The sequence below is a fragment of the Liolophura sinensis genome, chromosome 6 (assembly GCF_032854445.1).
Source record: "Liolophura sinensis isolate JHLJ2023 chromosome 6, CUHK_Ljap_v2, whole genome shotgun sequence".
Lineage (NCBI taxonomy): Eukaryota > Metazoa > Mollusca > Polyplacophora > Chitonida > Chitonidae > Liolophura > Liolophura sinensis.
The window spans coordinates 40199691-40271393 of NC_088300.1; the positions used below are offsets into that span (position 1 = coordinate 40199691).

Below are 71703 nucleotides of genomic sequence, written 5' to 3' on the forward strand. Positions count from 1 at the left end.
CAGCCTGGGAATGAATGAATGAATGAATGAATGAATGAAGGAATGCTAGGGGCTTAACGTCGTACTTAAAAAATTTTTAGTCATATGATGACGGGAATTCATTATGTGGGTGTACCTATAGTGTGTCGTCTTGTGGCAAGGCATGGAGGGCCTCCAAAGTGCAGTCGCCACTGAGGTATCATGCGGGAGACACCAGACATGCTATCCCACGCAGTCACATTATACTGACGCCGGGCCAACCAGTCGTTTCTCCTTGCTCTAACCTCTCAGTGCGGAGAGCCAAGCTAGGCAGCATCAAGAACCATTTTAAAAGTCTTTGGTATGACAAGGTCCGGGCTGATCTCGGGTCTGGCGACTTCGAGGCGAACGATCTAACCATTAGGCCACCGAAGCGGTCCGCAGTGTTCAGTTCTGAGGATGGAGGCAACGCGACAGAACCAGCGGTACACATCTATCATCGCTCCTCGACTGATGAACATAAGCAGAGATCAAACGAAAAATTAAAAGAAATTAGCATATAGGCCCAGGGTTTTGGCATAGAGGCTGACCGTCCGGTCGAGAAAGGCATGTGTTTACTGAACCAGAATATTTACAAGACAACAAATTTTTGTTTTATCATTTTTATAAGTCTAAAGGAAATAAACTTACACTATCACTTCTTGTCATTCTACAATATGTGTGAATTTTTCACATAGTCTTTCATCGGAGACAAATTTTTACGATCAAAGTTGATACAATTGCATGTTAATGCATTTTATGATCAGCTTTTCTAGCAAATAAGGAAACCAATGCCTGCCTGAGAGAATGTAACACACAAACATCATATAAGATACAGGTATATTTGTATATGTGAGTGAAAGACAGTAAAGAAGTGCGATTTTATTATAACGTATTGCCCCCAAAAGATTTGACAGAAATTGCAACCGACGTCCATTCTTCGCTGTTGGTAGAAATAGTACATTTTTATGTTCTGCCCGTGATTTGTTTCATTAATGACACCCACTTTTATGACAATATATTGAAGCTAAATCAGGAAATGTTACAACAGCGTTTTGTCTGACCTTTTCTTGGTTCAATGGGTCAGTACAAACCCAAGATAAACTGATAGCATAATTACTACTGATAGCCCGGTTCCCCGGGGGCCTCGCATAGCATGGTTGACCCCAACAACAGGCTTACAAGCACGCAGGCCTGTTTACATAGAGACAAGCCCCGACCTTCCCTCATCCTTCATGGACAAGTGTATACCAGTAGTGGCTGCGAAATAGTGCGCAAGTCTGAAACCAATGAATATAATTACAACAGAAAGAGTAAGACCAGGGCAGCGACGACAGTGTGATGGCTGGCAAATGGTCACACGTAACCGGCGAATTAGGTAAAAAAAATATGCAGTGATTTTAATTACAATTTATTACACGTCACTGATCTAGAATTACTCAAAATACTGTGTTGTCATCACATTTATTTGTAGAGTTTCTACATCTCGAGGAGCTTGTACTTAAGCAAGCAATGCACACACATGGAAACGTCAATCGTCAACGGACAGTTAAACACTTTCATATGGTGTATCACATGGCGTCAATAGGGTGCTTTTGTCATTGCCAACAATGCCAGTATGTTTCAGTCATACAAGAATTATAGCATTCATTCGACTATGTAAGTTGCCTAAATACAAAATCATTTAATAAGCTAACTTCTGTTTCCTGTTTCTATCTTTGCCATATCCCCAGAGTTGGTATTGACTTTATTACTTCAGATATTTTTTACGTCACACTCTCACAACAGTTAATCCTTAAAATTGTTGGGATTAACCATGTTTAGCTCTCCGACTATTTTGTATAAGAGATTTGTAAATTCACATTGAAATTCCAGAGCGTTAAAATGGTTGTGGATAATTATTTCAAATGTATAGCTGCAAAATTATGCTTCCTGACATTTGGTGGAATGGTTGGACTGAGATGCGACTCATGGAAACATATCCCTGGAGATTTAGCAAAGGTTGATTTGGTGCCTAGCGCTTCCATTTTGTGCCTGTAAATTGAATTGAGGGGGCGTGTAGTTCAACAAAGGCATATGTTTATAAGCGAGTCAGAATCAAAGCCAAAGTCATAGTCTTCTCATTGCTACATGTATCAGTAATGCAATCAGTGCACACCATTATTAGCCCATGAAATAATCTATATGAAGCCGGGGCCTCCGTGGCCCAGTTGGTTAGCGTGCTAGCGCAGCGTAGTGAACCAGGAGTCTCTCACCAATGCGCTCGCTGTGAGTTCAAGTCTAGCTCATACTGGCTTCCTCTCTGGCCGTACGTGGGAAGGTCTCTCAGCAACCTGCGGATGGTCGTGGGTTGCCCCCGGGCTCTGCCCGGTTTCCACCCACCATAATGCTGGCCGCCGTCGTATAAGTGAAATGTTCTTGAGTACGAGGTAAAACACCAATCAAATAAATAAATAAATACATGGAGCCAAATCAAGCAAAATGGCGTCTTGTCATTTCTTTTAAGGTTTCTTAGTTTTCTTTCATTTCCATTTCATTTTTGGAAATGCTGGGGGATGGAAGGGGTTTTTTGGACACCCTGGTTCTAGTTTTTATTGGTTTTAGTTTTATTGGCTTTGTGAATGGTTTTTAGCCATTGATAGATTTTCAATGTAAAAATTTTCAGTTATATAAACTTCGCTTTGTTTGCTGTAGTAAACACATCTTCTACAGAAAGCCTCCAAGGCTACAACTTCTTGTACACAGAGTCTCTGTGACTATTTTTTCGAGGTTTATGGACTTTGACAAATTATTACTTATTTCTTGTAATCAAGAAGACTTGCGGGGAGGGGGGCTACAATTTTTGTGAACAGGCCTACCTACATGAAGGAGAACGAAGAAGGTGATTGATAACAAGGTCCCCAGGCGATTTTACGAGATTTGTTATAATTTTTCAGTTTTGTGGACTCACTTTGTTTTCTTGTCATGCTTGAAAGCACACATTTCTATGAACCTTTCACGTAAGGCTACGGTGTCTTATGCAAACACCAATCTAGAGAACTTTATTGTCTCTCTAGCTTCTCTACCAGATCTATGGATCGTGATAATTTACCTAATTTGTGGACTTTTCTCCGGTATACACATTATCTGGAGAAAATTTTCCACATCTATATTAGTATCAGGCGCCTATGACACTGGCTGATGCTTGTGCCTTCCTAGACTGCGAACGTTAAGGGCATCCACCTCAAAGTCGCAGGAGACTCGGAATCAAATGTGGGTCGGGACATACCAAAGATTTTAAAATGGTACTTGTTACTGCCTCGCTTGGAGCTCAGCACTGAGAGGTTAGAGCAAGGAAACAGGACTGGTTATCCAGGGGTCAGTATAATGTGACTGCATGGGGTGGCATGTATGGTGTCTCTGGCATGATACCTCAGTGGCGACTGCACTTTGGAAGCCCTCCATGCATTTGCCTTGCCACAAGAAGACACAGTATATGTACACCCACCTAATGAATCCCCGTCGTCATATGACTGAAAAATTTTTAAGTACGCCATTAAGCCTCGAGCATTATATAGATACAGTATACAGATAGCCAATCATGGGTAGCGATTTGAATATGAAAGCGCGCACTAGCGCTTAAGTGCTCGAACTCCGCTCGACGAATTTTTTTTTACTTCCATAGCTCAACATTTGCTGAGCCATTCACAGGGTTGCAATTGCCTCTCATAGCACATTGATATGCAAATAGTCAACTGCATTTGGCAATCCAAGACAACTGCTCACAAGGACATATTTACCACTGCAACTATTTACAAGTCTATACGATACGAAATCGCTGCTCTGCAATCCTTATGCATACGATAAACAGTAATATTTGTGACAATATAATAATGTCCGTTTTTCTTGTTGATTTAAGGGCAAGATCTTAGCGCCATGTAATTACAGAAGAATATCGCTTTATGACAATTTCCTTCTACTTTATGTTGGTTTATAGGTCAATATTTGAACATATCGCCTGATTTAAACATTATGCAGTTTTATGAACATCAGTTGAGCTTGTTATCACATATTAACGTTGTATAAATTGTCACATGTTAATACAGGATTGTTATGATCACAGCTTGCTAATTTTGGTGATTTAATTTTTGGTAAAATGAGAATATTATTTTATTGATTTACCTTATTTATTTCATTCGTGTTTTACGCCGTACTCAAGAAACCCACAATCATCCGCAGGTTGCCGACTAATTGTTCTCGGTTCCAAACTGATCAGTATTGATCTAACTCCCGATTACGAAGTGAGATATCCGGATTTCAACGCACATTTGCTGATCAAGGTCGGACCAGCGATGAGATTTATTGCCACTTTTACTTCCGCTTCATTATAACCGTGATTTATATTCCTCAGTATAATGTAGGTCATGTCATGTGGCCTTGACCTAATTAAACATTCAATAAGTAAGACATACTGATTATTCTAACATGAAAATATCGCCAATATGATGTGATCAATGAGTAAACCCGTGAATCTCGTAAACTTCAAACTGACTTCTGTTTCCTGTTTCTTTCTTTGCCATATCCCCAGAGTTGGTATTGACCTTAATTACTTCAGGTATGTGTTACAGTTTCACGACAGTTTATCCTTGAAATTGTTGGGACTAAACATGTTTAGCTCTCTGAAGAGATCTGTAAATCCACATTGAAAATCCAGAGCGTTAAAATGGTTGTGGATAATTATTTCAAATGTATAGCTGCAAAATTATGCTTCCTGGCATTTGGTGGAATGGTTGGACTGAGATGCAACTCATGGAAACATATCCTTGGTGATTTAGCAAACGATGACTAGATGCCCAGTGCTTTCCAATCCCTGATAGTAAATTGAATTGAAAGCCGGCACTGAAGTCACAGCGCTTCGGGACATTGCACAGGAAATGACAGATTTCTTGATAAATACAATGATGTCAGCCATTTGATGAACGGTGAATTGACCAGGGAAGTAATCAACCTTTCCAACAAGACCTCTGATCTTAAGGGTATAAACTTCACCTTATCTTAGGAAATTGGAGTATCCCTATCAGCCTAAGGGACGACGGCTACTGGGACAAAAGTTTATCTCTCCCGAGAAAACATGCCTTAGGCGAAACCTTTCCTCACAGAGAGAATGTACATGAATATAGCATTTAATACGCCTATAAGTAAATGTTGTTGGGGGGTATAGCCCTACAAAGGCATGCGTTTACAAGCGAGTTAGAATGGATGTTTTCAAAGCTATAAACGGAAGCGTATATGCATCTTTCAAAAGAGTTCTTTTATTATTTACACTTTTCTACATAACCAAAGTAATCCAGATGTTAACGTAAGTTTTCAAATTTGCCTCTATGGCACTGCCATTCTCCATTTTACCTGGCACCATATCGACTTCGGTCAAACTTCATTTCACCTGGCTCTGTATAGGCCTCTGTCATGTACCATTTTACCTTGCACTATAACTGCCTCTGTCATACCTCATTTCATCTGGCGCCATATAGGCCTCTGTACGTCATTCCCCATTTCATCAGGAGCCACGAGGTATTAGTATACCCATCTCAAGGACGTTAGGTGGGGGGGGGGGGGGGGTAATGGAATCACCCTGTCTCTCTGTCCAATTGCCTAAGAGGAGATGCATGGACAAAACAGTGGCTACAAACTACTGAGTCGATTTCGATGAAACACACTATACATGAACATGCTTAAATTTATGGCAATTGGGTAATTATTTTCATAATTACTCCCATTTAGGACTTTACGTAACAGGGCTTTTCCAGATTTTGTCTATAAGTCTCCTCCCAAACTACAGCATTGATTTCGATGAAACTTGTGCATTATTTTCAGAAGTACTCCAGTTCAGGTATTTAGTGCAATGATAAATTTCCATCTACACTATGTTCTCTTCGGATTGCTACATTTCTCCATTTAAACTGGATGTATCAGTAGTGCAGTCAATGCACACCACAAATGGCCCATGAAACATTCTATATGAAGCCAAACAAAGCAGCATGACGTCTTCTCAGTTCTTTTAAGGTTTCTTAGTTTTCTTTCTTCTATTTTTGGAAATGTTGAAGGATGGAAGAAGGGTATTTTGGACATCCGCACTCAGACTTTTATTGTTTGGTTTTATTGGTTTTGTGAATGTTTTTTAGTCATTGATTGACTTGCAATGTAAAAAATTACCAGTTATATAAATTTCGCTTTGTTTTCTGTAGTACACACATCTTTTCTAGAAAGCCTCCAAGGCTACAACTTCTTGTACAAAGGGTCTCTGTGACTATTTTTTCGAGGTTTATGGAATTTACCAAGTTATTATTTATTTCTTGTAATAAAGAAAAAATTCATGGAGAGCTACAATTTTTGTGCACAGGCCTACCTACATGTAGGAGAACAAAAAGGTTACTTATAACTAAAAATATATATTTTTATCAGATTTGTCATCATCATTAAGTTTTGTGGACTCCGTTCTCCTGTTATGCCTGCAAGCACAGATTTCTATGAGCCTCTCCTGTACGGCTACAGTTTCTTATGCAGTACCTCTCTGGAGAAGGCTATAGCTTCTTAACCAGATTTTTGGAGCGTCAAAGTTTACCTAATTTGTGGACTTCGTTTTGTCTGGTATACACGTTATCCATAGAAAATTTTCCACATCTATATTTGTATTCGGATCCTATGACACTGACCGATGCTTGTGCTTTCCTAGACTGTGAACGGATAAAGCGTCCGCCTGAAAGTCGCGAGAGACTCGGGATCAAACTCGGGTCGGGTCAAAGAATGGTACTTGTTGCTCAGCACTGAGAGGTTGGAGCAAGGAAATAGTTGGCCCGGTATCAGGATAATGTGACTGCGTTAAGCACGATGTTAAACGCCAAGCATGCATTCATTCATTCCTAGATTGCGGCGGAATGTATAAGCTGTTGTCAGCTGAGTGTTTGCTCAACCAATCATAGGATTTCAGTGGCCACCCATAGTTTACAGATACATCGGTGGTACACATACTTCACAGGTGGCAAGTGCAACCCTGTGAATGGCTAAGCAAATGTTGAGCTATGGCAGTAAAAAAACTTGGTTGGGGGAGTTCGAGCACTAACTCGCTAGTGTGATCTTTCATAAGTAAATCGCTACCCATGTCTATAAGATACGAAGTCACTGCTGTGCCATCCTTATGCATACGATAAACAGTAATATTTGGGACAGTATAATAATGTGCCCCTTTCTTGTTGATTTAAGGATTCTAGCGCTATCTGATTATAGAATAAAATATCGCTGTTCACAAATATCGCGTGAGAATTTCATTCTACTTTATTTTGGTTTAGAGGTCAATATTTGAAAGTATCGGCCGACTTAAAACATTATGCAGTTTTGTGAACTGCATCAGGCGTGCTACCGGTGTTCTTTGAATGCCTTGTTATCACATATTAACGCTGTATAAATTGTAACATGTTAATATAGGATTGTCATGGTGACAGCTTGCTAACTTTAATGCTTTAACTTCTGGTAAGATGAGAATATTATTATTTTATTTAATTTTTGATTTATTTCATTCGTGTTTTACGCCGTACTAAAGAATATTTCGCTTATACGATGGCGGCCAGCATTATGGTGGGAGGAAACCAGGAATTACCTTCCAGTTAGTAGAAATGTGTTTAGCATTTAACGTCATTCATAAATGGAAACCCCGAATGAAACTGGATTGTCAAATGTCTTCTCCAAGGCCAGATATTTATCGCTAGCTCCGGAGTAACGTTTAAAATACCAACACACATTTTTTTTCTACTTTTTTTTTAAAAAATCTTTAAAAAAAATTTTTGTTGTCATCACGAGTATATCTTAAATGCGGTTTATGGTACTCTGTAAGCCTGTGATATGTTTATCGTACCCTGTAGGCTTATGATATGTTTATCGTACTCTGTTGGCCTATAATGTGTTTATCGCACCATGTAGGCCTATGATGTGTTTATTTTACTCTGTAGGCCTATGACGTGTTTATCGTACCCTGTAGGCCTATGATGTGTTTATCGAACTCTGTAGGCCTATGACGTGTTTATCTTACCCTGTAGGCCTATGATGTGTTTATCGTACTCTGTTGGCCTATGACGTGTTTATCTTACCCTGTAGGCCTATGATGTGTTTATCGAACTCTGTTGGCCTATGACGTGTTTATCGTACTGTATAGGCCTATGATGTGTTTTTTTTTTACTTTCATACTATATACCTTAAAAGCACAAGATGCTGTTTGACCCTGATGTGGCATATTTTATTGCAGATCGCAGTGGTTTGGTACGCTGAAATCTCGTCTTAATTTACCAGCGCATTCGTGCGGGTCCAAAGTGGAGATTTTATGGAATTTTATTTCTGCGGAATGGCACTAATCAGATCCGGTTAATTCAACATTGACTGATTTATACTTTCATGTAAGTGCCTCTTCTTCCGGTTCCAAACTGATCCATCGCGTTTAATACAGCATTGAATACCAGTATTGATCTCACCGCCGATTGCGAAGTGAGATATCCGGATTTCAGTGGACATCAAGGTCGGACCAGCGATGAGATTTATTGCCACTTGTACTACCGCTTCACTATAACCGTTATTTGAATTCCTCAGTATAATGTAGGTCATGTCATGTAGCCTTGACCTAATTATCGCCAATTCCAAGTATCATTATGTGATGTGATAAATGCTGCTTTGAAGTTACGTTTTTTTAAACGTTTTTGACGTACTACATCCACCTACGATGCTCCTGGCGACGGTCTTATGTTAAAGTCAAAGAAATCCCGTCTTTTGCAATTGTTATAGGCCTCAAACAAGCATTTCACAGAATTCTTTTCCTTGCCGGCGTTAAAAGGTGGACAGGCCTAAAGTGGGTGTTGCATGTTAATGTAACTACCCAAAAGTTTGTGTACAATTTTATTTCATCGATATTTTTTCCTATATTCTCCGGTGTACATACGCTTTTTCAACTAGACGTTTTAAACACAGTTATGAAGAATTATTAAGTGCATTCCCTACAGCGAGGAGCACCTGTCTGGTCCTCAAATGCCATATCAACTAATTGCTGTATCATTTCACTAGCTTCAACAGTTGATCAATTTTATGATGAAAATGCAAGAAAACTACCGTATTTACTCTAAAACAACCTGCTGAAAGGTGCATTTTTCTAAAATTTACCTTGCATTGCAAAATGCCATAAAAAAGTATGTCTTTGTAACAATAAACCTCCTAGAATGAGGCAAAATATGTACTACTTGTCATGGACATAATTTTATCCCTGAGATCGTGAATCATTTAGATCGTCGAAAACTTATTGCAGTTTATACTTGTTCTTATCAAGACTAGAAACTGATCAACAGATAGACACTTGAATATCCGCCAAGTTTTTGATGAAACAGAATTTGCCGTGCATGGTTAGCAGCTGAACTGAAAACGTGTCCTAATCCAAATGCAAGATATAAAAACCGTTCTGTTATTAAGCAGGTGTCAAACAAAATACGTTCCACAGAATTTTATACTCGAACCTAACCTTCTGGAGAGGAGTTTATTACCGTAAAACATCTGATAATTTGATGGGAAGCTCAGATTTCATCCTTCATATGTAATCCTGGTCACCTGTGTAAAAACTAAATTACTGTTCAGTGTTAAAAGTGATTACGACCAAGAGCATCCACAACAGAGGGAGAGCCCAAGGATTACTGATGGTGCACAACAGAGGGAGAGCCCAAGGATTACTGATAGTGCACAATAGACGGAGAGCCCAAGGATTACTGATGGTGCACAATAGACGGAGAGCCCAAGGATTACTGATGGTCCACAACAGACGGAGAGCTCAGGGATTACTGATGGTGCACAACAGACAGAGAGCCCAAGGATTCCTGATGATTCACAACAGATGGAGAGCCCAAGGATTACTGATGGTCCACAACTGACGGAGAGCCCAAGGATTAATGATGGTGCACAACAGACGGAGGGCCCAAGGTTTACTGATGGTGATTACTGATGGTGCCCAACAGACGGAGAGCCCAAGGATTCCTGATGATTCACAACAGACGGAGAGCTCAAGGATTACTGATGGTCCACAAATGACGGAGAGCCCAAGGATTACTGATGGTGCACAATAGACGGAGAGCTCTAGGATTACTGTTGGTGCACAACAGACGGAGGCCCCAAGGTTTACTGATGGTGATTACTGATGGTGCCCAACAGACGGAGAGCCCAAGGATTCCTGATGATTCACAACAGACGGAGAGCCCAAGGATTACTGATGGTTCACAACAGACGGAGAGCCCAAGGATTCCTGATGATTCACAACAGACGGAGAGCTCAAGGATTACTGATGGTCCACAAATGACGGAGAGCCCAAGGATTACTGATGGTGCACAATAGACGGAGAGCTCTAGGATTACTGTTGGTGCACAACAGACGGAGGCCCCAAGGTTTACTGATGGTGATTATTGATGGTGCCCAACAGACGGAGAGCCCAAGGATTCCTGATGATTCACAACAGACGGAGAGCCCAAGGATTACTGATGGTGCACAACAGACGGAGGCCCCAAGGTTTATTGATGGTGATTGCTGATGGTGCCCAACAGACGGAGAGCCCAAGGATTACTGATGATTCACAACAGACGGAGAGCCCAAGGATTCCTGATGATTCACAACAGACAGAGAGCCCAAGGATTACTGATGGTTCACAACTGACGGAGAGCCCAAGGATTACTGATGGTGCACAACAGACGGAGGGCCCAAGGTTTACTGATGGTGATTACTGATGGTGCCCAACAGACGGAGAGCCCAAGGATTCCTGATGATTCACAACAGACGGAGAGCCCAAGGATTACTGATGGTTCACAACAGACGGAGAGCCCAAGGATTACTGATGGTTCACAACAGACGGAGAGCCCAAGGATTACTGATGGTTCACAACAGACGGAGAGCCCAAGGATTCCTGATGATTCACAACAGACGGAGAGCCCAAGGATTACTGATGGTTCACAACAGACGGAGAGCCCAAGGATTACTGATGGTTCACAACAGACGGAGAGCCCAAGAATTACTGGTAGCTATCGGGTTAAAGAGGGTAGATTCTTGCGCGAACTCCTAAGAAATTTTTATTTCATAACTACCGCACTATCGAAAGTGGTAAGACTCGTAAGTGGGAAGATCTGCAGCAACCTGCGGATGGTCGTGGGTTTCCTCCAGGCTCTGCTCGGTTTCCTCTCACCATAAAGCTGGCCGCCGTCGTATAATATATATTTAAATAAATAAATCAATCAATCAATAAATAAATAAATACTCAGCACACCAGAGGACATAGTGAAAATCGCGCACGCACGTATGCACACTAACACACACACATGCACCTATCCATCTAGAAAATATTTCTTTGCAATACGGCGTGACTGAAAACATTGTGAAAAGCACACCCTCGTCTATCTTTATAGTATACTCTGAAGAACCGATGGAAACTTTTTCAAATTATAATGCTCAAGAAAAGCGTAAACGGTTATTTCATCTTGATAGTTCTGAGCAACACTAGCTGGAATGTAGGTTTTTAAACCTCCCCAGACGGCACCCGGTTGGGTAATTAAAACTATTTTTGTCAACATACACAGGCCTATAAAGGTGCAGTAACCTCCCTCCATAATCAGTGGGAACTAAGAAAACCCGGCTGCTTTTGGTTTATATGTTTGATTAGTGTTTTTAAGCCGTGTTCAAGAATACTTCACTTGTACCACGGCGACGGCTGCTTTGGTTTACAATCGGGGTTGTACCAAACTAAAAATAATGGTACTTGCTGAGGCCTTGCCTGGAGCTGAGCACTGTGGGGTTAGAGTAAGGAAGTAGGACAGAACCAGTATGAATATAATGTGACTGGGTGGGGTGTCATGTCTTGTGTCTTCGGCATGATACTTCAGCGGAGTCAGCACTCTGGCGGCATGGATTCAAAAACTGTTGAGTACGACGTAAAATCCAAAACATACATACATGCATACGCAACAAATTCGATGTTTTGACAAATCCATTTTCGTCTTCCGTAGCTGTCACTTAGTCAAAATGTAAAAAAATCGAAAAGGCTATACTGCAGCTGTTGTCTTTTACCTTTACAAGGAGTATCAGTTTCACCTTCTTCCCATCACACCTCTAATTAATCAGAAAACTATTTTTCACATACTCTTTCGGCTTTCTGATGCAGATCAGGACAAGCAATCGCCACAAGCTGAAAAAATATAAATTTTCTTTGCTTGTGCCGACCAGAAATTATATCGTCAAATAGTAAGTAAAAATGTGTGACTTTTCAAAACAGCCGTGACTGACTGTCACACAAGCTAGAATTGTTTGATGTTTACCATTATCACAAAACTATTCCGTTCGAAGGGAGAACAACCCGGAGCTGAAACTACCCTAGCTATGGTAGAGTGATCCCCCCTGAAAAGACCGCGATAGTTGACGAAAAGATCTGTGATGGCATTTGGCATTATAGAGTGCGAGTGAGTGCGAGTGCTTGGGGTTTAACGTCGTACTCAACAATTTTTCAGTCATATGACGACGAAGGAATCATTAGGGTGCATGTACGTGTAATGTGCCTCCTTGTAGCAGGACGGATTTCCACCGCTCTTTTATTTAGTGCTGCTTCACTGAGACGACTTACCGAAGGCTAGTAAGCTGCCCCGCCCGAGCCATTATACTGATACGGGTCAACCAGTCGTTGCACTATCCCCTTCATGCTGAACGCAAAGCGAGGAAGTTACAACTTCCTCTTTTAAAGTCTTAGGTGTGACTCGATCAAGGATTGATCCTGGGTCTACCAATCCCGAAGCGGACGCTCTACCAACTGTGCTATCCGGGCCGGTGGCATTATAGAAGCGTGTAAAAGCAACAATCCCACCTGTCTCACTTGTACAGAAAACATAAACGTTATATAGGATCATGACAAGAGGTCTATGAAGAAAAACTTTGGCTCGAATGCAGCCGGAATCAACATAGAATGTTGTTCAGTTTGTGAGATTTCAAATGGTGCATGCAGCCTCAAATAATTTTAGCTGTACCAAGGCCTAAAAGTTGACTTAAATTCTGTCCGGAAAAGTAAACGCATCTTCTCTAGAAAGCCTCTATGCAGGGCTACAATTTCTTGTACACAGCGTCTCTTCGATTTGGGGCCTCCTTGGTTAACGTGCCACTATCAATGAAGGTCTTCCAGCAACCTGTGGATGGTCGAGGGTTTCCCCCAGCCCTGTTTCCTCCCACCATAATACTGGTCGCTTTCAAAGAAGTGAAATATTCTTGAGTACGGAGTAAAACACCAAGTAAATAATAAATTTGTGACCTTTTGTGCCCAAAACTTCTGAAACTCCATAACTCTGGTATACACATTATCTAAAGAAAGTTATCCACATATATATTAGTAATAGAAGCCTATGACATTGGCCGATGCATGTGCACTCCTAGACTGTGAAGATAATGGTTTCGGTGTAGACTGTTGAAATGACACATACATTTAACATCGTATGCCCAGAATATTCCACTTATACTTTGTCTTCAACATACATCCTGTTAGTGTTTGGGGTTTAACGTCATACTTAACAATTTTTCAGTCATATGACGACGAAGGAATCCTTGCATGTAATGTGCCTTCTTTTTGCAGGATGGATTTCCACCGCTCTTTTATCTAGTGCTGCTTCGCTGGGATGCCTTACTGAAGGCAAGTAAGCCACCCTGCCCGAGCCAGTAGAGTGATGTTAGTTGAATGCAATCTTTTATCTTTAGCTGTATTTAATTTGCATATCTAGTGCAACAGCAGAATTCATTCTAGCATCACTCAGACAAACCACTTTTTGCTAAAATCTAACATTTTTTGACAGCATGGGAAGACTTGCTAGCAACTTATACAAAGGACAGGCTGTATTTCTGCTACCGTTTTCCATCACTCATAAATCTGGACACCGCCATATCAATGAAAAATTCCAGAGTGTTCAACAATCCAAATGAAAATGAAAAACTGACTTTCTGTTATGATGTAAAGCACAAAAAAGTCGTAAGACATTTTATCATAGCATCGGGATTTATTGTGAAAGGCTGATGAGCAATGATAATCCTCAGGTTAACAGTTGAATAATCCAAACAAGTGACAAAACAAAGAAGAAATAATTCGCACTGATTCGCACGTCCAAAACTATTCACCACTATTATATACACCAGCACTAACATGGTCTATATTTGCTGACCACAGGTTTATTACATGGTCTACATGTACTGACCACAGGTTTATTACATGTGCTGACCACAGGTTTATTACATGGTCTACATGTACTGACCACAGGTTTATTACATGTGCTGACCACAGGTTTATTACATGGTCTACATGTACTGACCACAGGTTTATTACATGTGCTGACCACAGGTTTATTACATGGTCTACATGTACTGACCACAAGTTTATTACATGTGCTGACCACAAGTTTATTACATGTGCTGACCACAGGTTTATTACATGGTCTTACATTTTCTGACCGCAGGTTTCGCCTACATGTGTAAACTAAACATGCCAACCTTTAATTTAATACTGCTGCCAACACCTGCAGTAATCTCTCAAAGTCTGTATATGTGATGTCCTCCTGAATGTTGATGTTTGAGACATAAGACAATGGTGAATGACAATAGATTAAAAGAATTAGTATGCTCAGTCAATCCAATCTCAGGCAAACAGTTTCACATCGGTGTTAAAAGTAAGGCAACTCTTTGTGCTCACATACAAACTTGTCCCTTGAGAATTTCCCAAATGGACAGTGCTGCTTGGTTTGAAACCACAATCATAAATCCAGGAATACAATGAATCTGGGTTAAGTTCTTTTATTTCTAATAATTCAAGATATTAAGAACACGTTTTGCTACGTGCATATGTATAAAATGTATGTGAACTTATTACTGTATAACCAGTACTGATAACCTTTGACAATCTGAACAGTTGGTGTACTGCGCCCATATGATGCAGTACAGTGGAAAACACCCATACTTCTCCTTGATTTCACATCAGGAAGTCAATGCATGCATCCCAAATAAATCTTCTACCATCTTGCATCGACCCACCTGTGATTAATTCGTATGCATATTTTAATAGTCCGATGACCATCTTTTACATTACTAAAACACTGAAAATTCTATTGCACTATACAGCACCACATTTTGTGTGAATACTGGCCAAACTGTAGCTTACTGTTCCACCTTCTCCAACAAGGAACAAGGCCCCCCAAAGGCGAAACATCACGAAACATTTGAGAAGGCAGAACTTTGCAACCTGGTTCTTTCAGCAACTGTGTTACTTCTTCTCAATCTTCCCCTTCTCACTCAGGACTCGTCTGGAAAGCTGCAACGACATAAATATCATACTGTAAAGGGTGTATCTTTCAAGTGTCAAAATCGATGAATGGATACATAGAATATCACTAACAAATAGAGGCATATATTATTTCATACAATTTCAATAAAAATTGGAGGAGTGCATTATTGCAAATAACATCACTAACAATTGGAGGCATGCATTATTGCTAATGGACGGCTACATACAATGTCACTAACAAACAGGGGCATGCATTATTGCCAAGAGATGACTGCATAAAAAACCACTAACAACTGGAGACATGCATTACTGCTAATGGACGGCTACATACAATGTCACTAACAAACAGGGGCATGCATTATTGCCAAGAGATGACTGCATAAAAAACCACTAACAACTGGAGACATGCATTATTGCTAATGGATGGCTACATACAATATCACTAACAAATGGAGGCATGCATTATTGCTAATGGACAGCTACATACAATATCACTAACAAATGGAGGAATGCATTATTGCTAAGAGATGACTGCATAAAAAAACCACTAACATCTGGAGACATGCATTATCGCTACTGGATGGCTACGTACAATATCACTAACAAATGGAGGCATGCATTATTGCTAATGGACAGCTACATACAATATCACTAACAAATGGAGGAATGCATTATTGCTAAGAGATGGCTGCATAAAAAAAAACCACTAACAACTGGAGACATGCATTATCGCTAATGGATGGCTACATACAATATCACTAACAAATGGAGGCATGCATTATTGCTAATGGACACCTACATACAATATCACTAACAAATGGAGGAATGCATTATTGCTGAGAGATGACTGCATAAAAAAACCACTAACATCTGGAGACATGCATTATCGCTACTGGATGGCTGCATACAATATCCCTAACAACTGGAGGCATGTAATATTGCATACAATATCCCTAACAACTGGAGGCATGTAATATTGCATACAATATCCCTAACAACTGGAGGCATGTAATATTGCATACAATATGACCAACAAATGTTAATCAGGCCCCTGTGTGTAACAGGAGTGAGACAGCTTACAGCTTTTCGCTTACCCCCAGCAGATTTCTGGGCACATAACCCTCTCGGTCCCTGATCCGCGCCCACCACCATTCCTTCTCCTTCTCGTCTCCTTTCCTCAGGATGGTCATTAAACTGTTTACACGGAAACTCAGCTCATCTGAGTTCTGGGACTTGTAGTCAAAAACCGCAAAAACCACACCATTGTTGATAATACCTAGTTTTTCTTGTATGCCTGCATAAAAGAGCATTAAAAAAATAAGTTCAGATTGCAATAAATGAATGAGTGTAAGTTAATATCATGATGAGAGCATGATATAACAAGAAAGCAATGAATTGTTTTTTAGATTATCCAATCTGAAACTGAAGTACCCCCATTCCATCCTCCAACAATTCCAACAATAAAAGAAACAAAACTATGAAAACCTTAAAAGAAATGACAGGACGTCATTTTGCTTAGTTTGGCTTCATATAGATTGTTTCATGGGCCATTTGTGATGTGCTTTGATTGCATAACTGGTACATCCAGTCTGAAAGGAGAAATGTAGTAATCAGAAGAGAATACAGTGTACATGAAAATCCATTAATGCACTTAGTACTTGAAAAGGAGTAATTATGAAAATAATTATCCACTTGTCATTAAACATGGAAAACATGGAAAAAACCTTATTACGCAAAGTTCTAAATGGGGGTTATTATAAAAATTATGCAAAGTTCAGAGGAAAGGGTGCGATATTTCCATGTTTTCTCAATTTTCTCAAAGACGCGACTCAATTGGTGGTAGGGATAAAGTGCCGGTGACTGACTGCCTGCCATAAAATTTTAAGATTGGAAGACATAGACTGGAGTAGAACTTCAGTTGAGTTGCATTATTATTTGGCACATCAGTTTGTAATGAGTGTTTAGAACCCGATGAACAGTCAGGTCGAGTTGAGACGGGTCTCTCACGTATGTCGAGCTTAGTAATTATGGCACAATCTGTGACTTATTGTTTGTTTATTCTTATTTGATTGGTGTTTTATGCAGTATGCAAGAATATTTCACCTTTGTGACAGTGTCCAACAACATGGTGGGAGTAAACAAAGGAGAGCCTGAGGGAAACCCATGACCATCTGCGGGTTGCTGGCAGGCCTTCCAACATAGGACCGGAGAGGAAGCCGGCATGAGCTGGACTTGAACTGACAGCTCACTGGGGGGAGGCTCCTGAGTCATTATGCCACGAAGGCATGCTAACCACTTGGCCACCCAGGCCCCTATGACTTATTGTAGTGTATTCCCTAACACAGGTGTACATGTAAAACCCAGTAACCTAGTGCAGTGTATTCTCTAACACAGGTGTACATGTAAAACCCAGTAACACAGTGCAGTGTATTCCTAACACAGGTGTACACGTAAAACCCAGAAACATAGTGGTGTGTATTCCCTAAAACAGGGGTACATCTAAAACCCAGTAACATAGTGGTGCGTATTCCCTAACCCAGGGGTACATGTAAAACCCAGTAACACAGTTGCAAACCCATACATGCTGTTGTGTTTTCCCTAACACTAATTGCAAACCCATACATGCTCTAGTGTTTTCCCTAACAGAGATTGCAAACCCAGACATGCTGTAGTGTTTTCCCTAACACTGATTGGAAACCAAGACACGCTGTAGTGTTTTCCCTCTGACTTTCTGTAGTGTATTCCTCAACAATAATACCAATAAAGCCTCCCCCACCCTCCTCAAGACTTAACAATTATTGCAAACTTAAAACTTACTGTATAAATATTCTGAGCAGCCATCATATCCGTCTTCATCTTCCTCACACTTCTCCGCAGCCGTCTCCTGGTCACTGATCGTTGTAGCAAATATACAGGCCCCGTGATCAACCAGCAGTTTCACCATGGGCAGGTTATTACACGAGGCAGCACAATGGAGTGGGGTCCTGCAAATATCATCAAATACAGTATAATATTATACCAGAGCACCTACACAGTGCTACTGCAGTTCCCACAGAAACTAGGTTCGAAATATACAGATGATAAAAGAAATCTTGCGGAACAGAGCTAACACTGTGGTTTATAAGGGTTTATTATGAATAGCACTTCTGACCTTCTATAGTTGAAAAGCCTTCAAAAACAAAATTAAAAAAATTTGCATAAGTGATGATTATTCAGGCAACTGTGCCATGTGACATCATGCCAGACAGAAGATGAAACGACCAGTCGAAAGTGCACAATTTAAAAAAATTCAGATTATCTCAATCATTGCAATTTGACCAGATTTTAAAAAAAAAGAAAAAAGAGGATTTTACACCTCTGGAAAGAGCGAGTCAGTATACAAGCGACCACTTTCTCACACATGACAGGAGAGGAAACCAATATGAGCTGGACTTGAACTCATGGTGACTGCATTGGTGAGGGGCTCCTAGGTCATTACGTCGCACTGGCATACGAACCACTGGGCCACTGATGCCCCTCCGCATATTAATGTAACAATTATTCCCCACCATGTGCTTTTGAACCACAAGGCCTACCTTTCTGCTTCTGGAGCTTCTAAAATTATGCTGGTTTAGTCATGGAATGTAATCGACCTATTGGCAAGAGTACATGAAAAGTATACAACTTCTTCCTTTAATAACACAACATTTTGACGCAGATCACTACCATCATAATAGTGTTCGTATCTACATCAAAATGTTGTGTGAATAACTTCAATATCCATAAGGAAAATCTTGTTCACATACTTACTCATCAACTTCTAAATGACGCTGAAAGTTGTAAACACTATGGAAAATGTAATGGATTCAATGTGTTACCCATGTACAGGACCTCTGGCACAATTAAAAGTCCAATGTTTGATGTTGTATAGGGCCCGGTGGATGTTTTTAACATCGACAAGACAAGATAGGTATATAAATCCTGGTGCTATATAACTGTCTTACTCACCAGCCATCACTGTCAGGGGCATTGGCATCCGCTCCAAATTCCACCAAAAACTTCACTATTTCGTAGTGCCCAGCACATATAGCGTTATGTAGAGCGGTTATGCCCTCATCGTTCGATGCACTAACATCTGCCACCTGCAAAGAGAAACAGCACATAGGAGATGGCAATTACACTGTCACCTGCAAAGAGAAACAGCAGATAGGAGATGGCAATTACACTGTCACCTGCAAAGAGAAACAGCACATAGGAGATGGCAATTACACTGTCACCTGCAAAGAGAAACAGCAGATAGGAGATGGCAATTACACTGTCACCTGCAAAGAGAAACAGCACATAGGAGATGGCAATTACACGTCAGCCAAGTCTCCACACAAATACTTGTAGACATCTAGGATTGTACTGTTGCACCTTTACTCTTTCTTCACATATCAAAAGTATCATTAAAAATTGCCAACTCTCCCCTCCAACACATACAAGATGGAATGCTGTGACAAATGTCACCAGTTGCTGTCTCATAGATTTTATTTCTTCATTTATCTGATTGGTGCTTCACTCCTTATTTCACTTATAGGACGGCAGTCAGCATTATGGAGGGAGGAACTGGGCAAAGCCCAGGGAAACACACGATCATCCATAGCTTGGTCCATTACTCCAGCATGAGCTGACACTTAAACTCACAGCGACTACATTGGTGCTGTCTCACTGAAGGCAAATGGAGCCAATTCAACTTAGTCCATTTGTATGGAGGACAAAAGTGCATGTACATTAGCATACAGCTGTCAGTAAAATGAAGCTGTCATGATCAGCCAAAAACAGTCAAGTGACAGAAGAGGACCCCAAACCATAAATTTAGAAGCCACAAATCTATGAAATCTGATTTTCAAGTATAAATAATCATAGTTTTATGAAAAATGGGATGACAATATCTGAAAGGAGACCACCATGCTGTTGATTCTTAAAAGGTTATTATTTGTTACACAAACAACAGTGCCTCAGGGTAATTGTGAGTTCATTGAAGGAGCACTAATCATTCAAATGGGGATAAATATGCACATCTACGTGTAGCTGGCACAGTGGATTGGTTCAGAACACTCCAGAATTTGATCTTTTCTTTGATCTTTTTGATATATTCATTTGATTGTTGTTTACGTCCTACTCAAGAATGTTTCACTTATACAATGGTTCATGGCCAGCATTGTGGCAGCAGGAATACTGGGCAGAGCCCGAGGGAAAGCAGATTTTATCCAGAAAAACATTTTTGCTGAAAACAAAATGGCATCATTATGAAACATGTAACGTACCTCTGTGGCAGTTTTCCTAACAAGCTCCAGTTCTCCTTCCAGGGAAGCATCAAGTAACAATGCTAATGGATCAAAACTAACTCTTTTGTTGCTGGACCGGTTGGAGGAGGATTTCTCTTTTAAGTTAGTCTTTAACCTATGCTTCACCTTATTTGTCTCTATTACAATAGGTGCCTTGGGATGCGTCCCCTGCTCACCGGGTTCACCAAACATTTCATTCTGAGCCGAGGTCACGGACAAGTCAGCACTATCACTCATCTCTAGCACATTACCCAAATTGTCTATAACAAGAATAGCTTCTGCTCCACTGCTCTCCTCTGCTGTCCACTTGTTTTCTGTCTGACCCACAGATGAAGGGGCAGAGGGTTTGGGAGGGGACACCGTTTGTGAGGGCTGGGTCTGTAGGAGCTTAGTTTGTGCCTCTTCATTGTCACTGCTATCAGAATGTCTGCGTCGCAGATGCTTGGGAGACGTCGCTTTAAAACTGGGTTTGTCCGAAGCATACTGCGAGAGACTAGAGGTAGAATTGAGTCTACTGTCCGTTACATCTGTTGGACTGGAGGCAGCCTGTGACTCAGGGCCTGAGGGTTTCATGCTAGTTGACTTGACACCATCACTAGATCCAGTAGCACTGTTGTCCTGTTTCTTGTTCCTATCACCAAACCCCTGATAAAGCATGGACATATTCTTACGGTATTGTTCAATTGCTCCAGACCCGAGTTTCTGGGTGTAGGTGTTGGCGATGACGCTTTTGGGGGCATACCTGGGTATTCCCTTAGCTGGCTGTACCACACCTGCAGCTGTACCAACTTGCATACCAGCACCGCCATTCTCACCCTGGATACTGGTGGTGTGTGCAGTGTTAGTGGAGTGCATTCGGCCATGATCAGAATTGTCTTGAGAAGTGATAGAAGCAGATGTGACCGCAGTTTTCGGCCATCTGCTTGAAGCTGAAATAGGCTGTTCTACAGGTGAATGCCCCGGCTTTGAACTCGAGGAACTGAGTGCCGAAACAATCTTTGAATGTGAAGAAGCTGCAGTGTTATTTGAACTGACATTACTCCCACTGCTGGTTGTCGGCTGGGCAACAGACACCTTTTGAGATGGTCGAGGAAGAGGAGTTTGCATAGGGTGTTTTGAGGAAGGAAATGTACTTGTCGGGGTCTGGCGTGGTGGTATACTTGGCACTATGACTTCAGCACTGGAACTAGCATGATTGCCATTTTTTGATACTAGCGGTGTGGGTTTAATATCTCTGGATGGAACAGGTGCTGTGACTTTAGGGCCAGAACTGGCCCCGGACTGTGTAGGACCCACATGACTAAACTTAGCAGTATTGTACATTGGCTTACTGTTAAGTGCCAGGCCAGTCTTATGAGGCATTGTCCCTTGATTTTGACCGGTGAGTACAGGCTGTGCGCTGTTGGACACTGGGTAAGAATTATCACTGGTAGCAGGAGAACTCTGACCACTGCCCCCTGTACGAACTTCATCTTGTATGTTAGCTGTAGGCTGGGATGATGTCGAAACAAATGGTCTACCTGTCAGCATAGATGTACTGTATGTCGACCCGAATGGTTTTGGAGCCAAATTTACAATACCCATGCCCACTTTAGTCCCAGAGCCAGCATATTTCATGGCTGAAGTTGCTGTTACCCGTGCGTCATCAGTGTCTTTAGGAGGAGGTATCTTCTCTGTATTAACTGGGGCATGATCTCCATTTGGAGGGCTCTTTGAGTTATTCACTTTAACAACCAAAGGCACAGCATAATTTTTGCTGACAACCGAAGCATTACTGTTTGGATCACTGGTCATATGATCAGACCTAATTTCCAACCCTTTACTTTTTTCGGGGTGTGGAAATTTTAAATTTGGTGGAAGGGTCTGGTTTTTGGGATCTTGTCTGTCAAAGCCAAAGTTTGTATGCAAATCATCCTTGGTGACATCTTTTGGAGGTTGCTTCATGTAGGGTTCTATAGCGGCGATATTAGTTCCATTGTGGTTCCCAGTCGTCTGTCTACTGTGCATGAAATTATCATTGTAGTTTTGTGAAGAGTTGTGACCTGATGCATTTTGAGCTTTTTTCTTCTTCAGACGTTGTTGTAGATCACTGATTCGTTGATCTATCTGTAGTATTTCCCCCTTCCTTTGCTGGAGCAAATCCCTGTTAGCTACAATCTTCACACTTTGCTGTTCGTTCAACTTGTTTCTTAACTGAAAGCATACAAATCAAAAAAATATTGCACCATTAGTGATTACAACACAGAAAAAAAAAATCAACCCCACTTATATTTTGCCCACTAGATAATGAGAATGACTTATGCCCCAAAGACTAGTATATGCATAGCAGCATCTGGATGTTGTCTAAGGGAAGATAACTCAGTGAGTTATGGGCTGAACCTGACAGAGCTAGATGGACATGATGGTCTGTTCATATTTTGAGATTTTTTCTCTGACTCAATCAATGTCTTCTTCACACAGGCACTGTTACAGACACACAACACAAATTACAACACTTTAATAAGAAGCAGCACATTCTCCTTCGTCTACAAATACTATAATTCTTCAACCTTTTCACATTTTTGCAGGATGTTCTATAGGAATCATTCTGTGTTGACTGATGCAAATATACTGTTTGTGAAGCCCTGAAATCGGCCAACCCAATCAATGTACTTCTGCTTTCAAAATGACATTAAGAATGTGCATAAATTGCATTGAAATTTGCTTTCCCGGTTTTACGCCCATTAAACGCTATAGGTAGAACTTGGGTTATTTTGCTGTCTTTGGACCATTACATATTCTCATCTTACATTCAGAGCAGTACCACTTTCAAGCTAAAAGTAACATCAAACACACATCTTTACAGTCACCAACATTAAGCTTCTATCTGAGTGACGAGTGTCACGAATGCTACCTTAGCATAATCGGACAGCGCATGCCCTTGCCCAGGTAGAAGGCTACTAGCTGGAGCCATGCTAGTCCTCAGGCTTTGTCACTGGTAAAACTCATGTAACATCACTGTGAATATATCCCGACTATAATATGAAATCTTGAACTGAACCGGTTTAACATCTAGATTATAATCAGAGAGAGATGAAAGTTGGATGGCCTCATTCCATGAAAAAATTATCACAGCCAGGAGTATGGTTCCATGAAATAAAAAAAAAATTACATTTAACTTCTAGGTTGTTTTCAATCTTCAAAAATTGGTTGTCTCTGAACCTAAATGATTAATAGCAAACTACCATAGGTCTTGACCAATCTGAATAAAATTTGCAAACCTCGCACCCCAAGTAGTTTTGCACATACATGTATGTATTAATTTTCAATGTTTCTAGAGAAGAAAAATTTTCTAGATTTCCATACCTCTCATATATAGCGACTAAATGAATCTAAGATGCGCAAGCTCTATACATTAGCACATATAGTGCTTTGGTGACAAACTGTGTAAGCAATTAACACCAGTAATACAGCACTGTCAGGAAATCAGTACAAACTGGTTGCTGAAAATTTTTTTTTCCTGTCCGACCAGCTAATCACAGGTAACAAAAATACATGTAATATGCTATTTTCAGTTGGCTGCTTCAGAAAACAGAAGTCTTATTAGCACTGAGGTAATTCAAATAGGAAGTAATTTTTCCCCAAATGAACCAGAATGCCAAAAGTGGGATGAAACTCCTCACACTGTTCACAACATAAAAACTGCATATTACCCTGAACTGCCATTGAAATCAGAAATCAGAAATCTGCAAAACTACACAAGTACAATAAAGAGCCCTTTTATTCCAAGCCTGTGTGAAACAAAATGACTACCAAATGTATTGTATTCGCACCATTAAAACTTTCTGTTCACAGTCAGTTGCCATGGAAACTAGAATACAATAAGTAATAGGAACCAAAAAATTAGACAATATGATATTTCGCAAATTAAATAATCCCGCCATGACCCAACTAAGCAAAATTCACTTCTACCTTTACACCCTTCTTTAAGGAAGTAAGATGACTGAAGATGAATTCCACACCTTGCGACCAAGTGCTGCCAATCCAACAACCAAGTAATGCCAATCCAGCAAAAATAGTGCTGCCAATCCAGCCACCAAGTGCTGCTATCCAGCAACCAAGTGCTGCCAATCCAGCCACCAAGTGCTGCCAATCCAGCCACCAAGTGCTGCCAATCCAGCAAGAGCCCACATTCTCTCAAATAAAAGCACACAAGAATTATGATGAAATGTAGGAAAGTACCTGGCCTAATGGTTAAAGCCACTCATGTTGAACACGAAACTGAAGACAAGTTCTTTGAAGACACTTATCAAGACACTTATATCAGAGCAACATTTTCTACTAACGACAAACTTTATCAACAGATTGATGGAGTGGCAATCTTCCCTTACTCCTGTCCTGGTCAATATAATTCTCAGTGAACTTGAATTGCAAACAGTAGATATACTTACAATATATCTGAAACATGCCTTAATGCCACAGGAATGAAGACCATAGCTATACTCTAAGTACAGTGAAGGATCAATGGTACATTGTTAGTTCTCATTTTGTTTCTACATGCATTTGTAATCACAGGGGTTTGATGTTTAAACAACTGTGAGCTAAACTACTCTGATGTACACAGATGTGATGTAAACGACTCTGATGTACACAGCTGTGATGTAAACAACTCTGATGTACACAGCTGCGATGTAAACAACTCTTGATGTACACAGATGTGATGTAAACAACTCTGATGTACACAACTGTGATATAAACGACTGATGTACACAGCTGCGATGTAAACAACTCTGATGTACACAGCTGTGATGTAAACAACTCTGATGTACACAGCTGCGATGTAAACAACTCTGATGTACACAGCTGCGATGTAAACAACTCTGATGTACACAGCTGTGATGTAAACGACTGATGTACACAGCTGCGATCTAAACGACTCTGATGTACACAGCTGTGATGTAAACAACTCTGATGTATACAACTGTGATGTAAACAACTCTGATGTACACAGCTGCCATGTAAACAACTTTTGATGTACACAGCTGCCATGTAAACAACTCTTGATGTACACAGCTGTGATATAAACAGCTGTGATGTAAACCTCTTATATCACTCCTGATGATAATGGCAAAATAAAATGCTGAAATACTGAGTCAGACTGAAGCTTTCGTTTTTTTTGGAGTAGCATGACTTGTGTAACAAGAACCCAGTTCACCAGTATGCAAAATATGAAATCCCTTTCTGAAGTGCTTTAACTTTCTACTGCGATCATGCAGTCGAAAGTTGCTATTTTCAGTTGTTTTACCATGGAAGTCGTTGAAACCAAAAATTTCACCATAACAGCCCCAGTTGAAATTAGGAACCTGGTTCACCACGATATGAACATGAATACGAAATATGAAATGTTGAACCGGTTTAACATCTCGATTATGATGAAAGCTGGATGGCCAAGCCCCTTGACAATCTGTTCACAATATGCCAATGAAATGAAAAAACATCTTAAGCCCTAGGATAGCATACAGGAATATGAAAATGTTGAAAAACACTTAGATAAAGGAGAAAGTTCGCTATTTCTAGTCCACCTGAGAAGAATTTGAACACAGCATTTCTGCAAGACTGGGCACACATATTAACAAATGTGGTCAATGCATGCTTAGAGAGCTTACAATGAGCTCCTTGCGTAATTTCTCCAGTTCTATGCTGGCAAGGGAGGTGTTGTTGTTCATACTGCTGGCTTTTCCTGCCCTCAGGGATTCTAGTTGAGTAGTCAGCTCTTCCACTTTGGCCACCGCCATCGCCAATTCCTTCTCCTTTTCATTGAATAAAGATTTGATACCCTCTAGTTCAGAGGCTGAAACATTAAACAAAATTTGTTTAAATATATGAAGTGTATGTAACTTTAGTAACTTTTTCAACAATTTAATATACATTCTAACATTGCTGTGACTTGCTTGACAGATATCAGAATGTACAAAAATAAATTAGTAGTTGTTAATCCTGTAAACTAATGCCTCCTAAAGAATGTACTGACAGTGTTTTTCTATGTGACGTATCATGTAATAATGCACAAGTCATGTAATAATGCACAAGTAATGTAATAATGCACAAGTAATGTAACAACCACTGTGAAACGTAATAAAAATTTCAGTGCAGCATAATATCACCACGCAATGTAATAAAATTTGCCATGTGATGTAATAACACCAGTTCTCAAATAAAATCATAAAAATTTTCATGTAATGTAATAACATTGACTATACCAGATATATGCATTATTCAATAAGTTTACTCAAGTGCTTGACAGAATCTCTCCCGATTTTGAACAAGGTAAGGGTCAATGTCCTTCGGAAACCCTAGACCTTCAGAAAGTTGCTTTTGAACATTGCAACGTACAGCTTTTTGCACCTAAGTAGTTCCTGTCAACCAGACTTCTGTCTCTAGGTCACAAGTCAGTCACATCAGTGACACACATGTAAATACAGTAGCCTCCTGCGCCTATTTGCCTGTCTGTGTGGGTTTTATTCCAAATCTTCATATATATTATCTTTAAAAGTAGCAAAATACATGCTTCCTAGCACCATGGCTTGAGCAGAAGTATTTTTAAAAGATTACAGTCTATGCTAGTTGCAATTTACATCACATGTCTACAATTACTCACAATACTGTGTTCACATTTAATGTACAGTTACATTAAAACAATGTAAACCGACTAACTAGCCTCGGGGATGCTTACTGCAGGAATACAATGTAAAAGGGAACAGAACAGAGAGTAAAACCACACTAAATGTCAAAATGTGTCTTATTTAAGTATTTGAAGTTAATGCTCCAGCTGCTGTTCCCCTGTTTATATCTCCTTACAAGAAACAAAAATTATATTACTCACTGAGACTGTTGTTGTTGATCTTGTACTGCTCCACCTGTCCCCTTACAGCCCGTAGCTTCTTTAACTTCATTTCTTGGCTCTCCACTTTCTCTTTCAGTTTACGTAGGCGCTCGTTCTCGGCTGACATCTGTTGGTGCTTCATCTCCTGTTGTTTGAGGTACTTGAGCCTCTGCTCTTTGGCTACAAGCACCTGTTGTTGGTTGTCGATTTGAAGCTGTTGTCTGGAGGCGATGTCCTGAAGCTCTGTCAGGGAGAGCTCCGACCCCGCGGGCAGCTGGAAAAACAGAAAACCATCAGTCAGTGTGAGGACTACAGAAGGTGAATGTAGAGATCTGAGCTAAGTGGAAGCCTATCCTGCAGACAAAGTTTTGGGGAAACAGAAAGGTCATTTTACTCAGTCGCTATGGACTGTATATTTTCTTGTCTTGTGACTGAGTAATCATGTAACAAATTTATCTCACGAAAGACCCATCAATTCAGCGCAGAAGATGTTCTCCGCAAATCACTTCCTGCATGTTACCATTGTTTTCACACCTGAACAAAGGGAGATAACCTAGTCAGCAGATGTCAGCAGCAGGATATAGGGATATACATGTCTCCAAACGTGACAGTTACTGTCCAGTATTTTGTGTGGCGTGTTACCTGTATATGGATTTGTGTCCCTAGCATGCCACAAATTCACTGTCCAACTGGTAGAATTCACCTCTATCTTTAGTGGTGGGATGTTACAGAGTCAATGACAAGTGGCATCATTTGTATTAATGACTGATTTCACACTTTACCAAGTATAAGGCCAGGGAAAATATAAAAAAAAAAACAAAAAAAAACAATACTGTTGAAGTGTAACAAAGGCACTGTATGATCGATTTCTTTATTTGATTGGTTTATTACATCATACTCAGGAATATTTTGCTTATATGACGACGGCGCATTGTATGAGGTAGTGTGGCTGGATTTGTCGGAATGCCTACCAAATCCCTTGATATGAACTTAGAAATTAGAAAGTCAAAGGTTATGCTTACCAAAATCTTAATATCTTACATAGTTATTTTTTGTGCAGTTCTAATCACTTGTTTATAAACTATAACATGCACCTGTAAGTTTCATAACTGTTTGGATTTCACAAGTATACAACCCACATGAGAACATGTTGAAGAAATTACTTGAAGCAGCAGTCTGTTTCACAACTTTCTATAATGGTGCACATAGATGCACAGATACCCAAGACGGATGGCCATCATTCTGAAGTTCCTAACAGTATGGCTGCCAAATGTATGTTTTTCACCCTGTCTATACAGACAATGAATCCCTTTGGTATAATATGCTGACCAGATAATGACCCGAAATCCTATTGGATCAGTCTTCTAAACTGTCCGGAAGCCGTGAGTATAACTGGCTAACCCTGAAGTACAAATCTAACTGTTAACAACTTACCAACCTTCTCAACCCATAAGGAGTCAATAATACATAAACCAGAAAGAAGGGAAGGAGTTTTATATATTCTAATAATACTGAGATAAGATCTCAAAATATTGCTTAAAATACAGTGTAAAACTCTGGATTAGTTCTTGTTAAACAAAATTCAACTAAAATAACAGAAAGGAACATGCCAAGTTTAATGACTGAAATTTCGTCTAAGACCTCATCCCAGGGCCTGCTCTTTGAAACAACTCTTTGGACACACATTATACTGTGAGTCATAATCACAAGACAAGACTACAAAACACACGTAGTTAGTACATGTATCAACAACAACCTACATAAAATACATGTATCTGAACATGCCAATGCTACCAGAAATTGAAACAAGATGGTTGTTATCTTTTATAATTTGCTAATTAATACCGCTTTTTGATGACATACATATGTGTTTGTGAGTCAGAAAGCTGTACAAAACCCCAACAAGTTGAAAAACACAATTACTGCATGTATGTGATGACTAGCACAAGTGTCCATGTTGGATATCTCAGTTAACAAAACAATTTCATGGTCCATGAAAAAAAAAACACCCCTTCTTATCATACCTCACCTATATATATATATATATACTATAATATACACCCACAAGGTTATACATACAGTCTCTCAACCACCTTTTGAGACAGCTTTTAAGTGATCACAGACATTAACAATTAGATAGTTAATTACCTAGGGTAACTGGAGTGACTCATTTATACTGATCAACTTATGCCTTGTTTTGGGATTTTTTTTTTTCATGTGTAAAGTCAGACAGCAAAGGAGGTACAGGTAAGGAACTCTGGGTAAAACATTTCACTATACATGTTCTAGTAGAAGCTAGGAATAGCAAATCCAATGCTGTTTTAAAGAGCTTATTAACTGGATCTAAGTGACTTGTAACTCCATGTACATGTTTAAGCCCCAAAACTAAGCAGGACAAGTGAGGAAGTGTATTAATAAACCTTTCAATTAAACTTTGTGGTTTAGGTACGAATAAATAACTTACAAGAAAAGATAACAAATCATATAACCCTTAGATGCTTTGGATGAGGCGTGTAAACAGACCTATACCAGCCAGTTTTTTCATGCTAACAAGCTTGGTGATACGGGATTTTAAGTCGGCCATGGGTTTATGAGATTGTGGGACAAACTGTGAAGACAATGCTGCATCATTCATACCGCATATACATGTTCAACGGGGTCTGAATGACATCAGCATAAACAGGTGCATTCGAGTTGCAGGAGTAACTCTCGTCTGATTGGCTAAAACTATGCTTTCAATTTTTTGATTGTGCAGGTTTCGGCTAACTTTGAACTGCAATATATAGCATACATCACTCTAAAAATAAAATGATGACATTTGGTGACATCAGGTGCAACATGCTGAGTTTCAGTCCATTAGTCTCCTCTGTTGAAAATTCACCTTACTTTCATATAGGGATACATCTTAAAGCACTTTTCAATATTTCAAGGCCTATAGAGTGAAATAATGGTACAATCTCAAAAATTTCAGCCATCAAATTTGCTGACGAAAAATTTACTTATTCATTTATTTATTTAACTGGGTGTCAATGCCATATTCAAAAATACTAGTGTGGTAAGCATGATGAGGTTTACTGGTGCAGGGCCAGGTTGTTCGAACCTTGTCTCAAGAATTTATACCAGACCTGACTTTCAACCAAGTTTTCGATTTTGTACTTAGCCCCAAACATCTCTGTGAAAACATTACGCTACCTATGAACTAAATCTGCTGCTGGGAAAACACGCACTGGCTGCTAGGATTTGCTGAAAGTTTTGACAATAAAATCTGAGTGACAATACTGATATGAGCTTATATGTACACTTTGGAAGAACCACACTCAAGAGTTGAACAACTGCATTCAGGAGTTGAACAACTGCCCTCAGAAGTTGAACAACTGCACTCAGGAGTATAACAGGCTGGTCCAACCCATCAAAAAGCCATGTCAAACTTCCACACTTAATAACATTCAGTTAAATCAGACCAAAGGAGTTCAATTCATCAACATCATTTGCCAATCACAAAATCAGATCAACAAGATCCACAGCGAATCTCTGGCTGAGTATGTTAAAGGATATGTTAAAGGATACATGAAAAGAAACTCTGAAACAAAGATTATGGTTTATGAGAATCGGAATGAAAGATAATTATGCCAAATATGATAAACAAAGTCATAAACCTGTGATGTCTGAGGCATATTTAATACCTTTTTAATAATGTCTCTATTTTTCACATATTTTCCGTCAATAGTCAGGCATTTACAGTAATGACATCATCAATGAGCTTACTGAGAACACGAGACCAGCCTTGCACCCCCCTCTGTATGTATATATATATTCCTTAATCATGATAAACATGCATGTGGTCAACTGATACAATCTGCAAGAACAGCTATTTTGTAAGACCAAAAAATAGTGTTCTAAATAAAGCATTAATTAATGGGATTATGTCCTATCTTATGATAAATGCACATGTACATGTGTATGTTGGAAAAACATTTGTTGTGTTCTAAACGATCTTCGTCTAATAATTAAAACACTTCTGATACAAAAATAGATATTAACAGTTGACAGTAGAGTTGACTGACAGAATGAGCTGTGAGGTATTCAGTCCCAAGTGGTTAAGTTGTCATCTGCAGTGAGCACTGAAGCTATAAATCAGCCTATTTCTGGCAGACATGCACCGTGGGAATGTATGATCATACCCTGACTCAGTAATGGGGTCTCCACAATACACCCTCAAGTGCTTCACCTACAGGGTATTCTAAACGTTTGCAAAATTGGTTCATATAGAAGTATGAATCAGCCTGATATTAGTTTATGGATATTCATGTATGCTCAACACAGATCAAATACACTCACATAGGTTTCATGATAAAATACAGCCATGCAGATCTCGAGCTATCATTTCTAATATTCATAAATACCTAATTCTTTGAATTTTCAAGAGAGATTTTAGTAGTGCTGAAAGCAAAGAATTACATTTTTCTCCCAGTTTTTTGGAAAAGATATGAAAATGTTGCTCAAGAGATGGACTAATCATGAGGAGGAAAAAAAAACAAATACAAATAAATAGAGCAGAACATTAGAAGAATTAGGGTACAAGTAGTATAAGCCTTCTATATATTACTATGAGCTGTTTATTGAGTGCTGGGGGTGGGTGTGGAGGGGGAGGGGGGCATTGTAGGAGCCTGTTTGGCATAAGTGAAAATCTGGCTGTATGCCCAGAACTACCATTTTGCTGGGTTTATGGTGACCCCTGACTCTACCATTCCACTTGCTCGAGGGTCAGTTTGACTGGCAGAATTAAACACAAGTCTGACAAACACATAATACTGTACATACATATACTGGCCAGATCTAAACTGGTGGTGAAGCAAGTCATGCAATATTCCACAGTCCCATGCGCCACTTACTCACTCCAGCTGCATGTTATGATCTCATAGCAGCCTTGCTTAAAGCATACATGAAATACACCCTTGGCTTTTTAGTCACCATGTTTAAATATAACTCAGGTTGTGTCTATCACCAGGTGATCATCATAGATGGTCACACTATATAAAATGGAATTAAAAATTTTATCCCGCTAAAATATAATATCCTATGATATTACAGGATTTTAAAAGGTAATGCTTTGGCGTTAGTTATGAAGGTTTATTTATAACTATAAGCACAGTGCCAGCAACATGCATGCATGGTATGTGTGCATTTCAAACAGATACTTAAAACAAGGAGTGTGCAAACAACATATCAAAACTAATCACATCACCCACAATTATAGGTACATGTATATTTCCTCAGCATAAATATGTATGTTTATATGTATATCTATACACAATGCACAAAGTCTAGCTGATACACCAAGCAAAATCAATGATGTGTACACACTCATGTGTTATATATGTTGGCCTTATACCTGAATGCTGACCCTACCCGTACAGTATACATTCCACACCAGCCATACACATGTACTGTGTGTCCAGTACCTACCGATTTGAGGTACATTTCCAGCTGAGCGTTGACCTGTTGCAGAATAGATATATCCCAGTTCTCCTGTGGTATGTAATATCCTGGGCGCCTTCCCGGAAGAGCAGCCATGCTAGCCCAGCGCCATGGTAGCTATAGCGAGGCTATCAACTGGATCAACACCCCACCTGCGTTGTACTTCCTTCCTGTATGTAACCCTTCACATTAACATCACAATACACACGTTCACAGTAATCACAGGTGTCAAATCCACAAGCTCATCAACTTTTCTTTATCTTTACAACGCTATGCCGGAAACAGATCCAAGTTGCACTGAATCATCGACCAAGTGCTTGTCCTATAGCTGAGTAGCTACCCAGAGGTCCTGCTCAACACAGCCCTGATTACAAGACCTGAGTACATATACATGTACTTGTTCTCGCCTCTACCCACACTGCCATGGTAGTCACAGGTACTAGTGTAGCTCTGGTATAGGGGTACTACACAACTCCCAGCCACCACATACTAGCACAAACGAAACAGCAGGGGTGAATGCTTAATCCAACACCCCTCAGTAATGGCGTTTATCAGCTGTAACTGTCCCCTGAGATCACAACCTCACCATAAACACATGTGTCTTCTCCTAGTCAGATTAACCTGGGCAATTTATCTGTAGATATATCCTCTGTAACAGGCAGAATACCTGAAGCTAGCCTGACCTTCACAGGTTCTCACCCACACACCTTCACACACAGGTACAGTGTGCAGGTCAGGGCAAGCCGTTATACAGATTCAGCCAATCAGAGGCCAGCAGCAGATAATCTCAGGTATGCAGAGGGGACTAATGGCCAGCTAGAAGAGAGGCCACACATGTGTGCCTAACAGCCTGCTCAATTCTTCCTCCTCTTGATCAGTCCAGCAGGAAGTACCTTACCTCTACTACACCATCAACCCCTGCCCCCAAGGCACTACCATACCTCATATACCAGCTGTGTGTGGGTGGGACTGACCATCCCCTGCCCCCAAATCCAACAGACTCCAGGGCATGAGGCTCACAATACTGACCCCTATTTTTAGCCAAGCAAACAATAAAAGGCCTTCAGAGACAATTAACAGGTAAAGTAAATCCCTGCCTGGAAAAGGGCAGGTAAAAATGCAGTGTGAAGGCATAGAAATAAACATTCAAGGTTACTTCACATGCCCCTAAATACCTGGCCACAGCTTTTGTAACACTGTATACAAAAACACAGTTGTACTGTAAGTCCATGCAATCACACATATCACACCTGAGCTGTCTTTAATGGTGGCATGTTTAAGTACAGCCACATAACGTGAAAGAAGTTCACCATTTTATTCTTAACCACAGTTGTCGAGCCTCATCTACCTGTACATGTATCTACATGACTTAAGGCATAATACCATATATCATGTCAGTAAAGATGTGAATTATTTATCTGCATATCAGCAATACATAGCCCATGTGTTCTTTCTACACATGACCTAATTAGTAGTTAACCACTTCAATATATAATACAACGCATCTCTACTTGCTGAAAGCTGCAATGTAAATTTTGCTAAATTCTCTGAAAAGAACTTCTCCATTACATTTTTCTATTTTTTAGCACTCCAAACAAATACACATTAGTTTAGTTCATGCTAACAATGTACGAATTTGTACATTATCTGCACACACACACATATTATATATATATATATATATATATTTGAAGAAATAGAGAAAAATCCCCTGGTGAGGAGAATTTACATAGGAAAAAAAATAATAAAACGCCTTCTCAACTTTCTACATTCTGTTATTTCCCAACGGCAGTTTCAAAATAACATGAAGTTTAAAACTGCAGTTGGAATATAACAGAATGTTGAGAAGGCATTTTATTATTTTTTTCCTTTATATATATATATATATATATATATATATATATATATATATATAGACACTACATGAACACACATTATACAGCTGTCTCAGCTGGAATTAAGATAGACGCCTATCGAGGATAGAGGTCTTCATATACATTTTATTCTTCATGGAGAACGAAGTAGATTTTAAAATGAAACCATTGTCTTTAATTCAAGGTTGGGTCATCCAGAAAATAGCCAGGGCTGTGAATGACCCAAAGGGTTATCTCTTCAAGGAAATGTGGAACACTCATTCCCCTAGGTTCCCACATATCTGACATTCCTCTGGGAAAACACTGTCATTGAATACCAGTCCTCCTCCCCCTACTCCTGCCCTCATCCTCCTGCCCCCACCCTCCTGCCCCTAGCCAGCCTGCCTTGCCTTCACAGATCCACACCCAGTTCTGAATGTGACACACTACTGCAGTGTATTACATGCAGACCAGCTTCATAGCTGACTAAGCTGTACCTTGCCAGGGTCATCTGGTGTATTCCCCCCCTCCTGCCCCCCCACCCGCCACCAACACACCCCAACCCCTTTATATCAGTATAATCTTAACCCAATTACCCCCCAGGCAAAATGTCATTGCTTAAATCCTGACTACATTATCACAACTGAGGTGGTAGTAGAGATTAGCTCTGAACAGCTAGGTTCTCATCACTTAGGTAAAGAAGGTGTATCTATCCCACTCTGATGAAGGTGTTTCATCAGCAGTCAGCATAAAAACAAAGATCAGTGACTGTGACCGCCTCCCCCCCCCCACCCAACAATTTAGTGTTAGCAGTATTTTAATAGCATGACATATTTGGGGATGCTACAAATGTGTGGATGTAATTACCTGTACGTGTATGTACCTGTTACCTGGTACTAACATAATTATTTGCCAACCAGTTTAAATGAGCTTATAACACAGCTAGAGAAACAGTAACGGGTTACTGTAAATCCGTTACTGTGAATCAGTAACAGTATTAGTATGAATCCAGACATCTAACTTGTACATGTATGACCCTGCAATGTTTGAACAGGAATTTAGTTCACACCGGCCAATGCGGTCGCTGGGAGTTCAAGTCCAGCTCATGCTGGCTTTCTCTCCGGCCGTACGTGGGAAGGTCTGGCAACAACCTGCAGATGGTCGTGGGTTTCTCCTGGACTCTGCCTGGTTTCCCCCCCATCATAATGCTGGCTACCGTCGTATAAGTGAAATATTCTTGAGTACGGCGTAAAACACCCATCAAATAAATAAATAGTGAACACCGCATGAGACTTCATATTAAACCGGAATATGGCCTCTCTTGTGTGGTACATGGGGGAAATATAGCTACATTCCTCAAAGTCGTACAACTTCCCAGTAATGGCCTCTCCATAAATTATAAAGTATCTATATCATGTATTGGTTTTACTATTACACTGCAATTGAAACGATGCCCTATTTCATTTTGTTTTTCATTGAATAGCATACATATAGTAAAGAATTTCTTACAAATACAATGGCTGTCAGGTTTATGGCGAGAGGACATAGCGGCTGCAGTGTTTTCAATGCCATCAAATGTACCAGCTATGGCCCAAACTGACCCCTTTCCAAATCAGGGTCTATTTTAATTCAAGTTGAGGGTAAATATCTGAAACTGTGAGGCAACAGTTCATGTTTAATATAATTAGTCCCAGATGTTTACCCACTAGTTCCTGCTGAATACTAATGTATTAACATAATGCCACAAATCTGGGTCAAATGTTCAATAAGGTACATGTCAATTACTGTAAGCCTATATATCAACTTAAACAGTAACCCTTAGACTGTCTGAAAAAAAAATGACTTCTTGTTCACATGGTTTCCACGCATAAAATAAAATATTAGCAAAATATTACGTTGTGACGGAAATCTTAATCACCAAAATTCTGGTTGAACAAGAAGAGTTACAATCAAAGACTGAGTATCAATACCCCAAACCCTGCTTTTGACAATCATACAGCTACATGTAGAGCATATCATTCATACATACACTCAAGTGCATTTAAAGGGTAATATATAAGTAGGTCTATAGGTTTTTTTTTTGGCATAATGTAAGCTGTCACCTTCACGATTCTCCTCTAAATAGCTTTGGAGACATGACCAGCAACTGCTACAATTATGGCCTTCTCATAGCAAGTAAGGGACAAGTCACAGTGTAATTTTCATACAAGTAGATTTTATGCCTGAACATAACATATAAATATAGCGATAAGGCTAGTTTTAACTTATGTCATCTACAAAATGGATCTGCACATAAATATTTATCACAATCGGAAAATATTATTAAGCAGTTAATGCAAATAAACCAACAACCAATCGGAATAAAAAAAATCATTACATATGCAAAAATATACATAAAATAAACTTGCACACAATATACATATATGTGATCAAAAACCAACAATATTTGGAACAATTACTGAATGAATCGATGATTTAACACAACATCAGCAATAGTTCATCCATAATCGCGATGAGATGAACAGTTATAACATGCCAAAGCAACAACCAATCCAAATCAAGGAAATCTTTAAATATGCAAAAATTGAACTGATTTTCAAACTTGATTGGAGGTCCCACATAGCCAAACCACAGAAACATTTTATCAAAATCAGACAAGGCCTGAGGCAGTTACACCATGAAAAGCAATTGGTAAATATACAAAACCCATGCATTTATCTCTCAGGTTTTCAAACTTGATCTGAGAGGCCATAACATGTATGCCCTGTGGCCCTCAATTCACAACACTACCTTTTGATCTCTGCACAAAGCTCTACCAAACCGTAATCTGTAATCTGCACTAATCTCTTTTAATCTCATAATGCCTATGGTGGACACAAATCATCATCCCATATATTCTGGAATCAGTCTAGAGTTGAATAAAAAATACAAGATTAACCGAGTAGATAAACTGGAAATCTCTCAATGCTGACCATCATCTCTAAATCTGTTTCAGTTATGCAGCCATCAGAATGGCAAAGAAATGTATTACTTTTTATTCTGTGCGATACAAAGTCTCCATCATCACCAGCTAGCTTTAACATTCAGTAACTGCTAGATCCCTAACACTGGGAAATCAAATTGGCTACTTCACTCACAAGTGAGTCACACACACCCGCCACTTTGTCCTTTAGGAGCTAGTGAGAAACAGTACACGGAAAACTAGAAAACCATGAGATGTTACTTGTACAATGAAATTCACTCTGATGTATTTTATCTAGTTATTTGATTGGTGTTTTGCGCCATACTCAAGAATATTTCACCTATACGACGACGGCCGGCATTATGGTGGGAGGGAGCCAGGCAGAGCCCGGGGGAAACCCACGGCCATCCGCAGGTTGCTGAAAGACCCTTCCCAAGTTCGACCGGAGAGGAAGCCAGTATGAGCTGGACTTGAACTCATAGCAACCACATTGGTGAGAGGCTCCTGGGTCATTTCGCTGCGCTAGTGCGCTAACCAACCGAGCCACTGAGGCCCCAAAATTCACTCTGAAGATACTGTATTTATTTGTGACAAATTCTTAAAGGATACATGAAAAGGTATATATGATACTATACTATAAAATAAAAAGTATTGGTTTTAGAAACATGAAGACAGGTGTGCCAAAAAAAATTAGAAAATTTGTTTCATTATTGAATTTGAGGCGTATTTTATATTTTTTAATAACCTCTCTATTTTAATATGGATATTTTCCGTCAACAGCCAGAAATATTTGGAAATCACGTCATCATGGCAAGAACTGTGAATGCAGGAACATGCTCATCACTCATAATTCCAACTCTTCCCCCAACAAAGTTGTTTTGACAGCTACAAGTATAGACTACACAGCTAAGACTGGTGTTTCGTTGGGAAAGGTTCCAATACCTAAGCCAGTGAGGACTCCAGATGGATCCTCACCATGGGCATACAACCCCCCACTTGAAAACCAACTATGCAGCCAAATGACAATCCTCATCAATGCTTAATACTAGACATCACAGAATTTCCCACACCTGGCATGATTTAAAAGTGCGCATACTTCCATCTGCATAGCCACAATGCCTAATGCTTGCTTTTCTTCGAACAATTCAAATTACAAAGGCATGTTAATTACTGAATAGCAAAAGGTACAAATAAATTGGAAAAAAAAGCACAAAATATGTGTTAGATCTTGCGCACACAATATGCTAAGGCTAACCTAGATGCATATACAGTATGCACGCAGCTGTATGTACTACATTCACGCAGATCTACATGTAATGATGTTCCCTGAGGCTAGCTATAATTAGTTTTCCAGGACAAGAAGAAATGTTTGAGACTATACCTACATTGTTGAGTGAATGCAATCAGTGGGAGTGAAGCTGTATGCGATACCGCTGCGTGAATGACGTGGCTGTTTCATGTAGAGGCAGACACTGTCTTCATTCAAAGGCTGCGTGACAAACACGCGTAGGCGTAGCACTTGTGCAGGTAGTTTCATGTCACAGATTCACATCAAACATTTCCAGTCAAATACCATGCATTGTTTTCATTCATACAGACTAAATATACAACACAGTGCTGATATTAATGAACTACATGGTAATAAAACTTAACCACATGTTCAGACTACCATCTCTGGTTCCCACCACTGGAGACATCATGTTACAATGCCTACAACCAGATTACAGCATTGAACAAAGTAACATAGCATTGAAAAAGATCAAATAGATTTCAAAAAGACCAACAAAAATATAGCCAAAGTTATTTTAGAAGAGGGGTGCATACACACCAAAACAGGCATAGACTTCTTTTTTTTTAATTATATGCTTAGTAACTCAATAAAGCACCTTTTAATCTGGAATTCTTTCCAGGCCATGGGATATGCTATTTAGAGAAACAAGAAACACTATGTAATGTCATCTGTATCACATGCTCTTCAGCATTAGAGGTGAGACGTTCCTTTGTCTTGCAAAGTATGATCCCCCGTATTATTACAACCAAAGGCCATGCACTGTCGCCTCCTTAGGGAAAAACACCAGATGTATGCCACGAACTCTTTCTCATGGAAATTCCCTTAGGGGATATCAGAATTGTCTCCCAATCAGAAGGAAAACAGCTAATTTAGCACTAGAGGTCTATGATGAAATGGTGAAACAGGAATAGGTGATGTCCTATACCATTCATCAGTTTTAAACTGGGAGCATGGATGGGTGTTCCACTGAACTTCAATATCTTGGTTATCCTACATCACAAAAATAAAAAGTGACATTTTCTGAAAGTAACTTTGAAAGTTACTCTTTATCGAAACATATCCACATTTGGTCTAGTGTTGTCTTTTCTTTTGAATGAGAGAGTGAGGGCTTGGGGTTTAATGTTGTGCTCAACAATTTCTCAGTGATATGACGACGAAGGAATCCTTAGGGTGTATGTAATGTGTCCCCTTGTAACAGGACGGATTTCCACCCTTCTTTTATCTAGTGCTGCTTCACCGAGACGACTTACTGAAGGTAAGTAAGCCGCCCCGCCTGAACCATTATATTGATACGGGTCAACCATATGTGCACTATCCCCTTCATGCGGAAACACCAGGCAAAGAATTTACAACTTCCTCTTTTAAAGTCTTACGTGTGACTCGACCCAGGATTGATCCCGGATCTACTGCTCCCGAAGCAGACTCTCTACCAACTGTGCTATCCTGGCCAGTCTTTTCTTTTGAAGATTAAATGTTCGACATTACCTGCTGACTACTCACCTGCACTTTACTAGTCCATTTGTGACGAGCAGTACATGTTTTTCGGGAAATCAGACAAAAGTGACTGTAGAAAAATTTTTATTTAAAACCTGAGCTCTACACATACCACTCCCTCCTCCAACCTAACATTTTGTTGTTTAACATTGATTATAATAAACAACACACCTAGTCATGAATTTAGTAATTTACTGTTTTTAATCAATGCCTCAGATCATCCCCTTTATGTTATTGTGCTCTAAAATGCAGAGCTCAATGCGTGCAGTACTTTTCAGATGCCACCCCTGACATGGGGTAAATATATAGTTCTGTAAATATATGTCCATGGTAATGCTCCTGGGCCGAACACGGATTCTGACCATGCAAGGTGACCAAGGTAGTGCAAAGGTCAGTGAAACATTGACCAACAACAGTTTTCAACATTCTTTACTACTATGTCATGTCTAGAAATCTTGTATAGATGTACCATATGCATCAATGTATGCACATGTAAAAGTTGTGAAGTTACAGAGTATCTTTACCTGTTTTTCCAATTTCTCTAAACTTTATAGGTGCTATTATGGAAACAAAATTGCATTCATTTAAAAAAAAAAAACCTACTACAGGTTAAAAAACACAGAATGATATTATTGAAGCAGTCTTCATTATTTGGTTGAATGTTTGCAGTTTTCCAGGGAGATAATCAGAGTTTTCTTCTCAGTTTATAATGCCCGCTTACAGAAGCTCTACAGCTGGTCTTCTTGTAGCCCATCCTACAGACAACTCAGACAATGTACAATTGTCATCACAGAATTACTGTTCTATCTCTAGCCATACCGCACTTCCTCACTCCACTAATGTAACTTGTCAAGCCTACATCTTAGTGAAAATGCGAAACCTACAACCATTCATAGGCTGCCTGCAGACCACATGACTGGAGAGCAAGGCTGCCGGAGCTGGACTTGAACTCAATGCGACCACATTGGTGAGAGGCTCCTTTATCATTGTGCTGCTCTAATATTCTAACCTCTAAGCCATGAAAGGCCCATGTAATACATATAGGGCCTATGTATACCTCCACCACTGCTGAGGTCTTACAATAATAAAAGACTTACATCATAGAGAGTAAAACCGGAGCAGTGACAACAGCATGATGACTGGCAAGTGGTCACATGTAATCAGTAAAATACGGCCTCTTGTCAGGTAACCTCAGTTAGGAATTATTCAAACAGTTCATGTAATCACCTAAATAGTAGCTAATTACACGTCCCCTAATTAACACAATGACTTGAGCAGAATTAAATAAACCAAACCCCCCCCCCCAAAAAAATGCAGTGATATTAATTGTAATTCATGAGAAGCCACTGTATAGAATTTCTTCAAATCTTCTCCATTCACTACTACTGTTGCAAAGTATAGAACCATGATGCGCATTATACTGACTGATACAAAGAATGCAATTCACTGTTTTGAAGTGATGTCATAGTTGCTCTGAGACAATCATCACCACACTCTTTTGTCACATGACCAGATCACCGAAGGTGAAAACAAAAAGAATCTAACCCCAGCGAGATAGGTCTTGAATAAGAATTTGGAATGAATAATGAAAAAATCTGGCTTTTAGGTGAGAATTTTTTCTGGAAAAGTAATTAGAATGTACCTAACCTTCAAATACAGTTACATTGTCTTGTAGTACTTTAAACTTACATGACTGAAGTCAGTTTTATGGAAGGAAGAGACCAGATCTTGGCAAGAGGTAGCACAGGATTAAAATACCCACATTTGGTGGGAGCACGGCAAGAGGTCTCACCAGATTAAACCTCCCAAGCTTGGTAGGAGCACAATACGATTGTGCTACCTGATTAAAACACCCACGTTTGGTCTTGGCACAACAAGAGGACTCACCAGATTAAACCACCCACGTTAGGTGGGAGCACAGCAAGAGGAGACACCAGATTAAACCACCCATGTTTATTGGGAGCACAGCAAGGGGAGTCACCAGATTAAACCACACACGTTTAATGGGAGCACAGCAAGAGGAGTCACCAGATTAAACCACCCACGTTTATTGGGAGCACAGCAAAAGGAGTCACCAGATTAAACCATCCACATTTGGTGGGAACATGCTAAGAGGAGTCACCAGCTTAAACCATCCACGTCTGGTGGGAGCACAGCAAGAGGAGTCACCAGATTAAACCACCCACATTTGGTGGGAGGACAGCAAAAGGAGTCACCAGATTAAACCATCCACATTTGGTGGGAACATGCTAAGAGGAGTCACCAGCTTAAACCATCCATGTCTGGTGGAAGCACAGCAAGAGGAGTCACCAGATTAAACCACCCACGTTTGATGGGAGCACAGCAAAAGGAGTCACCAGATTAAACCATCCACATTTGGTGGGAACATACTAAGAGGAGTCACCAGCTTAAACCATCCATGTCTGGTGGAAGCACAGCAAGAGGAGTCACCAGATTAAACCACTCACATTTGGTGGGAGCACAGCAATGTCGGTTGGGATGCCGTTTTCTCATTTCCATACACTGTAAACTTTCTGCATCCCTAATGAATTTCTCACTGACTGATATCTGTTATTTAGACAGGATAACGCAGACATGAACGACAAAAAATCTACTATTTCTATAATTTGAACAGTGTGTGCCTAAGTAGGACTAAGGTCTACTGCGGAGATGAATGCTATTTGGGCCAAGACGGTACATGCTACTATCAGACATCATTATACCGCAATTGAATATTACACGGCTTGTAAATCAACTGATTTTATATCCGTGTTGGTCCGTAAATGACACAGATCTGTCCCACAACACTGCTCTTTTATCTAGAGCTGCTTCCCTGAAACGTATTACTGAAGGCAAGTAAGCCACCCGGCCTGAGCCATTATACTGATACAGGTCAACCAGTGGTTGCACTATCCCCTTTCATCCTGAATGCCAAGCTGGGAAGTTACAACTTCCTCTTTTACGGTCTTAGATGTAACTCGACTCAGGATTGGCCCTGGATCTGCCGTTCCGAAGCAGACGCTCTACCAAATGGCCCTTCAACTACACGTAAATCAATCATTGCAAATGATCTCAAAATGACGTCTTATGCAGTAGTTCTGTGTTATCATATGTCACTTCAGGGAGTGAATGGGTAATGGCTACATCATAGTTTAGACAGCGAAATCTTAGAGCAACATTGATTGGATAATATTCCGCAGATGTCTCTGTCGACTCGCATCAGACCGTTTGTGCAGCCATTTTGTTCTGCAAGTTATGCAGTGAAATCTCATCAAAATAATAAAGCATGACCCTTATCAGAAAGCTGGACTATCCCGCTTTCGATTGAAATATGTTTTAGGCAGGTGATGTCTTGTCCTTTAAGGATTATACAACGTGCTCTGATGATGACCTTTGACTAAAGCCCGGTTCTTAATTGGCAACACAAATTGGCAACACAAATTGGCAATTAGATCTCAAAACATCCAAGAGAGTGGGTTATAACATTTGTCCACATATCAACAGCTTTTGGGCTGCCAAAGCAAAATTGTTTACACTGTTAACCTTGTGAAAGATAGTGGAACTCCAAATGTTTCACTCTTTCAAACCTTATCCAAGAAACTGGTGTTTAGCCAGAACAAGTGTTGCAGGTGGAAAGTGTACAACTCTCCTTGTCGTCAGCTGTACGACTCTACCCAGCTAATTTATATAACTAACAACAACATTAATTGTATATAGAATTGGATTTGAAAAAAAAAAAGCTTCGCTAATATTTGGGATAATAGAGTGAAAATTTCTCACCAGAGAGTTGCTGGTTGGAGTGGCATTTCCAGTATGGCATTGTCCCATGTCTAACAGAGCTGCCAACACTCAACTCAAGTACCTGCACACAATTGTCTACATCGACTATCCCTATGGAAATTTAGGCAGATCGATGAGGCAGGTTTCCTCATCACTTCATGATTTACACCCTCAAGCTAGCTGTGTACTTCTAAGACTCAATTAGGGAGCAAATGATGTATAATGTGTGTGTACTCCGCTACATGTGCATGGGACCTGGCCAAACTGGCCCCAGACAACAGACCTATCAGGCTTGTCAATAACTGCAACTGTAACACCCACCGTCAGTTTAATATTCTTGCACACTGGTCAAATGGGCATGTCTGTACCATTTGCTCTTCGCTTAATTTCTTCTGAAATTTATAACAAACTCAGTAATTGGGATTATTCAAATTATTGCTCTCACTGAAAGTCACAAGAAAGTCAGGAGATTTTGGTTGTCATGTCAGGACATTCTCATGTGATATTAAACCTATGAACAAAGAAGATTCTTTCATTATTTGTTTCTGTACCCTTGGTGTTATCATACCGTTCTGCTCTAGCATACATGTACATATTCACTGCATCTATAAATGTAAACAATATTGCATTGCTTCACCGCCAACAACTTCCCTCCTGTATAGGGTTGCCCCCAGGGTGTAATAATGTAACGAATCTTTCCTCACCCCTGGCTGTAATTTATTAATGGACACACTCCTTCATTTACAACTGGTCACTGATGCGTAGGATTCGCCATTAGTGCTTCCAAACAGTCAATTCGTCAAAACACAATTAGTAAATCAAAAAACTCAAGCAGGTTAAGTACAGACAAAATGCATAAAATAATACAAAATCAACTCAAAAATATAGCTGCTAAAGCCGCAATGCCTGGTTTCAAGACTGTATTTCCAGCCTATGCCGCCTCACTTCCGGTTTATTGACTGTTGCCTTTATGCACTGGGATACAAACTTAATTTAATTAGCAAGCATACATTCTTCCTAGTCATCAATATGCTGTATGTGCACTATATAGCACGTACCTGGAAATGTACCAACTTTAGCTTGTAAATTGGCTTGGAGGACTTTCGAAGGAATGCAAGTCCTGTTCAATCAGTGGCTTTGAGCTTCAAATCTATAACAGTTTTCTGTCACTTCTTCTGTATCAGATAAAACCTAATATGTTCACATATTGCATTCTTTTTCTTTCCACATAGCTTTTAATGAAGAGAACCTTGTTACAAGAGCTAAATTCAAGCCAATCGGACATTCTTCTGAAGAAAATCACTTTCAAATGTTTCATTTGAACCCAACCTAGCTGCCCAGTAAGTTTACATAAAATTTCTTTCCTTGCCTTGGGATGATGTTAGACATTAAAACTGTATCTCTTGATTCATTTCTTAAGGAGAAATACCCACTCCATTTTTGAGGATGTCTCTTCTAGTTCAACAAACTGAACATGTCTAGGCTTTGGGTAACTGCAGTTTAAATTTTAGCTCAATCACATCAGCCATTCTGAAGAAGAATACTTCTTTATTTTACACAAAATCTAACATGGCTGCCAAAAGTTTCCAAAATTTAAGTTGCACAACTTCAGGTCCGAAAACATACTGAAGTTTCATAAATGCCTGATCAGCTGTTTTCTATTAAAATAACCCATAATTTTAGTAAGAATAACAAAATCCAAACAGATACTACAGCGAATGAATGAACGAATGCTTCTGGGTTTACGTCATACTTAACAATTATTCAGTCATATGATGACTATGAGTCATTAGGTGGGTGCATATATACGGTGTCCTCTTGTGGCAGGGCGAGTCCATGCCGCCAAAGTGCTGCCACCATCGAAGTATCACACAGACGACACCAGACATTACAGCCCTCCCAGTCACATTATACTGACACTGGACTAACCAGTCCTGTTTCCTATCTCACCCCTCAGTTCTGGGCGCCAAGCGAGAAACAACTACCATTTTGGTAGGACCTGAACTGGTTTGATGAATTCAACAGAGCACAATGGTAATTTTAAAAACTGTATAATTATCACATACCATACAGTATTTACATGTACTGGTATCACATAAAAATGTATATATATTCACAACAAAATCTATACATGTAACACATTATGTAACTGAGTCAGACAATGGTTATATGAGCGGCACAGTAAAGAACTACCGGTATAACCCAACAGAGACACATGCATGGTGTCAACTGAATGCAAACAGCCCCGGAAAACATGGAGATTCCACTTCCATTTGACAGCATGGAGGTTCAAATGAATGCAGGCAGTGCAAAATGATAACAGTCACTTAAGGTTTATTGGTTACTTTAATACCTTCAAAACAGAAGAGTTATGAGAAAAGCGTAAAACATTAAGTCGTCAGAAGTTCTCTGTTCGCATCAAACTCCAATCATGGCTAGTATGCAGGCAGTGTCATGGACTACACAACCATCCCACATACAGCTGTTCACATCGCACTCCAATCATGGCTAGTATGCTGGCAGTGCCACTGACTACAGAACCATCCCAAACACAGTTGTTCGCATCAAACTCCAATCATGACTATTATGCAGGCAGTGCCATGGACTACACAACCATCCCACACACAGCTGTTCACATCACACTCCAATCATGACTAGTATGTAGGCAGTGCCATGGACTACAGAACCATCCTGAACACAGCTGTTCACATCGCACTCCAATCATGACTAGTATGCAGGCAGTGCCATGGACTACACAACCATCCCGAACACAGCTGTTTGCATCAAACTCCAATCATGACTAGTACGCAGGCAGTGCCATGGACTACAGAACCATCCCAAACACAGCTGTTTTCATCGAACTCCAATCATGACTAGTATGCAGGCAGTGCCATGGACTACACAACCATCCTGAACACAGCTGTTTGCATCAAACTCCAATCATGACTAGCATACAGGCAGTGCCATGGACTACACAACCATCCCACACACAGCTGTTCACATCGCACTCCAATCATGGCTAGTATGCAGGCAGTGTCATGGACTACAGAACCATCCCACACACAGCTATTCACATCGCACTCCAATCATGGCTAGTATGCTGGCAGTGCCACTGACTACAGAACCATCCCAAACACAGTTGTTCGCATCAAACTCCAATCATGACTATTATGCAGGCAGTGCCATGGACTACACAACCATCCTGAACACAGCTGTTCACATCGCACTCCAATCATGACTAGTATGCAGGCAGTGCCATGGACTACACACCCATCCCGAACACAGCTGTTTGCATCAAACTCCAATCATGACTAGTACGCAGGCAGTGCCATGGACTACAGAACCATCCCAAACACAGCTGTTTGCATCGAACTCCAATCATGACTAGTATGCAGGCAGTGCCATGGACTACACAACCATCCTGAACACAGCTGTTTGCATCAAACTCCAATCATGACTAGTATACAGGCAGTGCCATGGACTACAGAACCATCCCAACACAGCTGTTCACATCACACTCCAATCATGACTAGTATACAGGCAGTGCCATGGACTACACAACCATCCCAAACACAACCATCCCAACACAGCTGTTGACATCAAACTCCAATCATGGCTAGTATGCAGGCAGTGCCACTGATTACAGAACCATCCCAAACACAACTGTTCACATCACACTCCAGTCATGACTAGTATGCAGGCAGTACCATGGACTACAGATCCATCCTGAACACAGTTGTTCGCATCAAACTCCAATCATGACTAGTATGCAGGCAGTGCCATGTACTACACAACCACCCTAAACACAGCTGTTTGCATCAAACTCCAATCATGGCTAGTATACAGGCAGTGCCATGGACTACAGAACCATCCCAAACACAGCTGTTGACATCGCACTCCAATCATGGCTAGTATGCTGACAGTGTCACTGACTACAGAACCATCCTGAACACAGCTGTTGACATCGCACTCCAATCATGGCTAGTATGCTGGCAGTGCCACTGACTACAGAACCATCCCAAACACAATTGTTCAAATCACACTCCAATCATGACTAGTATGCAGGCAGTGCCATGGACTACAGAACCATCCCACACACAACTGTTTGCATCGAACTACAATCATGACAGATTGACTAGTATATAGGCAGTGCCACTGACTACACAACCATCCCACACACAGCTGTTTGCCTCAAACTCCAATCATAACTAGTATACAGGCAGTGCCATGGACTACACAACCATCCCAAACACAGCTGTTCGCATCGTACTCCAATCATGACTAGTATGCAGGCAGTGCCATGGACTACACAACAGTTCCCAAACACAGCTGTTCCCATCAAACTCCAATCATGACTGGTATGCAGGCAGTGCCTTTCCAGACAAAGTAGCAGGCATGAAGCTTAAGAAGATGTGCAGTCAATGCCAGAAAGCAGAATCTTCCCAGACAAGTTGCAGGCATGAAGCTCAAGCAGAATTCAGGTAGAGCCTGAGACAAGTTTATCCTAAACAGTCAATTGCATGCAGGCAGAGCCAGACCAGTTCGTCCTAAGTCAATTGGATGCAGGCAGAGCCAGACCAGTTGTCCTAAACAGTCAACTAGATGCAGGCACAGCCAGGCCAGGTTGTCCTAAACAGTCAATTGGATGCAGGCAGAGCCAGACCAGTTCATCCTAAACAGTCAATTGAATGCAAGCAGGGCCACAGAACAGGGCTCTCCTTGACAGTCAAGTATTAATACAAGCAGTGCCAAGCAGCTTTTCTGTGCCTTGAAAATATTCCTTCTGATTTCAACTGACTGAATTGCAATGTATGCAATGCATGCAATGTTGAAGAATGCAATTTAAATTTGAAGCTAAAAATAAAGCTGAGGATATGAGTATACAGTATATGAATAGATAAACTGGACACAGATATGATCAAATCATGCCGTGAATTTCATTATCAGGAGATTATTCATACACATGACATAACACATGTCCTAAACCCAGACTGCTAATCAAGTTACTTTCAGGATATGTCGGATGTCGGAATGTTGGATTTTCTAAACTCTTTGTGTATCGGAGGTATCAAAACTTTGATACAAAACTGGAGACTCGAAACACATACCATATTTCCTGTCAGTGGAATAAATGAACGATCAAATGAATGCGCGGGGTTTAATGTCATACTTAACAAATTTTTAGTCATATGACGATGATGAGCCATCAGGTGTGTACACGTATTGTGTCTTCTTGCGGCAGGGCAAGTCCATGCTGCCAAAGTGCCGCCACCATTGAAGTATCATGTCGAAGACACCAGACAAGACACCCCACCCGGCAGTCACATTATACTGACGCTGTGCCAACCAGTCTGGTGTCCTTGCTCTAACCCCTCAGTGCTGAGTGTTGAGTCAGCAACAAGTACCATTGTTAAAGGCTACATGAAAAAGATCTCTACAACAAAGATTATGTTTCAAACCCAAATGAAGAAAATTATGCCGAAGTGTTTTTTTAAAATCTTCATTTTGGGATATTTTTTTTTACACCTGTTAATTACCCCTCTATTTTATGCATTACCCTTCTATTTTATAAATTACATCATCGTTGATCTTCCTTGGAACACGGTGAAGACTCCGAAGTGCTCTGAGTCCAGGGAACCGTGGTCGTTATAGTGACAAACCCAATTGTATTTAACTTATCAGTCAGTGCCATTTTTATTTTCTTAGTTCAAGAAAAAAAAACCATTCACTCATACATATTTTTCTACATTCAGAGATGGTTTGTTGTGCCAGTTTTAGTTTTTCCAAAAAAAAGTGGGATTTTATCAGGTGTCAGCTCCTTCATATTTCCACGTGATTTGATATTTCAACAAGAATGGACAAGGAAACAAAGCGATCCAACTTTTTCCCATATGACTGCATAGGAATGCTCTGAGCTGTCACTGCAAAACTTCTCCATTAAAGGGCCGTAAACTCTTGGCTCAAACTGACACAGCTGTATGCTGAATGAATGACATGTCTGCCATGTCTTGTGAGTTTCCAAATTGAGATCTCTATTCATTTACACTGCTGCGTATGATTTGATGTCGGCTGGCTGTTAGACCGCACTCACATGTAATAAACTGTGTAGGCCAGATGAAATTGCTCATGTGCAATTTCGTCAGGTCTTCAGATTTTCAAGACAAAAACGCAGCATTCGAAACTAATTATTAAGTTACAAAATAACCGACTGCATTCAGACATACTGTACAGAGAGTAGGCTACAAGATCTCTCGAGCCATACTGTCCATATTCCACAAACTGCTGTCTCTACAAACAATTTTCAATTCCATTAATCGTTATGGCCAACATGTGAATCACAGAAGCTCACAATATATACACACACAGCACGCAATGGGTCGTTCGCTGTACCAGCGTGGACTGTTAGTGAACAAGGCCTTAACTGTGTTGGCCATTACTGTGGGATATCAAAGTTGGGATATATGGCGGGAGTGAAAGTAAAGTTTACCTCAGACTGAAAGCGTACGTTGTTGTGGGACATGGCGCCCTCTCAGCGAGACGCAGTAGCTAGAGTTTTGTTCATCCAGTTCGCTAACTACATAGAAGAGGCAACATTCGAATGTAACATGTCGCACAGCCTAAGGATGTCCCCGTCCAGTCTGCTTCAATTGAGAACTTCCTCCGGGCTAAAAATAGACCGGCTGTTCCCAAAATGTTGAGACGGAGAGGGGTGCAGTTTATGGCAGCTTAGAACTGTGGAAGAAAGTTTGTAACTGTGGGTAAAACCTTAACCACGTAGCACACATTCAACAGGCTGTGATTTGACGAGCCTAAGCTCACCCAGCCAGCGAATTCCACAGCCTTTGTTTTATTTAATGATAAACAATGATCACGCTTTGATTGCGCTCTGCGTTGTCTGAACACACCAACAATATAACATACAGAGAACTAAGGATCCCAGTCAGTGTTGACTGTTGGTTTACGTACTGGTATGTACTGTACATCCTCGGTCTACAGGTCAAGCTCTGATGCAGGGCTACGAACGGTGTATACCATACTAGAAGTACCACAAACCTGTATTGCTCCGTATTAAGCTTACCTTGCTGTCTTGGTACAATTGATCGACGTGAGCCCTAATTAATCTGTCCGTAGTTCAAATCGTTCTCTCAACACGTAGAATACTAGGCCTATATGATTTTACAGCATGTGTTTAGGAAGCAGACTAATTGGACAATGGGAATAAAAGAGCTCCCGTGATCGATCTTGAGCCATCGAAACGTACGTGTCTGTCAGAATTCAGCTGCCAATTCCAGGTACGTAGCTATCACCATGTGTCATCACAGGTAAATCCACACGAGCATAAAACTAGTCGAATTTGGACAAATTTGGACACACCTACATGTGATTTGTTTAGGACCAGTCTCACCACTTAAATGACTTCGCGCGGAGCTGTGTTGCTCCCTGATGCTGTCGATTGTGACATATCATTTATGAAAGTTTAACTTACGGCAGTAAAGTGCACCGCCCGTTACGCTTCAATTAACCATACTCATTCCTTTATTTCATTCATTGCCACCCAACATGTCACCTGAGGTAAACACATCAGTTGTCAAGACCGTATATTATACGAAGCGGTACTTAATGGTGTCAGAAGCGGTACTTAGTGGTGTCAGAAGCGGTTCGTGAGTGAACCCTAGCTGACTGATGGGTAAGGTGTTTAGCTTACGACGTACACTCTGTCGTTGACACGTAAATGCGATGGCTGTGTTCTGCTGGAGACGTTGACTGTGAGCGCAACAGCATTGAGTATGCATGTACGCACATGTATGCTTGGGTGTTTACGTCATACGTAGCAATTTTTCATATGACGATGAGGAGTCATCAGTGCATGTGTCGTCTTGCGGCAGGACCAGTGCTGCCTCCATAGACGAATCATTCCTAAAACACCAGGCACGACACCCAACTCAGTCACATATTGACACCAGGTCAATCAGTCCTGTTTATAGTTCCTTTCTAATCTCTCAGACAACTATCACACTGTTGTCGATGATCTAGTTTTACTCTTTATGGTGTAAATCTTTTATTAAATATGGTATTACCAGACACGGGTTTGATCCCAGATCATACGACTTCGACGCAGACGCTCTGACCACTAGATCACCACAGATTAAACTCTGCTGTCAGTTTTGTCGGACTTCGGTACATCTGCAGGGAATTGGCAGGCGGCCGATGTCGACCGCGAGTGATGCCGTTTTCTGCACCTGTGTACGTGTGAATTGCTTTCAGTAGCCACAAATGCATATACCTTGCCATCTTGGAAAAAAAAAAGTAGAACAGTAGCTTGAACATTTGGAATCAGCCACTCGGACTTAATAAAACCTATCGCCAACTTGTATTCTTCTCTAGATGTATTCACAATTATAATGCGACCTGAGCAGAAAACCACGTGTCTGAAAGGCCAAATCAACATTAAGCTGCCTTTGAAACGCTGAATTCAAGCCTGAAAAGCGACATCGTCACCGTCAAGAAACAGAGCAACTGAGAAGGCCAGCTCGGTTGGGTTAACAGCTATTTTTACCCCAAGTAACAGGTCTCTTCAGCAGACAGCGGGCACAGTTAAAGTCAATGCTTATACTTCCCGTGCTTTATCACCGGTGGAACTGCCGTACTTTTAAGTTGAAAATGAAGCTCTCGCGATGGTGTGAGCATGTGAACATTTCAAACTCTACTTAATTACGAAGGGAGCACCGTTCTTCATCGCTTCATCTAAAACCAATCCACCAGCACGAATCGAGCCATGCATGGGTTCTGCATCTGTGGAACTTTGATTGCATGCAAGGTTCATCGCCGTAGACATCACCTCAGTCATCACCCAATCACTTCAAACAGGAAACACAAGTAGGGAAATTGACCGAAAAAGTATGTTAGTTTTCCTTCCTAAAACAATATCAGTGTAAACAATCTTAAAGAAGCGACCAAAGCTGATCCGATCCTATAGCTCTATAAAGTCAACCAGTGGCTGTGTATAGCATCACCAAAATGGTATGAAGAACTGAAATCTGCTAATAAGGACGTATAATGTTATACTGAGAGGATATCGACTCGTTATTCGAACATCTCTTCAGAAGAAAACTATGAGGGCTAACAATTTATTGTCAAGGCCAAAACCGTTTTAAGAGAATCAATCCGGTTCACACGAGCTGACAAGATGGCGGATCACGCAATCAGCATCACCAGCCCTTCAACTTGAACGATATACCCAACCCACCTTGGTAAGAAGTTTTAATGGACTACCGTGGACAGCTAGCCTCAGCTAATTATCTTCGTCATTACGGATGATTATTCTCGTTATCCAGTAGTAGAAATTATCAACTCATCCATTGCAAACACAGTCATTCCCGACAATGACAAAGTCTTCACAGCATATGGAACCCCTACAATGGCCTTTCTTTCAACTTACACAATTTGCCTTTATGCAGATTAGACTTTGTTTTCAACACTTTGGTCATAACGGGTTAAGCTGCCCTATAGTTAGGCTAGGTCACCTTTTTGTGGACTGTATTTAGACATATATGTAAGGCTGACAAAACTGCAGCTCGCCCATTACTCTAACTACATACACGTGGTATAAAGCTCCGTCCAGACTATCCAACATCGTTCAACTTTCACTGAACATCAAGATGAATGCTGCTGAGGTAAACTGGGTGTTCCGTCCACACTACAAACCAGATAGGTCAACGTTGTCCAACACTGTTGTCAACTTTCGATAAATTGGAGGGTAATTTCCTACTTTCTCTACAGTGCATGAGACACAATGATTTTCTTTTGCCATTAGAGAGAGTGTTGTACAGGCAAGGGTATCTTTTATACTCCTGTATCAGCGAAACTGTCTCATTGTGAGACAGGTTTCTCTCTTTTGCCTTTGGTGCCGCCATTTTCCCAGGTCACGTACATTGAGACGGTCACGTTATTTCTACACGTCATCTTACTGGCTACTTTCACTCAGTTTGACTCACCTTATTGAAAAGAAATACACATGCACATTTCCGATTCTGCAATGTCGGATGGTGTTGAGTGTTGTTGAACGAAGTTGAAGAACCCATCCAGACCACTCAACACGGCTCAACGGCCGTACGGCCGTAGAGGAAGCCAGCATGAGCTGGACTTGAACTCCCAGCGACCGCATTGGTGAGAGACTCCTGGGTCATTACGTTGCGCTAGCGCGCTAACCGACTGAGCCACGGAGGCCCCTAGTGTTTTATAGTCCTTCAGTTATTCGCGGAGTTCGAGGAATGAATTCACGGCAGATTACCTGACGTATTTCCTCATCGTTCTCTTTTTCTTGTACTGCTTTTGTCTGGTGGTAACTTGCTCTGAAGTTCATTTTGTTTAATCCCGGATTTGCGTTTATCGCTATCCAGTGATTGACTTGTCTACTTAACTTGCATATATAGCTTTTCGAAAACCATTTGCGTGATATGAGTGGAGGGTTAAAAAAATACACCCAAAAATTACTCAGCAAAATCAACTAAAACAACAAAAGTTAAACTTGTCACATTATTGCCCGGGAGACCAGCATTGTACGTGTATGTCAAGCTTTTTCCCCCCTCATTTCCACGAAGGTTATGTCCACACTCTAAAATCTATGGGGTAGGAATAACTGGCCGATCGACAACGGAGAGTTAATCGCGCCCACAGATTAATCATAGACACGTTCACGTCAACAAAGGCAGATAGCTTTTGCTAGGTCCGGCACACTGTCTGAATTCATCTAAATTTGACAGATACGTGTCCTTCATATCATTGGATTATGCAGTATGAGACTGTAAAGCTATGTTGTTATCTCCTCTCGGTTCCGAGCAGTTTATTTATTTCAAATTTTCCTTATGTTTGTTTTTCACATAATGATGATGTGCTTTATTTCTTTTTGTGCCGGCCAGTTATCCTTTTCCCATAAAGATGTAGTTTTAACTCTATTTATTCCCATGCAGATTACACATTATATTTAGCAATCTTTGTAACACGCTTAGATATAAATTTTTCAAATATTAAATAGTATCATACCTGGCAGTTTCGGGTTCAAATCCTCGACATTCCTTTTAATTTCTTTAACTTTTTTTCTCCAATTCCCGTTTTATTATTACTCTATTACCAATAATATTTTTACAATTACGTATAGAGCCGATCCTCGGAATTTCTTTTTTTATTTATTTAATAAAGGCCAAATTTTCCCTTTTTTAAAAACTATTTCGTACGATATGATGGGCCCAAGCGACAAAATAGTTCTGCTGATAGATGGTAATACACGATGTATATTCCTATGACCCAGTTTACTGCAAGCTGTCGAACACATTCACCAAGTCACATAAAACATAAAACTTGCAGTCAGAGCCCTGCTTCTGAACTGGCAAGCATGATCACCAGCTACACAAGGGCACAGTAAACAAGGAGTCAAATTCGCCATACATGTTGGAATACGACAGAGAACAACAACAGGGAGTTGTTATCCCATCACTCCATACAACTCATGTTGTTGTCAGCAAGGTTGTTCCTCCGATACAACTTTCGTAATCTCCTATGCTTAGCTGCACATGTGAAAATGTGCAGAAGCCTTTTGTTTTGACAGCCAATGACAGGGAGCCCCACATACTTCGGCAAGGGAATTTTCAACAAATTATTGTTGGTACGTTATCAGCGTGTATTTCGTTGTTTTAAAAACAAATGCTTGCAGGGTTTGATTGAATTCTTTCCTTGACATTACATTAAAAGAAAAAATATATAACAGTAATAAGCTAATACGGAAACAATATCAACTCTCTATAGGTATTCCGATGGGTACAAATTGTCACACCTCACCAACCACCCCCCACCCCACCTCCTCCTTTTGGCCCGATCTTTCACTAAAATGTATATTGGTGATCTGCTAGCTTCGCTGGAGTTAAAGAAAACCACAGATTGTCCAGATGGTCGTGGGTTTCCCCCGGGCTCTGCCCGGTTTCCACCCACCATAATGCTGGCCGCCGTCGTATAAGTGAAATACTCTTGAGTGCGGCGTAAAACATCAATCAAATAAATAAATAAATAAATAAATAAATAAACAACGTCACAAGTTATTACTGCAAACACATGTGTCTCAAGTTTACTCTATCAAACGCCTTCACTCTAAGTTTCTTAAGTTTCACAATGAGTATAATTCTCTTGAAAGTAAATATGGACAGAGCGGCTAGAATCTCTAGCGCTCTGCCGAGGCCATGGGCTGTACATTCATCGATACACGATGATATATGAACAGTCGCAATCAAAGCGCAACTGAGATATATATGTGTTTTTTATCGACAACTTATATTCTGGCATGGCACACAATTTGAATACCGATTTTACTCAGTCGCCTAGAACATGCCTTGCATCTTTCCAACATCATTGAAAGCTGTTGACTGCTTCTCTTTGCATGATTCCGTCCCATTTTCGTACTCCATATACTTTTCTTACGTACGTTTTTTCTTACAGCGTTTTGGGGAATTGGCCTTGCGATTATTGACATGGGACCTCCTTATTGGTTGACGGCTGGTATATGAATGCCTGTTTTGACGCATAGGTTGGCTGGTGAGGTCTCATAATACCTGCTTTCACCAATGATGTCGCGAGGTCAACTTCTTGAACTGACACCTAAAGCTAGGAGATTTGCGAACACCTCGGAGAGGTTGACCTATGCACTGTTCGGCTTTCTGTACCTATAAACCTAACCTCACATACAAGTGAAATGTTCTTGAGTACGGCGTAAAAAAAATCAATAGCTGAAAAATATGAAAAAAAAAATATTCTGTCTTATTTTCGTACTTTACATATTTTCTTAGTTCTTTGGTGGTTTGTGTTACATGTATACGTCGCTTTGGGAATTGACCTTGCGATTATTGACCTGGAACGTCCCTAATGGTTGACGGCTAGTATACTAATGTTTGCTTCAACACGTAGATTGATATTCTATTTAGCGATACGAACAGGCAGTGAGAAGTCATTGTGCAACCAGACAAAACATGTCAAAGCGAAAGAGGTCAAGCAGGCCGTGTTGTTTTTTAAACTCCTATCAGTGTCAATAACTAAGGTAAAGTGGAAATTCATTGGGCAGTGAATCATATATATGTATGAGGGATAGCTCTTCACAGGCTTTGAAGAGTTACTATGGCTCAATTGAATAAGGTGGAGGATGTTGGACATCCCCACCTTCATTAAATGAAGATGGATAAAAGTATGATTGAACTTTTTTATTGATATATTTGATTGTTGTTTTATGCAGGCATGCATGATCGATCCGATGGACGTATATAATGGATAGCTTGGGGGCACGTGATGTTCGGTAGATCCATCTCCAATATACTTACATTTCCATTTTACAGGAATATATGATACGGACACCAATCTATAATCCGTGGCCATCAGTGAACTATAAAAGTGAGTCCAGTCAAAACGGCTCTGTGCAATGGTGTGTATGTAAGACTACCAGTTAGATACAGTCTAACGGTATATTTAAAACGACTGTGCTACAAGCACTTTCTGGATGAAACATCGTTTCTAGTAAAGAAAACCAGTTACAGCCCCAGTTTCTGCATGGCATAATCAGTTATCAGATATATATTTCTCTGTGTTTTGTCACTTTTGCTGGGGGGCATGATCCAGACATGATATTCATCCATTCGCTGGTTCCAAACCGTGTACGTTTTATGTCAGAATCTGTGGTGTTACAATCCAAATTGCAACAAAACATTGTTAAATGACATAAAATTATCCCACGAGGTGTACTTACATGGCTCCCTGGTCCACTGGAATTATCCCAGACTCCATTACGGGCTCGATGTCGTCTGACACCTAATATAAAAGATATATTGTTGTAAGATATAACATATAGCTAACAAATAAAACAGATGCGAATATTTTAACACCTGACAAAAGATTATAGTAAGTTTTAATAAGATCATCTTTTTTAAGGTATCAGGGTCATTTATGTTCAGCTTTAACAGTTGAACATTGATGATTACTAATTATGTTTATTTATTTGATTGGTGTCAAGAATATTTCGCTTATACGGCGACAGCCAGCGTTATAACAGAAGGAAACCAGGCAGGGCCACGGCCATCCACGGGTTGTTGGCAGATATTTCCACGTACAACCAGATATGTTAACTATAGGGAAATCGGGTACCATACAGTATTCTTAATTAAAACTGACAAGGTATGCACGCATGCATCTCGCCGACATTCCGTGCGAAAATTCCCTGATTTACGGAAATCTTTCAAAGTGACTGCACCCTGAGATTTGCACAAATGCGCCAAGAGTGATTCACCTGTATTTAAAACAGTCTGTAATGGAAATTAAAGCAGAATTTTATATTGAAATAAACACATAAAAAGTCTGTATGTCTGTACGTGTGCATGCTTTGAGTTTTAGGTAGTACATGAAATAACAATAACACACAATAAGAGTCGCGTCAATACTATACGTGAATCTAATTTAGTCAAGATGTTTTGCGGTTGACTAAAAATGGACGTTTGGCTGCTAAACATGTCACCATGTGGATCAACACAGCGTATACTCAGGGAGTTTATTTCAGGTCACTTTGGTGTCTTAAGCAATGCTCTCTGAGTTTAATTCTTCGATGATTGTTGTCAGATGAGAACTCTGGAAAATTATTGTGAGATTCAGCTGGTCTTATATTTTTTCCCTATAAACATCATTCTTTTCCACGATTGCTAATGCTAACATGTCGGTGAAAGTGTACAGGAAAACGCCGAACACTTATAGGCGGGATAATGTGTAATGGGACAGCCACTCACTCCTAAGTTGTTTTCAGATTGTCTCTTACCCAACTTCAAACCTACGCGATACTAACTGCGGATTCAGACAGACCTCTACATCCGCAAAGTATATTTTATGTTTTTCGCTTGCCGCCATTTGCACTTCATGTTTATGTGTTTATTTATTTCATTGGATTTTTATGCCGTTCAGTAGAATATTTCACTTGTGGGACGGCGGTCATCATTGTGATGGGGGGATTTCACTAGTGGGACGGCGGCCATCATTATGATGGGGGAAAATCGGGCAGAGCCCAGGAAAAACCCGCGACCATCGACAGTTTGCTGGCAGACCCTCATACTTACGACAAGAGACTAGGCCAGAAGAGGTTTCTTGATTTATTTATATATTTGATAGGTGTTTTACGCCATACTCAAGAATATTTCACTTATACAACGGCGGCCAGCATTATGCTGGGAGGAAACAGAACAAAGCCCGGGAGAAACCCACGGCCATCCGCAGATTGCTGTCAGATCCTCCCACGTACCAACGGAATATTAAGCCAGAGCGAGCTTCTTCATAGTTTAACAGTTTCCCAGTTCTGCTATACATCTTTACTGGCCCAGATATTTTTATACCTCTCAATCTTTGCTGCAGTCATCACTATTTTTCGTCTATCCAACTGTGTACAGCTATCCAACTTGTCAGCAATTTGCTAGCAACGGTGAACAGTCTGTGAAATGCGACCAATATTTCTGATCGTTCAGCTATCTATCTAAAGTGGTGCTCGCTTTCACTCTAATATGTGGTAAAACAAATACTTTGAAAATATGATATCTACCTATCAGTATTTATTTATTTATTTATTTGATCGGTGCTTTACGTCAATTTCTGCCTATACGACGGCGGCCAGCATTATGGTGGGAGGAAACCGGGCACAGCCCGGGGGAAACCCATGACCATCCGCAGGTTGGAGTGGTAACTTCCCATGTACGGCCGGAGAGGAAGCCAGCATGAGCTCAGAGCGACGGCATTGGTGAGAGGCTCTTGGCTAACCAACTGGGCCACGGCGACCCCCCACCCCCCTTCCCCGAGCCCCCTCCACTCGCCAGTAGATGGTTTGACTAAGTTAGTACCTTGAATTCATTAATAATTATTTGACTCTGTCAATAGTTTGACTTTTGTTAATAGTTTGACTTGACTTAATTACTTGACTTCATTAATAGTTTGACCTCGCTAATAAATTGACTTCATTAATAGCTTTACTTCATTAATAGTTTGACTTCGCTAATAGATTAATCTTATCAATTGTTTGACTTTGTTAATAACTTGACTTCATTAATAATTTGCCTTCGTTTATAGCTTGACCTCTTAAATAACTTGACTTCGTTAATATATGCAGGTTGACTTCACTAATATTTTGACTTCATTTATGACTTTACCTCGTTAATAACTTGACTTCGTTAACACATGTAGTTTGACTGTTAATAATTTCACTTGGTGTATAATTTGACCTTTTTAATAACTTGACTTGACGTATATGTAGTTTGACTTTGTTAATAGGTTGCCTAAAATGTTCAGACCGTAATTCGCAAATTGTCGCTTTCTAGGCTACACCTCGTTCACTTTAGCCGTGGCCATATGTCAACGCTAAAGTGCTCACCATCTTTTACAGCAATTCTTTCTGCTTTACTTCTACTCTGCTGCTCATATATATATGTAATATGTGTACCAAATGGGATTGCTGATAATATTTACGTTTCGTCGTCGATGACACATGTATGCCTATAAATGGAAATGGGGCTATACTTCAACTATTCCACTGGTCAGACATCTATGTGATATGTCTGAAAAACGAGTAGTAGTGTTAATATTTACGATTCGTCGTCGATAACACATGTAGGCCTATACATGGAAATGGAGCTATACTTCAGACATCTATGTCTAAGAAACGGGTGTTGCTGATAATATTTATGTTTCGTCGTCGATGACACATGGCACAAGGCCTGTACATGGAAACACTGAATCGCAATCAATGCGTACAGCAATGTAGAGTGGGGAAATTACAAAGACAGGCCTAAGTAATGAATGATGTTCAACTAAGGCTTGACTTTTTTCAGACACACCTGTTTTAGGTAAAAAAAAGGAAAGAAAGCACATTTATACAACGAGTTAATTCTAATATAAACAAATGAAAGGTGTACCTCCCCTGACGCGCTTGCCTCTCTTCATTCTCCGCGAAAGTCTCACAGCAGCCACTGTCAACAGCACATCCGAGAAAGTCCAAAATCTAGCATACCAGGAGGTAACTCATCAGTAACTGTAGCTCCATTTGTAAGAAATTCCAGTTTAGTACCACTTTTAGAAAGTGAACCTTGGGATGACAGTTGTGGTAAGGCAGATAAGCTGGGGAACAGACAATTGCCCTAGCAGACGTAATACAGGTAAGTGGTACCCGTGAAAAACTGTGCCAAGCCTTTCTGAGATTCAGGCTGGGATAGTCTACACAGGCTCAGCTTGTTTGACATTCCCAGGCTGCTTTTGCTACAACGATCCGTACACTGGCTGTTCCACCGGTGTGTTTGACAGGAAAATATGCCTTAAGTACACAGGGGGCTCTGGCGGCCAATGAGTGTACACACTTGATCTCAGAAGGTCTTTATGGATCCAGGAATGGAAACTGTCACGATCTCTGTATACATGTACAAGCGTTTTCATTGTTGTAAAGATTGATTACTTGTCGTGCTGACCATAACGATATGACTTGGATCTGTGACAAAACCAGGCCTTTAATCACAGACAAAAAACAAGCATGTGCCTTTAACCAGACAAAATCAGGAGCATGTACCTCTGACCACTGACAAAACTAAGAGCACGTGGCTTTACTGACAAACCCAGGGGCTTGTGCCTTTGACCACTAACAAAACTAAGAATATGTGGCTTTAACCAGTGACAAAACTGCATGTAGGGGCATGTGCCTTTAACCACTGACAAAATTACGAGCATGTGGCTTTAAGCACTGACAAATCTACATGTAGGAGCAAGTGCCTTTAACCACTGACAGAACCAGGAGCTTGTGCCTTCAGTCACATACAAAACCAGGAGTATGTGTGAATAACCACTGAGAAAAACGAGAAACATGTGCCTTTGACCACTGGCAAAACTAAGAGCATGCGACTTTAACCACTGACAAAACTACATGTAGGAGCATGTGTCTTTAGCCACTGACAAAACTAAGAGCATGTGGCCTTAACAACTGACAAAACTAAGCAAGTACAACTGTGGAAACCAGGAGAGCGCGAGTACCACTGTGGAAACCAGGAGAACACGAGTACCATTGTGGTTACCAAGAGAATGTGACTACCATTGTGGAAACCAAGAAAATGTGAACACTACTGTGGAAACCAGGAGAATGTGACTACCATTGTGGAAACCAGGAGAATGTGAGTATGATTGTTGAAAACAGGAGAATGTGACTACCATTGTGGAAACCAGGAGAAAGCATGTACCACTGTGGAAACCAGGATAACACGTGTACCACTGCAGAAACCAGGAGAATGTGTGTACCATGGTGGAAACCAGAAAAACGCGAGTACCATTGTGGAAACCAGGAGCATTCATGTACAACTGTGGAAACCAGGAGAATGCAAGTACCATTGTGGAAACCATGAGAACACGAGTACCACTGTGGAAACCAGCGGCATGTGACTACCACTGTGGAAATCAGGAGAATGTGAGTACCATAGTGGAAACCCAGAAAATGTGAATACCACTGTGGAAACCAGCAGAATGTGACAATGATTGTAGAAACCAGGAGAATGTAACTACCATTGTAGAAAACAGGAAAATATGACTACCACTGTGGAAACCGAGAGAATGTGAGTACCATTGTGGAAACCAGGAGAATGCAAGTACCATTGTGGAAACCAGAAGAACATGAGTAAAACGGTGGATACCAGGAGGACACAATTACCATTGTGGATACCAGGAGAACACGAGTACCATGGTGAAAACCAGAAGAATGCGAGTACCATTGTGGAAATCAGGAGGATGCTAGTACCACTGAGGAAACCAGGAGAACATGAGTACCATTGTGGAAACCAGGAGGACGCTAGTACCACTGTGGAAACCAGGAGAACGCCAGTACCACTGTGGTATTTAAAAGGTTATTTGGAGTATTTGTGTGTTAAGGTTTATCCCTGAGCTCTGGTCAGATGCTACCAAAGCTTCCAGCGCCAGGTTAAGGTTGAACCAACATTTCAACTGATAGTGTTCAACCAATTAACGACAAGCATCTTGACTGTTGAGGGCCCTTAAAGTTGACATTTCCATGCTTTACATACACAGTGGGATTTATTTGATTAGTGTTTTACGCCGTACTCAAGAATATTTCACTTATACAACAGCGGTCAGCATTATTTTGGAAAGAAATCAGGCAGAACCCAGGGGAAACCCACAAACAACCACAGGTTGTTGTATACACACTAAGAGTGCTAGTAGCAGTTAGTCTTGAATTCAACAAGATTAAAAAATTCAGACAGTCAGTGTGACAAAGATGAGGCATCTTGGACATGTCATTTGAATAGACACAGTTCTAATCAAAGTTGTCCAGTGTGAATCCTGAAAATAGAAACAATTTGGTAAAAGACATATAACGGTAAAACAAAGACAAAAACTTAATTTGCGTTAATCGATTAATATAGATTTTATTCTTGTCAATTTATAACTGGCAAAGAGTGCTAATTTGTTAATACCTGAAACATGCACTCTGGAGTTTAACAGGAAATAGAGGGGATGTACTACTCTGAAAATATAGTTATATTTGAGCAAGAATGATAAAATACGATTCCAATTATTACACCAGTAACTATTCATAAACCATTGTGAGATTGAATAGAAATGATTAAATTTCTGGTTGGACCACAAACAATAGGAATGCTAGGGAACTGACAAGTCTGAATATATAATACACTGTCCTAAACATACATTATTTCAGTTACAGTAAACCAAATCTTCATCATAAAATAAAACATAGAGGTTTATTAGCCCCATAAATGAGATTGCTAGCACTAAGTTGTTCCTCCTTAAAACCTCGTCGTTACAGACGATTCCCAGTATTGTGTTCAGCATTGCCCCATATGAATATTAACATCTCCGCTGAACGTCATTAAAGAAAACTGGGCAGCGTATAAGAACATATCAACATAAATAAATAAAACTAAAAACTTTTTTTTTTTTTACAACAAAGTTTGAGCTAAATTATTGGAACATAATCTTCCCAAGCTTCTGAGGCCTAAATTGTAGGTGTAATTCTCTTTATCTCTGTATTATCCATAAAACTAATTTTTGGGGGGCATAAAATCCCAAAAACCAATATGGAATAGCTGCTGGTTAAGCAAAACGGTATTATATTTACGAGGTTGGTTGTTGTAAAGAAAATGGGATCAGAAACAATGGGATATGGTTAAATTTCAAATTGTAACAATGTATTGGATTGTTCTGGCTTTTCCTTGCTTCCTTCATCACACCAAAAATCAGTGGAATTACATAAGAAAATAAAATGCATGTGATACATTTTAGACTGAATATGTCTTGAATGTTATGCTAATTAACAACACCTGTAGTTGTCCCCAGTAAATCAGGCTAACAAAATGCACCTTCTCTTCAGCATTTTAAAAAAAAACAAGAATAAATAATATACAACAATAGTTAAACATAGTTTTGTTCTAAAAAAAGATCTAAGACATGAGATTTAGTAGCAAAGGTTACCAAAGAACTGGCCTGCAGGAAACACATGAATGCTAAACTTCAGCTCAATACATGAAGTATTGAAGTTGTGAATTTGGTAGTTTATGGCAATTAATATGGGCACAAACGCATCAGTGATGGTACATCCCCCATTGTGTCAATGTGCTTTATGAGCATGCAAAACATCAGCTCCATACATGCAATACTTTATGAGATCCCCTTCCTAACATTTACTTTAACACTGATTCTAATACGTATACACAATGCACTAGTCATGAATGTTTGTAATTAATAAGCGCACAGCGCATTAGCGCTGAAACATGCCTCCTCAAGTTGTTATGTGCAAAATGAACGCTCAATACTTGCAGTAGCCCTAAAATTTATTTTAACATTGCTTTCACTGTTATTGGATGCCAACAATGAGACTCAGGGTATGACATAAGCTACACCTGTACTTTGTACAGAAGTGATTAAAAGTTAAGTAAAATGCTATCTGCATTTCTGTATACACACAGTGTATAAGACAAGAGTGTGAGAGTCAACCCAAATAATAAGGGATCTTTGTATATGTAATTGGCTGGCAACTTTCTTCCACTGTTTGCTTTTTGTCACAAATGAGTCCATAAAATTGGAGATTAATGGAGGCACAGTGATCGTGTCTATCAGATAAAATGCAAATGTTTTTGTTTTCTTAAAGACTACTACTTGATTATGGATGGAAAGCAAAGGGTATTATGTGGAGAACATATCCTAAATCTGTTTTACATCTTATGTTTATTACATGTGATAACTTTTAGGCCAGAAAGATAAATTGCTTAACACCAGCATTTGTATGAAGATTTCTAACATAATAGGTATAATATAAATACATGAGTTAAATCAGTTGTTCTTTGTAACTCCCTGCAGTAAACTACACATGCGTGTATGTTGGTCACTTCAAGAAAAACTTGGAATTAAATGTTGGTAAAAATCAATGGTTTAACCATTGGCTATAAATTAGGCCCACCACATTTACCAGCCTGTGTGACCTACATAGTTTACTATCAAAGTTGAATTCTTCATGTAGTTTTACATGAAGTAATAAAACATATTGTTGTATCAGACATGTACCTGGGAACAACGTGATATTGACAAATTTACCAAATGTGACCGTTTAATAGTCAGCATGTGCCATTTCCACAGTGCCAAGGCCTGTTCCTCCACAGTGCCAAGGCCTGTTCCTCCACAGTGCTAAGGCCTGTTCCTCCACAGATACAAATGTACATGTATGTGTAAGCTTTTCTGATAAGTAACTGTCCACAGTAGTAACTAATAAGAGATTCGATAAAACCAGAACTTCAGCTTGCAGATCATCCTAAAACAAATCATGCCTGAAAAATTATACACGTACAGACAACTATAAACAAATCAGGCACATGTACAGCAGCTTGCCTAAGGAATTGATAGACAATTTACTGAGCATGTAAATGTCCTGTTGTCTCCATTACTTGCCATTTTACTAATGCACTATATTTTAAAACATCTAAAGTGTTTCCATGTATGCGAAATCACGTCATTGTGCATAGCAATGAATGGACTGAGGAAAATAGGGTACAGCAAGCGTTAGGTTTAACATGGCGATGACGTCATTACTAATGCCCCTGTCATCACTCGCACACACTCAGGCTGTAACCTCACCTTAGTCAGCAGGACAACTATTGTCAGGTATAACATGGTGATGATGTAATTACTAATGCACCTGTCATCACTCGCACACACTCAGGCTGTAACCTCACCTCAGTCAGCAGGATAGCTAGTGTCAGATATAATATGGCGATGACGTCATTACTAATGCACCTGTCATCACTCGCACACGCTCAGGCTGTAACCTCACCTTAGTCAGCAGGATAGCTAGTGTCAGGTATAACATGGTGATGATGTAATTACTAATGCACCTGTCATCACTCGCACACGCTCAGGCTGTAACCTAACCTCGGTCAGCAGGATAGCTAGTGTCAGGTATAACATGGCGATGACGTCATTACTCATGCACCTGTCATCACTCGCACACACTCAGGCTGTAACCTCACCTTAGTCAGCAGGATAGCTAGTGTCAGGTATAACATGGTGATGATGTCATTACTAATGCACCTGTCATCATTCGCACACACTCAGGCTGACACATAACCACTCTCACCTTAGAGTCAGCAGGATAGCTAGTGTCAGGTATAACATGGTGACGATGTAATTACTAATGCACCTGTCATCACTCGCACACGCTCAGGCTGTAACCTAACCTCGATCAGCAGGATAGCTAGTGTCAGGTATAACATGGTGATGATGTAATTACTAATGCACCTGTCATCACTCGCACACACTCAGGCTGTAACCTCACCTCAGTCAACAGGATAGCTAGTGTCAGGTATAACATGGTGATGATGTAATTACTAATGCACCTGTCATCACTCGCACACGCTCAGGCTGTAACCTCACCTCAGTCAGCAGGATAGCTAGTGTCAGGTATAACATGGTGATGATGTAATTACTAATGCACCTGTCATCACTCGCACACACTCAGGCTGTAACCTCACCTTAGTCAGCAGGATAGCTAGTGTCAGGTATAACGTGGTGATGATGTAATTACTAATGCACCTGTCATCATTCGCACACACTCAGGCTGACACATAACCACTCTCACCTTAGAGTCAGCAGGATAGCTAGTGTCAGGTATAACATGGTGATGATGTAATTACTAATGCACCTGTCATCACTCGCACACACTCAGGCTGTAACCTCACCTCAGTCAGCAGGATAACTAGTGTCAGGTATAACATGGTGATGATGTAATTACTAATGCACCTGTCATCACTCGCACACGCTCAGGCTGTAACATGACCACTCTCTCCTCAGTCAGCAGGATAGCTAGTGTCAGGTATAACATGGTGATGATGTAATTACTAATGCACCTGTCATCACTCGCACACACTCAGGCTGTAACCTCACCTTAGTCAGCAGGATAGCTAGTGTCAGGTATAACATGGTGATGATGTAATTACTAATGCACCTGTCATCACTCCACACGCTCAGGCTGTAACCTCACCTCAGTCAGCAGGACAACTATTGTCAGGTATAATGTGGTGATGATGTAATTACTAATGCACCTGTCATCACTCGCACACACTCAGGCTGTAACCTCACCTTAGTCAGCAGGATAGCTAGTGTCAGGTATAACATGGTGATGATGTAATTACTAATGCACCTGTCATCACTCGCACACACTCAGGCTGAAATATAACCACTCTCACCTTAGAGTCAGCAGGATAGCTAGTGTCAGGTATAACATGGTGACGATGTAATTACTAATGCACCTGTCATCACTCGCACACACTCAGGCTGTAACCTCACCTCAGTCAGCAGGATAGCTAGTGTCAGATATAACATGGTGATGACGTCATCACTAATACACCTGTCATCACTCACACACACTCAGGCTGTAACCTCACCTCAGTCAGCAGGATAGCTAGTGTCAGGTATAATGTGGTGATGATGTAATTACTAATGCACCTGTCATCACTCACACACGCTCAGGCTGACATAACCACTCTCACCTTAGAGTCAGCAGGATAGCTAGTGTCAGGTATAACATGGTGACGATGTAATTACTAATGCACCTGTCATCACTCGCACACACTCAGGCTGTAACCTCACCTCAGTCAGCAGGATAGCTAGTGTCAGATATAACATGGTGATGACGTCATCACTAATACACCTGTCATCACTCACACACACTCAGGCTGTAACCTCACCTCAGTCAGCAGGATAGCTAGTGTCAGATATAACATGGTGATGACGTCATCACTAATACACCTGCCATCACTCACACACACTCAGGCTGTAACCTCACCTTAGTCAGCAGGATAGCTAGTGTCAGGTATAACATGGTGATGATGTAATTACTAATGCACCTGTCATCACTCACACATGCTCAGGCTGACATAACCACTCTCACCTTAGAGTCAGCAGGATAGCTAGTGTCAGGTATAACATGGTGACGATGTAATTACTAATGCACCTGTCATCACTCGCACACACTCAGGCTGTAACCTCACCTCAGTCAGCAGGACAACTATTGTCAGGTATAATGTGGTGATGATGTAATTACTAATGCACCTGTCATCACTCGCACACACTCAGGCTGTAACCTCACCTCAGTCAGCAGGATAGCTAGTGTCAGGTATAACGTGGTGATGATGTAATTACTAATGCACCTGTCATCACTCGCACACACTCAGGCTGTAACCTCACCTTAGTCAGCAGGATAGCTAGTGTCAGGTATAACATGGTGATGATGTAATTACTAATGCACCTGTCATCACTCACACATGCTCAGGCTGACACATAACCACTCTCACCTTAGAGTCAGCAGGATAGCTAGTGTCAGGTATAACATGGTGACGATGTAATTACTAATGCACCTGTCATCACTCGCACACACTCAGGCTGTAACCTCACCTCAGTCAGCAGGATAACTAGTGTCAGGTATAACATGGTGATGATGTAATTACTAATGCACCTGTCATCACTCGCACACACTCAGGCTGTAAAGTCACCTCAGTCAGCAGGACAACTATTGTCAGGTATAACGTGGTGATGATGTAATTACTAATGCACCTGTCATCACTCACACATGCTCAGGCTGTAACATGACCACTCTCACCTCAGAGTCAGCAGGATAGCTAGTGTCAGGTATAACATGGTGACGATGTAATTACTAATGCACCTGTCATCACTCACACACGCTCAGGCTGTAACATGACCACTCTCACCTCAGTCAGCAGGATAGCTAGTGTCAGATATAACATGGTGATGAAGTAATTACTAATGCACCTGTCATCACTTGCACACGCTCAAGCTGTAACCTCACCTCAGTCAGCAGGATAGCTAGTGTCAGATATAATATGGCGATGACGTCATCACTAATACACCTGTCATCACTCACGCACGCTCAGGCTGCAACCTCACCTCAGTCAGCAGGATAGCTAGTGTCAGGTATAACATGGTGATGATGTCATTACTAAATCACTTGTCAACACTCACACATGCTCAGGATGTAATATGACCACTCTCACCTCAGTCAGCAGGATAACTAGTGTCAGGTATAACATGGTGATGATGTCATCACTAACTCACTTGTCAACACTCACACACGCTCAGGATGTAACATGACCACTCTCACCTCAGTCAGCAGGATAACTAGTGTCAGGTATAACATGGTGATGATGTCATTACTAACTCACTTGTCATCTCTCACATACGCTCAGGCTGTAACCTCACCTCAGTCAGCAGGACCACTATTGTCAGGTATAACATGGTGATGATGTCATTACTAACTCACTTGTCATCTCTCACATACGCTCAGGCTGTAACCTCACCTCAGTCAGCAGGATAGCTAGTGTCAGGTATAACATGGTGATGATGTCATCACTAATACACCTGTCATCACTCGCACACACTCAGGCTGTAACCTCACCTTAGTCAGCAGGATAGCTAGTGTCAGGTATAACATGGTGATGATGTAATTACTAATGCACCTGTCATCACTCGCACACGCTCAGGCTGTAACCTCACCTCAGTCAGCAGGATAGCTAGTGTCAGGTATAACATGGTGATGATGTCATTACTAACTCACTTGTCAACACTCACACACGCTCAGGATGTAACGTGACCACTCTCACCTCAGTCAGCAGGATAGCAAAATATTACACTGCTTGCTCTTCAATTTTTAAAACAACCACTGCTAACCATTAGATTGATACAACAAAGATGAAATATGACTTGTCAGAGAAAATAAAATAGGCGTAACTTCTGAACTTATCCATAAACATAACAAAATAGGCTATCCATATACCCTCCATCCATATATAGCTCATACACTTTAAATTACATGGAGCAAAAAATCCACTGATCATTTAAAAAATTATTGATTTCCTTCATACGTACATCATACAATAAGGGTCAGACTAGATTTTGATTGATGGAAGCCTTAGTACTTTGATCATGTGGACATGGTGCAATAACTTGTTAAAATCTTGATTTTCATCTCTTTTTAGTAATAATACAATGACATGACCATTAGCCATGTATATGTTTAATAAACTCATAATAGTCGCCAGGTATGCAGAGATGATATGAGATGATGCATGTAACAGCCCAAGGGTTATATCACTACAAAACAGAAAATCAGATCAATTAATAATTACAAATAAAGAAAATATTATTACAGGAATGCCACAGTTTAAACATGTACAGTGTACAGACAGTATAATACAAACGATATTGTGGGGGCAGGTGGAGAAAGAAATCTCTTACTTCCCTGTTTAGCAGAGAAAATCCGATAGCAGGCCATTATGTATATTCATATTCCAGAAACAGTACTCATGCTGACTGTCACACTACTCAGTTTAGCTCAGAACGCCGGACCCACAACTAAAATGAACACTGAGGACAGAGGTATATGTTGGAATGCCAAAGTGATATCTAAATGACAGCGTGCACATGTACAAGTCTTTAAACAACTCCTCTACGGCTGATTTACAGGGAATGAAGCCAAGTACATATTCTTATATCAAGTGTCTTCATTTCAGGTATATATTTTTTATAAGCAACAACATCTCACAGCCATACTTTGGTGATTCCTCACAAAGTTTCATAGTATTGTATATAACTTATTTATGTCATTAGTTAACAACAATTTATAACTAAAATAGTCAATGCAGACTATCTTCCACAAACAACTCCTTGTGTGTGTGTATGTATGTATATATACATGTATATATACACACAC

General features: G+C 40.4%; 1 protein-coding gene across 2 annotated transcripts; it reads right to left on the minus strand.

The window, feature by feature from the left end:
• Nucleotides 1-14457: 14457 nt before the first annotated feature.
• Nucleotides 14458-50936, minus strand: LOC135466562 (apoptosis-stimulating of p53 protein 1-like). Of its 2 annotated transcripts, none has more exons than XM_064744112.1 (8): nucleotides 50854-50936; nucleotides 27509-27782; nucleotides 26292-26476; nucleotides 20626-22839; nucleotides 19325-19458; nucleotides 18155-18321; nucleotides 16432-16631; nucleotides 14458-15364 (listed from the first exon to the last, which is right to left on the minus strand). In XM_064744112.1, exons 1-8 carry the CDS (start codon nucleotides 50884-50886, stop codon nucleotides 15317-15319), a joined length of 3255 nt encoding a protein of 1084 aa, XP_064600182.1. In that variant the 5' UTR covers nucleotides 50887-50936; the 3' UTR covers nucleotides 14458-15316. The 2 variants fall into 2 exon arrangements, with proteins under 2 accessions (XP_064600182.1, XP_064600181.1); XM_064744111.1 differs by lacking the exon at nucleotides 50854-50936 and adding an exon at nucleotides 32975-33674.
• Nucleotides 50937-71703: the final 20767 nt, after the last annotated feature.

Coding starts and splice junctions, on each gene's coding strand:
- LOC135466562 (XM_064744111.1), bottom strand. CDS start 33,082: ATGGCTGCTCTTCCGGGAAGGCGCCCAGGATATTACATACCACAGGAG. Junction 27,783..32,974: donor TGGAAATGTACCTCAAATCG/GTAGGTACTGGA, acceptor CTGTTTTTCCAG/CTGCCCGCGGGGTCGGAGCT. Junction 19,459..20,625: donor TTAGGAAAACTGCCACAGAG/GTACGTTACATG, acceptor TTCTCTTTGCAG/GTGGCAGATGTTAGTGCATC.